Genomic DNA, 72,089 nt, shown 5'->3' with positions numbered 1-72,089 from the left:
TCGGTTAGGTGTCAAGTCTTGGGATAATCCTCCAGGGCTCTTGGCTCTGCCTGGATCCTTCCTTACATCCTTTGATCACCCTTCCTTCTTCTCACATGTTCACACTGAGTAATCATCAGTCTGACTGCAGGCAGTAGAAATTCGGAGGCTTGACAGCCTCTTTTCCTTTCATTCTCTCTCTGTGTCTTTCAGTCCAAGCTCAGCACTGTTTCTGTTGAAATAATTTTCTAAACAACTTTGTGGGGTTCACACCATTAGACAAAAGCCACATCCACAGTTCTCTTTGAGATAAACCCTTCTGTGGGGTGGCCTCCTTCTTAGATGGCTGAGGAACAGTTCCCTTCAACTTTCCAGAGGTTCCCTGGTTTGATTGAGGGCCTGTGAAGCACACCCTTCATCCCTTGGGACTGAATACTCTGACCTTTTGATCTTTCTGAGGTTTTACCAAAAGCTAGTATCATCACATTCTTGGCCTTTTCTCTAATGCATGCTGTACTGCCAGGAAAAAAAAAAGGAATTCTTACTTTTAGCATCTTTTGTCATCTGGAAAGGCTAGGAATTTTCAAATCATCAAGCACTGGTTCCTTTCTGTTTGACAATCCTTTGCTCGATTTACTTATCTCCTCTCACATCTTACTATATGCAGTGAGAAGAAACCAAGTAGCATTCCCATAGCTTTGCTTGGATATCTCCTTAGCTGTGTATCCAACTTTACGACTTACAGTTTGGACCCCACAAGCAGCTGAAGGAGACAATTGCATCAATCTTTCTGCTACTACGTAACAAGGAATCCCATCTCTCTGGTTTCCAATGCCATGTTCCTCGCTTCCTCAAGCGTTCTTAAAGTCCAGGCTTCCATAACCATTCCATTATTCGAGGTAAATCGGGTTCTCCATCACACTCCTCAAAATTCTCCCAGCCTCTGCTCACTGTGCAGTTCCAAAGTCACTCTCACATTTCAGGGGTTTGTTATAGCAGCCCCCCCCCACACTTTCACAAGCACAGACCTGTATTCGTTTTCTCTTGCTGTGTAACAAATTACAACACATTTAACCGCCTGAAACACACGCACATTTATTATCTCACAGTGTCCACGGGTCAGTGGTCTGAGCAAGTATTAACTGTGTGCTCTGTTCAGAGTCTTGGGCTGCAATGAAGGTGTCAGCGGGACTTCATTCTCATCTGGAGACTCTCCTGGAAAAGAATCGCCTTCCAAGCTCATTTGGGTTGTGAGCGGAATCCATTTCCCTGCTGCCCTCTGATGACAAGACAGGCTTTGAGCAGACTGTCAGCTGCAGACCACCACTGGGTCCTAGAAGCCATTAAGTGCCCCCATCCTGGGGCTGTCTTCAGGTCTTTGAAAAGCGAGCTTAGTCAACCAGACTTCGTTACTCTATCAACTGAGCAAGAAGGATCTCCCACTGCAGTCACCTAAGAAAGAATCTTCTATAACATAATGTCATCACAGGAATTCTAACCCATCACCACCTTCTGATTCTGTTGATTAGAAGCAAATCACAGATCCCTTCCATATGCAAGTGGTGGAGGTTATCCAGAGCATGGACACAGGGGCCTTTCCAGGGTCTCTCAGCCACACCAAGCCTCTTCTTCATTCCCTTATTGTCATTGTTTGCACTGTGTTATGACAAAACAAGTACTTTGATATAGAAGGTGTCAGAGTCCCATTTGATCTGCTGTAACAATTTATTGTAGACAGGGTGGCTCATAAAAAAAGAACTTTATTTCTCACAATTCTTGGGAGATTAGGGTGCCAGCATGATTGGGTTCTGGTGAGAACCTGATTCCTGGTTCATAGCGGTCTCCTTGCTGTGCTCTCACCTGGCAGAAGGAGCAAAGGAGCTCTCTGGGGTCTCTTAATAAGGACACTAATCCCATTCCTAAGGGCTCCACCCTCATGACCTAATCACCTCCTAAAGGCCCCACCTCCTGATATCATCATGTTGGGGCTATGAATTTCAACATATGAACTGTGGGGAAACACAAACATTCAGTCCATTGAAGAAGACATAAGAGGAACTGAAATTTGAGTCTCCTTTTTCCTCTTGGCAACCTCTACACAAGAAGTTGAAACTTTAAGAAATATCTGTTTATTTTCAAAAGTTCAGCTATCTGTGTTTTGCCTGGGCCCCGTGACCACAGGTAACTGAGGTGATTACCTTCAATTTTAAGAAGCTTATTCAAATACATCACAGTCAGTACACGCTGTGAGTCACATCCTTCAGAGTATCATTAGGACACTGTGAATGTCCTTTGTAAGAAAGAGTAAGCACCTTTATTGGCTAAGAATTTAAGTTCTGAATGTTCATCATAAACACTATCTGGATAGAAACAGCTAGACTGGTAAAGCACAACTAGCGATTACAGAGAACCAAATATGTTTGGGGTCCAGTCATGTTCCTAAAGCATACTACCCAAAATAAAATGCCCTTTAGAAACCAAGAAATTGGATTTCAGTCCTTCAATCATCAATGCTAATTTAGAAGTTAGCTGAATCTTTAATATTTGTTTGAAAAGCCCAGGGTCAGGGCTGTTTTAGCGCCATTCTTTGCTTTTTGAAGATAAAGTGTAAAACATCAAGGTGATGGCAGAATAGCCTTGCAGGACAGATTCCCTTCATGCTGGGTTTACATGGCTTAACTTCCTGCCTAGAGTGTGCTAAAGGTTACACACTGGGTGGCCAGTGCCTGTTATCACACCCCTTCTTCCCACCTCCTCCTCCCTTTCTTCATTCATCTAACATTTATTGGGTACCTTTGATTCCTGGTGACACCTGGTAAAAATTTTACACATAGAGTGGGTACCCTCAGGTATCCCCCTGGGCACCTTTGTATGGTAGTTTCTGTGCTGTTCTGTTCTCTTAGCAGAAAAGTTTCATATCACGAAAAGGTTCTCTTCAGCATTTTATTGTTTTGAGATCTGGTTACCAAGTGGCTTTTGGAAGAATGAAATGCCAGCCATCCTAGTTCTCAAGTGGAACATTTGAAATCAAGGTTAAAAGTCCTCAAATATCATTGCTGATTGCTTAACCATATTCAAATATCTCACCTAAGTTCAGAAGACTTTGCCAAGAATTTTTTTCTTTTAAATTACTACTATTTATGTCAATACAGAATTGTGACACAAACAGTGCTATTTCTCCCATTGTTTGATGCCCTATAGTTCTGTCTCTCTAACAAGACCACAACTTCCAAATGTCTGTGTAGGTTCAGGTCACATCTTATTCTTATTAGAGCAATGTTGAGCACACAGTAGGCCCCCAATAACGCATCCACGGATAGAATGAATCTCTAACATTCTAGTCCCACTTACTTTTTCCACTTTTAATTATAGGACTAAATCTACCCTGACATTGGAAACTCTTTGAAATATATGACATATTTTTCCCTTGACAAGGTGAGCACTTTAATGATTCAAACTAGAATAATAAAGTACAGGACAAATCTCCTAATCCAGCCTAGAATTTATAGTGTTTCATACAGTATTAACATTCTATCACTAGAAAACCATCAGGCAATAATGACTAATAAGGAAGGTATTTCCTGGAAGCTAAGGGCCAGCATAGGGGAGCATGTTCTTGCACGTGGGCCAGCAACCCTCAGCCCCGCTGGCTACTACCAAAACCGGACATGCCAGGCCTCCCTCAGAGGTTACTGTGTAGTTATTTATAAACTCTTAGTATAGTCACAAGGAATGGAAAATGAAGTCACATTTAGGTGCTGTTCAGTTGAAAGTATCTGTGGGTGTATTATGACACTTAGCTGTTGCAATTGTATGCCCCAGATTTTTCTTCCTCTGTCTGGGTGACATGATATATATTCAACATTTAGGACTTTGAACATGAAATGAAGTTTGCTTTTGGAAGTGCACAGGCTATATAAAGAACAACAACCACAGTATATCTAGTGCTTAGTGAGCATTTACAACCTTGTGGGCTCCAAGGTCTATGAGAAGCACTTTGAATTGATGGATGGAATCCTCAGAGTGGCTGCAGAACACAGACACTGTGATTGCACCGGAAGCAACCAAGGCACAGATAGGAGAGAGCAGCTTGCCCCAAATCCATAAGCAGTCAGCAGCAGAGCCTGGATTTAAGGCAACGAAGTCCAATTCTAAAGTCCTTCAGGCTAAGTGCCATTCTGCATGATTACATCTCCACCAATGCCAAAACAAAACAAAAACACTTAAACAAATTGTGAAGAAAACAAAAATCTTGCATGCCCTATTCTTGTTCATATATAAGATCGCCTCAAATTTTTCAGTGGAAAACTATTTGGAAGTTATGAAAATGGTCTTCAGTTCATTTAGATAGCACCTAACAAATGAGACAAAATAAACACTTGTTTAAATTTAAAAAGCACGTTGTCGACAAGACTGTTTTCACAATCTATGAAAATTCTACAAGGTGTTTTCATCTCACCACGATAATTTTTCCAGAAGCTTAGAGTTAAAATTTATAAGTAGCGGTACAAAAGAATGAGACTTAGGGGACACAGAGGAAGTTTCCTTTCTGGAAAGATTTCCATTCCTGTCTGAAAACTTTCTTTACTCTTTTCCCAGCGACACTGTCCACTAATTGGCAGTTCACTTGAGTTAACAAATTTCCATTACTGAAATACAAGCGCCCCTGGAGAGGCAAGATAGCCTGTTCATTAGTTCCTCCAACCAAGGTAAAATTTATTCCAATGAGCTTTCTCTTAATATCGAGCTAATGTCTCGCCCTGGGGTAATCTGAGTTGTAAATGATGGTCGGGACACAGAGTGAGAGCTGAACTCTTCTGGAACATGAGAATTTCAGTTGCTGTGGCTGTTGTGAGGCTCGACCACAGTGGAGCCTCCAGCATGATTGCAAGGTAGATGGGGACCAAGAAATGGAGACTGGAGGGAAGATTTTATCAGGTGGGCAGTATCGTGGCCTCCAGATACATTTTTTTTTTTTTGAGATTCAAGATATTCAGACCCTTCTCTACTTTTTTTTTTAATTGAAGTACAGTTGATTTACAATATCATGTTAGTTTCAGGTGTACAGCACAGCGATTCAGTTATACATATGTGTGTGTGTGTATTCCTTTTTGGATTCTTTTCCCTTATAGGTTATTACAAGATATTGAACATAGTTCCCCGTGCTGTACAGTAGGTCCTTGTTGGTAATCTATTTTATTAATATATATAGTCATGTGTATATGTTAATCCCAAACTCCTAATTTATTCCTCCCTCCAGATACATTTAAAAGCAAGGGCTTATATCTTCTCCAGACTCTTGGCACTGGAAGCAGGTGACAGCAGGGCCACTGGGCTAGATGGTCTCCTCCAACTTGGCCTGGTGTTACTGCAGCAGAGCCAAGGCCAGGCCCGCATGCTCTCCTGGCCCCTCCCCCGTGCCCTCTGCCACCTGCCACCTGCTCCAGCCCATCAGGTATTCTCAGCTGAGCTGCTTTCAAGGTCCAAAATAGTTGCCAGTTGAGTTAAGGACCTGAGAAACTGTGTTGTCCTTTCTCTGTATCTGGAGATTATTTCATTGCATTTAAAAAATTCAAAAGCATCTTTCCTTGACTCAGAGCAGTCTACAGCTATGGCACAGGGATTTTTTTTTTTAACCTAAATGGGGCATAAGGCTTATTTGGGTCTTTTTATTTTCTGGTGCGTTCAAGCACAAAGAAGGACCAGCTCCCTGACATTAATAATAGTTTAGCTATAGGGCTGCTACTCATTGGTTCCTCACCTTTACTCTGCCATCACATACTTTGTGGATGAAGGTCACACACACATCATTGTCCCATAGACGTGCTGGATTTAAACATAAACAAACAGAGGTGACTTGTAATGCCGACAGCAGCTGTTGGTACAATGGCATTGGGCACTCCAGTGACAGAACAGAGTGAAGCCGTGAGCTACGGGCAACTTCTCAGGGGCATGATTATAAAATCATTCTTTTCTTTAAAGGAAAAATATTCACCCGGTGTGAGTGGGTTATAGGATCAACTTTAAACCCACTCTCATTTTAGATTTTTTTTAACATGACTAGAAAACATTTTTAAAATATGCCAGTTATTTAAATACTGATGAGATTTAAGTGAGGTAGTAACAAATTAGTAACAGATTACTTTCCCCACCCCTCACCAAAGCTTGCCACTCACAGCGTGTTACAACTCATCATTTGAAATCGCTGCGCTGACAAGTTAAAAGGCCAGCACCAAATCCGATGTGGGTCACTTTTCTGTTTCAAAAAGCGTAAGTGAATCCAGAATTAATGTTTTGAGGTGGTCATGGTTATAGGTTGAACCGTGTCCCCCTCAAAAAAAAATACATGTTAAGTTCACAACCCCCAGGACCTCAGAAGGTGGCTGTATTTGGAAATAAGACCTTTAAAGAAGTAATTAAGATAAAATAGATCCTATGGGTAGGCCCGAATCCAACAGGACTGGTGTCCTTATGAGAAGAGGATGTTAAGACACAGGCACACACAGAGGAGAGGCCATGTGAGGACACAGGAGATGACCATCTACAATCCAGTGAGAGGGGAGAGAGGCCTCGGAGGAAACCAACGCTGCAGACAGCTTGACCTTGAAGTTCTAGCCTCCAGAACTGTGAAAAAATACATTTCTGTAGTTTCAGTGGTACCTTGTTATGAAAGCTCTCACAAACTAATACAGTCATTGAATCTAAATGATCTAATTTTCCTATTATCAGATATCTGCTCTAGATTGGTCATAATCTACTGACTAAAAAGGTCTGGATCAAGAATCAAACAACATGTGTTTTATTCATAGTTTTCTTACTGATTTCTTTTGTAAACTAAATGCCTCTCTGAGTCTAAATCCCCTCTTCTATAAAATCAGAGATTTGACTACATTTGACTCCTTTTCCTGCTTTAACCAGAACAACTCTACTTTTATTAATATTTTATATCATGGTCTTATGTAAGATTTCATTTGAAAAAGATGACTTAAATTACTTAAGACATTTTTGAAAACCACTGAACTAAAGGATCCTTAAGACCAAAGCCAAATTCTACAATTCATTGTGCCAAACTTCTACTCTAATTTCAATGTCATATGATGAGTGTCAATAATTTATTCTGAAACATATAAAATGCTCTTCGTGTGTCTGTGATAGCGCCAGTATAAAGTTATTACTTCAGTGACTTGAGCCCCTTATATCCACTTAGGATTTCACTTCTGAGTTGGTCAATAGGCATTTTATAATTAGCAAATAAATGGAAATTAGATTCTATAAAAGTCCTTCTTACCCTCATGACTAATTCAAGATAAATCTGTAGGGCTGCTTCTCGTTTATTCCGTGCTTTTCATGTTTAAAAAATCATGTGTGCAGGGCAGGACTTTTAGGGACACTTTACATACGAAAATGGTTTACTCTTTTGCTTTCTGGATTTAGTGGTCTTAAAGCAAAATGCAAAAGTCTGTCCCCATCTCCAGTATTCTCACTGATTTTCTAAAGCTTTGAACAGTCATAAAATCTAATAAATGTTGTTAGTGGCCTCTTGAATCTGGTTCAGTATATTTAGGTGTGGCCAGGGATGCTTTATTTATTAAGCGCTTGTACCAAGTGGCCCTGCTATGGTATGAGGGTTGGTTCCAAGGAATCTCTGCATTTCACACAGCTGGTGACAGGGTGGGCCGGGGAGGTTAGGCAAGAGAGATGAGAGAAGGTCATAAAAACACTGTCTCCTGGGGTGGGTGGGGACAGTAAGGTACAGAAAGGGAAGGGAATAAGATCGTGTAGAAACAACCCCCAGCTTATTCAACATTCCGATCTGAATTATTTTGATTTATTAGTAGAGCACTGTGTTGAATTCTCCAAAAACAGTGAGCACTGAGATTCAAGTGAAGTTTCCATGGGATGATGCAGCCTTTAACAAATCTTCCTTAAAACACATGCCTCCCAAGGAAAGCTGAAGTTTAGAGATTTTAAAGTTGTTGTTTTGGCTCTGATTCTGGCCATCAAAGGTTGCCGAGATGCAGACACAGAGCATCCTATTAAGTACCCAAGAGATGTTTTTAATGATTAATGTACACATAGATTTCCTTTTAATTTCTTAAACTTTCAAAATGCTAGACATCTAGAAATCGTGGAATGAGTCAAAATTCCCGTTTGGCAGGAAACATTACATGCTGCTTGAGTTTGAGTTGAAAAAGTACACCCCCCCCCTTGCACACGGAAATGTGGGTGACAGGACACTTACTGGGTGGCACTGTTGACACCACCCTGCAGCCCAGAGCAACATAGTTACTATGTAACATTTATGCCCACCATCCAACATGTGGGTGCAAGCATATAAGTGAAAGGAAGGGATAAAGAATCACTATGCTGTATGCCTGAAACTAATATACTATTTTTATTTTTATTTATTTATTTATTTATTTATTTATTTATTTATTTATTATTATTATTATTATTTGTGGTATGTGGGCCTCTCACTGCTGTGGCCTCTCCCGTTGCAGAACACAGGCTCCAGACGTGCAGGCTCAGCGGCCATGGCTCACGGGCCTAGCCGCTCCACGACATGTGGGATCTTCCCAGACCGGGGCACGAACCCGCATCCCCTGCATCGGCAGGCAGACTCTCAACCACTGCACCACCAGGGAAGCCCTAATATACTATTGTATGTTAATCATAACTCAATAAAAAATTAATTAATTTAATTGAGACTGATTTTTTTTTAAAAGTCTTACTTCCTCTCTACCAGGCATTCAAATCCAGATCCCTGTCAATTACAAACACTTCCATCTCTCTTCTTGGCTCTGCTCTCTTCTTTGACACTTTTTTTCCATATTTTTCTCATCCATAATCATATTCTTCTATTATTTTGTCTAGAAACTCAACCAATCTACAGAGCTGCTTCCGGGGAATTCTGTGCTTTTGGAGAAGCTCTTTACTTTGCCTCAGGAGTTGTACCATTTAACCTGTGGATAATCCTCCACAAATAACTCCTGTGACTCTAAAGAGACCCCAGCAACCTGTATGTGTCCTGCCCACAGTTTCTGGGTTGTTTTATCCATCAGTAAATCTCTGGAAAGAAGGGTCCAGTATTCTGTGGCCCTTGACACACTAGGGATCAAAAAAGAACAACTGACAACAAATATTACACTATCAATATGTAGAGAAAGCAATTATTATTTTCCCATTATGCAAAAGCCGTTATTGTGGAAGATTTTTATTTTTTAACCAAGTGATTTTAATCTACAGACCAGCACTCTTACGGTTGGACATACTATGTTCTACTTCATCTAAGTCACCCTGATGTCTTCATGTATTTAATTTTTGTTCATAAAGTTCCCACTTTGTCATAATTTAATGGTCCTTTTCCCAGACTCTAAAGAATTTTGATTACCTTACACTGGAACCAGTAGAACAATGAATGGGTTGAAATTCATTATTTTCTAGTCATCGGGTTTCCTATTTCTTCTAGTTCAGACTCTAAATATCTGTGTGCTCTTTCTGATTTGGTGTTTAGTCTAGTACTTTTCCTAATCCCTAGTTGTTGGCAGGCACATTTGGAAAAAAAAAAAAAGTTGATCATATTATGTCTTAGACCATTTGGAGAAGTAAAGTGTCTCCACTTAGAATATATCAGCCTTGCTCTTCTTGATAAAATTCTTTAATTACTTAATCCCCTTTTCAAAACAGTGAGCTTAGCTTCTCAATTTGCAAAATGAGAGCCTCTGCAGTTCAATTAGAAATTGAACCAACAATTCATTATATTTATTTACTGGCATGTTTTAATCTTGAAGTAATTTAGACTCCACTATTTTTAAATTGATTGCTAGAATTACAATTTAAAAGCTACAGAAGAGTATAATTTAGGAAGATGTGTTGTTTACCTCTGAAGTACAAAATAAGTTATGAAACCATATGTAACCCTATGTTCTCTATTTGTCCACACATGTTCTAATCAATTATCAAAAGTATGCAGGACATAATTACTATACCCTTGGGGGTTTTTTTCATATATTAAGAAAGGTATCGCCAACTCAGAATTTTGAATATTAAAACTCAGTATGTCTTATCATACCAAATAAAATTTGAAATACATTTTCAAAATTTAATTGTAGAAACCATAGCATAAAATGTAAAGCAATGTTTGCAATCAAAGATTAAATGCAGTAAATATTCCTTAAATGTCATTCCCATGATTTGTGTTGTTTCTTGAAAATTTGAAGAAACTCTATATAATATAGATCTTCGAAACATGTTTTAATAACTGATTTCAATTTGTTAGTACATAATTTGTAGTTTAAAATAGATAATCCTGGAAATAATAAAATGCATTTCATTAAATATGTTTTCTTATCCAAACTGAACTCCACATTCCGCTGCCAATACATATGATTTTATTATTATAAAATCAATGTGACTTTATAATAGTTATGCCCCAAAAGACATCCACTTTCATAATGTAAAGGAATTTTAGCTGTAGAATTTTGTTTTAAAGTTAACCTTCCAAACATATCATGTGGTCCCTATGCTCCATCTTTCTCCCCATTCATTTATCCATCCAACTAATATTTACTGAGTTTCCATGTGTAGATGACTGCTCATTTCTGGAAGTATACACAGAAAACACATGGACAAAGATCTTGCTCAATGTTCTTATAATTGGGTAGGTAAGATATGTCCATACTTCACCTTAATACATACTAGAAAATAACGACTGGCAACAAGGTTGTGTATGAATTTAGATGCACTTCAAAGGTAGGGCCCAGGAAGGAAAAGGAGAAAAGGTGGGAGGAGGCTGTGGTATCCGAAGCAAGTCTTCCAATTTGCACGAGAAGTAGGGATAAGAAAACCACTCAGGAAAGACAGCAGCAAAGTCAAAAAGAGAGGAAAGCTTGTGTCGTATGGAGGAAATAATTAGTAACTCATTTGGCTGTGGTCATGAAGAGGAGGCAAGGAGAGCACACCTGGAACGTTTGGAATGGCAGGCACAAGGTCTTTCCTGCCATCCTGAGGTACCAGTGGAATAAGGCCCGAACTCCCACCTTCAGCTTCCAGGGCCTGCAAGGCTTGGTCTTGACCAACTTTTCCAAAAGTGCCTGTAGTTGCTCAATTAAATGTGTTGATTTGCACTGAGAGTGACTACCCAACGGTGCACCCATGTTCTCTCCAGCCTCCGGGGACCGCCCCGAGTTTCCCACACACAGCCTGAGATCTCTGGCTCTGCGTGCTCGCTCATAGTTTACACCGTTTCCTGTTCATTTACTTATTACCGGGCTCTTTTATTCATCATCCATGGTTCATTCCTGATCCCCCAACTAGAAATAAATATCTTTCTGCTCTCTTTCATTTTTCCAAAATCATCTGTGATATCCTGCAATACAGTGCAATACCTTGATTATATTTTCTACCTTTTCTATAGGATTATAAATCCTTTAGAATGCAAAGAGGAGGAAGTTTCCAATACTGTCATTGATTTTCAATGAAAGTATGCCAACAGTTATCAGTTGAATACCTGAGAAGATGAAAAGAACTGGGCTGTAGCTGATATGGGTCGAACAGCACAGAGATTTTGAGCTCCGGGCTAGAGCACAAATACCTTCAACACTCAAATATGGGACAGAATGAATACGTGTGCTGGGAAAATGCTGTTATGTTTTTTTTTTTTTTTTTTTTTTTTGTGGTACGCGGGCCTCTCACTGTTGTGGCCTCTCCCGTTGCGGAGCACAGGCTCCGGACGCACAGGCTCAGCGGCCATGGCTCATGGGCCCAGCCGCTCCGCGGCATGTGGGATCTTCCCGGACCGGGGCACGAACCCATGTCCCCTGCATCGGCAGGCGGACTCTCAACCACTGTGCCATCAGGGAAGCCCTGTGTTATGTTTTAAACCTTCCAGAGAAATTGAAATCTACACTATAGAAACATAGGAATTCTATAAAAGAATCCCCAAACTATTACCTAACTCCTCCTTTCCAGGAGGAGCAAAGGCAATCAAAGAAATAAAACAAATTCTACAGTTCTGCAGCTTACACTCATCCAGGCCCAGTGGATGAGGAGTAACTTGCAAGTCTGCTGTATGAACTCCATCTTTCCTGAGATAGGTTTTCATTGCCTGTGCCAGGAAACTGGGAAATCATTTAACTTACGAAAACTGATTGTTCCAAAAGTGTGGCAAGGGTTCTGTTCTCCAAAAATACCAGGTGAAAGAGCAGACTGCCAGATTCGCACAGCTGGATGTGTTTCGCCTCTTCTGGGTCGTCCAAGTTCACCACATGTCAGCTCAGCAATTTAGGGTGGATTGGAGACAGTCCAGCAGAAAGAAAGGGAAAGCTGTGTCGACTGCAGCCAGCAGATTTTCTCCTCCTCATGTTAATTCATCTCTTTCTCGGATGTTTGTGACTTGTTTGTCTTTTCAGCTGTGGCAGTGGTTAATACAGTTGATGGGAAAATAATGCGTCCAACCTGGACAGATCTTTTGAAGTTGTAGGTTTACTGAATGTTAATCTACAGGTGCCCAAATATTAGCTATTTGAAAATCTGTGTCACCATTGCATAAACTCTTTAAGATTTGCATCCATCAATGGGATTTGCCAGGTTTTATTTTTTTTTAAATCCTTTACTACCCACTCAGAGTGGCTACATTTAGATTTGTTCCACTATCTGTTCTACTCATTTAAATAACTGCATTTGCAAGTTAACCTACAAAATAAAGACCTAGAATATGATACTTATTTAGATCGAGCAATCTTAAATGTGTAAAAGAAATAGAAATTTTCTAAGGGTCCTTAACAAGATAAAGGCAAGGCCAAATTTGGAGGACAAGGGGGAACCATGCTTTCTGCTACTACCACAGGCATGGATGGTTCTACTTGTCTATAATTCCTCCACTGTAATGTTAATCTATTTCACTGGCTATTTAATCTCTTTCTCTAATTGAAACTAACCATCATTTTTTTCCATTACCTTATTTAGCATGTATGCCCTCTCACCTCAAAAAATATATATATCATTGTCCTTTTCTGTTCTCTCCATCACAGTGGTAAGCATCAAACAAATAGTAATGCTTGACAGTATGTCCTTACTGTTTATTCATTTTAAATATAGCAGTGTGTACATGTCAATACCAAGCTCCTTAACTATCCCTTCACCCCTGGTAAACATAAGTTCATTCTCTAAGTCTATGAGTCTGTTTTTGTTGTGTAAATAAGTTCATTTGTATCATTTTTTTTTACATTCTGCATATAAATGATATCAGATGATATTTATCTTTCTCTGTCTGACTTACTTCACTCAGTATGACAATCAACCTAAAGGGGAAAAGAATTTGAAAAAGAATAGATACATGTATACATATAACTGAATCACTTTGCTGTACACCTGAAACTAACACAACATTGTTAATCAACTATACTCCAATATAAAATAAAAAGTTAAAAAAATAGTACTGTTTGTATTTGGTTGTGTAGTTGAAACTTAGAGTAGTTTATTCGCTGCTCTGACACAAGGAACATAAAAACAGGGCATTCGGCTTGAAAATGGCATTGCTATGTTGCTGTCTTTCCATGAGCCAACTGTACAAACCTGGGCAAGACATTTCACCTGCACAGGTTAAAGAACTCTCAAATCTAACATTTTCTTCCATTTTTCCTGACAGCAGGACCAGGGAGGTGCGGTCCTCTTCTACTTTTGATGGTTTCCATATACAAAAAGTGAAGATATGTCCAAAGAGTTATGAAAATTATAATACAGATTCATGTTTATACTTAAATAAAAAAATCTCACACCATATATTTAGTATAAATTAATTTGGAAATAACACGGAAAGTCTAAAAATGTAGGCTCCATGTGAACGTGAGACTTGGGCAAATGGCTTTTCCTCTTGTACTCTAGTTTGGGCTCCATATCCCACTGACCCATTTGTCTTCATCTGGGTTACTGGTTTGTAACGGTCTAGTCTGGTCTCCAGGCCAGATCTGTCCTTGATGCTGAGCCAAGCATCATAACAAAAATGTTTGACATTCCCCATTATTTGCCTACAACTCAATCATGATGCACTGCCTACTGTAGGTTTTAGGCCATCTCAATCTTTCAAACATACATCTTCAAATAAGTTGTTCCTCTTCCTAGAATTTTCTCCATCAGGTATCTCCTTCTGTTTGAGATTCAAGACATCAAAGCCTGGAGGACACCTTTCCTGACACCCCATTCTTAGCAAGGCCATGCATCTAGAAAAATGGTACAGATGAACTTATCTAAAAAACAGAAATAGAGTCACAGATGTAGAAAACAAACTTATGGTTACCAAAGGGGAAAAAGGGAGGGAGGATAAATTGGGAGATTGGGATTGACATATACACACTACCTTATATAAAATAGATAGCTAATAAGGACCTACTGTAGAGCACAGGGAATACTCAATACTCTGTAATGACCTATATGGGAATGGAATCTAAAAAAGAGAGGATGTATGTATATGTATAACTAATTCACTTCAGTGTACACCTGAAACTAACACAACACTGTAAATCAACTATACTCCAATAAAAATTTTAAAACTAAACTCACCTTTGCATAAAGTATAATTCTACTTCCCACCGTGAATTGTGATGACGCACCACTTGCTTGTCTTCACACTATACTGTCAACTCTTTAAGGAGAGAGCCTCTGTCTCCCATCTCTCCAGCCCTACAACCTTATTGTTTCCATCATTCATAGAGGTGATGAGGAAATGTCTGTTAGTGATTTACAGTGATTTTGAGATACCCTGAGAATGTGCTTGACTCCCTCCTACCAGCCCCCAACCACCTTTGAGATAAAGTGATAGATTTGGAAGGTCTGTAGTATAAGACATAGTTATGAAATAAATTCATGAAATACACATTTTATTTCAATTTTCTCCTCAGCCTTACCTCTGACCAGCCACCTTTTTAAAAAGATTGTTGTGGTTCACACTTTAAATGCTACATATAAAATTGTCTCATTTGTGTTTTGTCATGGGCATTCTGTTTCATTCCCTTCTGAGAATGAATAGAAATTCTCTGAAGCCTGACATTACACATCACACAGCTCAAGTGATATTAAGTGTTTGTAGTTAGTACAGGCATCTTAGGTTCCAGAATAGAACGCATTTTTTTTTTTTTTTTTTTTTTTTTTGCAGTACGTGGGCCTCTCACTGTTGTGGCCTCTCCTATTGTGGAGCATAGGCTCCGGACGCGCAGGATCAGCAGCCATGGCTCACGGGCCCAGCCGCTCCACGGCATGTGGGATCTTCCCGGACCAGGGCATGAACCCGTGTCCCCTGCAACGGCAGACGGACTCTCAACCACTGCGCCACTAAGGAAGCCCTAGAAAGACTTTTATAAATCTAAAGCTAACTAACAATGTAATCAAAGATATATGAAAAAGTCTTTGGAATTTCAATGATCAAATTGTTCACATTTTACCATATTTACATCACAATATGCTTTTCACAATTGGTATTCATTAAAATGATTTGGTGGCTAAGGAGAAAAATCAAATTAGAGGAAGAGTAGTAGGATGAAATAGATGATTACTCATAAATTAAATTACGTGGCACCGAGAACCTTGTCAAGCCATCTCATGTCCCCAAATCTGACCCACCCACACCAGAAGCTGACTGTAATTGAGGATCAGAAATTCACTCGAGGGGCAAGTAATTGAATGATGCCAATGTGAACCTTTAGCTCCTCCCCAAGAGGAAGTCACATTTCAATGGGGCTCAAAATCTTAAGCCAAACTTAGAAATCCAGAACTAGACTAGCAACCAGGGTAACATTTTAAGCATTAGAGAATCAAGAAGAAAAAATGTGTGTGTGTGTGTGTGTGTGTGCACCCCATTCTCAGCACTCTATAATGATTAAGTAAATTTTAAAATGTTGCCTATGTGTAATGCCTGATATTTGAGCATTCTCTTTTGACAAATTAGAATTGAATATCTTGGAGGACCTGGACTAAGTCTTCTAATTCCCTCAAATTCTCCAATGCTGCTTGGCACATAAACATTTGATAAAATTATTGGATGAGCTAATTAATTAATTATTACTGTCTACTGCAACAGTAATGGTCAAGAAGAAAGTTACATTCTAATGCTTCAAAAGTTGTTTTCCCAGCAACCTAAGTGTCCATCAATAGATGCATCGATAAAGAGGGAAACACAAGAGGGAAGAGATATGGGGATAGATGTATATGTAGAGCTGATTCACTTTGTTATAAAGCAGAAACTAACACACCATTGTAAAGCAATTATACGCCAATAAAGAAGTTAAAAAAAAAAAGATGTGGCACATATATACAATGGAATACTACTTGGCCATAAAAAAATGAAATAATGCCATTTGCAGCAACATGGATAGACCTAGAGATTATCATACTAAATGAAGTAAGTTAGACAGAGAAAGACAAATATCATATGATATCACTCATCTGTGGAATCTTAAAAAATGATACAAATGAACTTATTTACGTCACAGAAATAGAATCACAGATATAGAAAACACATTTATGGTTACCAAAGGGAAAGGTGGGGGGGAGTAAATTGGGAGATTGGGATTAACATACACTCTACTATATATAAAATAGATAACCAACGAGGTCCTACTGTATTGGACAGGGAATTACTCAATGTCTTGTAATAACCTATAAGGGAAGAGAATGTGAAAATATATATATATGTATATATTAACTGAATCACTTTGCTGTACACCTGAGACTGACACAACTTTGTAAATCAACTGTGTTTCAATCAATCAGAAAAAATAACCTACAAAAAAAAAGTTGTTTCCCCAAGTTACGAGCCCCATTTTTTTCCCTCACTGAGGGAAGACTCAAAGTCTAGAGATTGAACCAACTGAACTTTCAAGATTTCTTTTCAACTTTCAACACCGTGTGTTGGAGCACCCAAGCTGTGACTTGACCACAACCCTGAGCACCAGCTCCTCTCAAGACCCTCACAAGCATTGCTGATTTGCAGGGCACAGGATCTAGATCAAGTACCTTCAAAGCCCCCTCAGTCAAACACAAATAGGATTGACTACCTTCAAGATCCAACGTTTGACTTTAAGAGCCAAGAAATTATTTCTGGCTCCACTTTCAAGGAAAACCAGAAAAGTTAAAAAGAGAGAGAGGGTGATAGAATATAAATATTGTTTCAAAATATTTATAAGATATAACATTGCTTTTGGCAGGACCAACGTTTCTTTTACAATAATAGAAGATGTTTTGTCGCCTTCCAAGTTGGCTCTGAGACGAGAGATGCTCGTATTCATGTGTCATTTGGGAATGTCGGAGTTGATGTTTCCCACATTGGTTCTCATGTCATTTCCCCGTGCTTCCAGGCCTGCAAAATAATCTAACATGCACTAGGAAACAGGCAACAGGAACAAAAGTTTTGGATACAATGACCCAAGTGCAAAACACCTCCCTAGCCTCGGGTGAAAAACAGCAGAAGCCTGACACTTCTCTAGAATGTCTCTGACGGTGACCAGACAAGTAGCCAATGGTGTGTAAAGAACCTGAGAGCAGGGGGTAAATGCCAGGAAAAATACAAGCACAGGACACTACTTTGTACTTTATGGACTCATAAAAGCTTTATTCTGGAAAGTTCAAAGCCCTTGACAGACCTTCCATTCATCCTCCCTCTCTCCTTTGAGGTACACAGGTGGCAAGTGTAATCACTGTCATTTTTATGAACAGGAAAAAAAATGAGGCATGGAAGATTAAGGAACACATTCAAAGTTACATAAAATCACAAACACAGAGGACAACACCAACCCCCTGCCCAATGCTTCCTTCAATGCCTTATGACCCTTTTCACTGTGTTGGGCTTATTTCATGCTTTTCCTCAAAGAAGCTGCCTTAAAAGACCTCTTCTACTCATATGTTGTTTCTCAAGTTAAAAACGGGGGGTAAGGGAGCAAAAAACCCCCAAGGTCTTGGCATGTCTCCAACAGCCAAATCATTATTTCAATGCTACTGATATTCCTCCTCATCTATCAAGTTTATTATACTTTCAACAAAACTCACAGTTTCGTTTCCTGTGCCACTATTTCATCTAAAAGCCTCCCTCAACCTGTGTTGCTCAGTCGTATCCTCAGATTCTCAAATCTATATGTTAAAATGAACTCGTCACAACCCTGCTAAGCATCTGAGAAAAGATGAGTTGTAGGACCGGTTGTAAATGCCAGGAAAAGAGAATGAGATCCCCTTTTTCTTGAGGACTGGCAGGTAACCACCAAGTGGAGATATTGTAACCCCACACTGGCACTCCACCTCCATGCCCTGAAAAGACATCTTTGCTTGGCGGCTCTTCCAGTTGAAACATAAGAAAAATAAATGGTAATAGCAACCAAATGGAAAAAGCTGGAAATTACTAGAGAAGAGGAAAATTTTAACTTCTAAGAAGACATTAGAAAGTGGAAACATCACAAAAACCCTTTTGCCAATGAGGTTGTCCAAAAATCAACCAAATTTATTGTAGAACAATAATAAGCAACATTGTACATGAATCAGTGATGATGTAAAATTATGCAGTATAAACATTGCTGAGGATTTTTTTTTCTATTTAATTTACCTTCAAAGGAAGGCTTTAGAATGAGGCTTTGAACTGCATTTCATCATGTAACACATTGACTTGTATATTACCTCGGATATGAATCTAATACAGTTTGATTTGTTATGATGGGACTAAACTGAAACATGTATTATTTTTTCATGCCTCTTTCATATAAGCACAAGGTGTAATAAATAACAAATTTAAATATGGGAAGTGTTGAGTTTGAGTTTTAAAGATACCTTTGAGGAGATGATTTTTATCTACTAGTTAGGAGAAATATTATGTAGCCAAACCCCTGTCTCTATTAGTCCTAAAATATCAGAGTTGAAAACAAAATGTTTGCTTACCTCATGAGGATAATTTAATGGAATTTATACTGCCTAGTAAAATGGAGTGTTTTTTTCTTTATAAATGTACGAAATGGAAGCCATTAGACAAAAAAAATTGGTTTCGCTTTATCCCATAGGTTACTAATTGCTCTCATATCAATATATGAACGTATTTTTGTGTAGAAATACCACATTTCCCCTTTGTCTTTTGATATAGTAAAATAAATACAGATTTCTGGAAACTCTGACATTGAAGTTAGTCATAGACTATTTGAATAGCTGTCAAATGTGATACTGATTTATTAATGACTCCCATATGGTAAAGAACAATCCTTTCCAGACCTTTAACATCTTCTAATTGCTGCAGCTAATTGTTGTGTTGAAATAATTTTCTTGATCATTCTTACCTAATTCCTCTGTATGAGATTGTACATACTTATTTTACTTCTTAACAATTCACATTGCTTTGGAGTTCATTTCTTTTCTGCAAGAAAATACTTTATTCCTGTGGGAGGGAAACACAGTACTTGTATATAATGCAGCTGTGAAACAAACGTAATACTTTATGCTCTATTGTAAAGAGGCCTTCTAAAATCTAATTTCCTGGGCTGATAGTGAATGATACCTATTTCTACACTTAACAATCTTTCAAAATACTTTCCTTTTCCTAACAAAAGTGTCTATCGGTATTGGCACATGTTAAGAAGCAGCCTATTACAAGTTTCCAGTACATGATTTATAGTAGTAGTAATGCTTGGTATGTTTTGTTACCACTACAACTGCTACTACCATTTATAATTAAATTTTTATTTCATGAATGACACAACTTGGAAATTTAACTTAAGATGACTGACAGATGGAAACCCTTAACCATTGAAACTTATTCTCCACATTGTGAATATAGCATTTTGCTTTTTCTTCTGTACCTTTTTTTTTCTTTTTTATAGTTCTAAATATACAGGCTTGGAAGTAATTTCTTCCCCGATTCCCGGTGTGTGTCTCTCTTTCCCTGTGATATATTAAAGCATCTGCTCAATCTCAAGGTTCTTCTACGATACATTCCTTCTTCCATCTTGGCCATGTCCTCCTCCTCACAGGCTATTACTCCAGAAAGACACTTTCTGTCCTCATCTTCCATCTCCTTGATGTCATTGTCTAAATTCCTGAAACTATTTTCTACTGCTCGTACTAGATTCATTCCTCATTCACTTTTTATGTAATATTTCTAATGTGAAAAGTTATTTGGTGAACTCAAAATTATTTGAAAATTGACTAGATTATGAGCCATAGCATGGAAGAAGATACATTTTATTTACCTTGGTAATGTAGTATCTTCTGCACTACCTGTCACATTGTAGGTTCCTAGGAATAATAGCAATAATAACAATAATGGTAATAATATCTAACATTTAAAGCACTTACTGTGTGCCAATACCATGGTAATCATACTATTATGATAATAATAATACTATTTAACACTTAAAGCACTTACTAGGTGCCAGCACTATGATACTAATAATAACAATCACCTAAAGACTTAATATGTGCTTACATTGTACTAAGTGTTTTTCATGGAACGCTTACAAAGTCCTTACAATAGTACTTAGTATATGGGGTAAATTATATAATTATTCCCATATTCTGGATGTGGAAACTGAAGTTCAGAGGACATAAGCAATTTACCAAGGTGGCAGAGCTTGGTCATAAGTTGTCTGATTCTATGTTCTAATAGAATGTTCTAATCACTATAAATTTTGGTCAGAGATTACATTTAATTGCTCACCATACTTCTCTTTGAGTCAAACTCCCACCACTATGTGTTTGCTTTGTTCATTAATTCTCAAGATCAGCTTCTATCCAGAAATAAATAATCCAGAGGAAGGAAGGTAAATATATTTTAATTTTCTTGCTAACTGCCCTTTATGGCAAAAGATGCCTTTAACACTTTATTTAGAAGAATTCTGAGGTTATGTAGAATGTCTGAGGAAAAGGCACTATAGGCATAGAAAAGGGAACAACAGCCAACTATTTGCCTACCTAATTAATGTGTATCTCTATTTCCTGGTGTAAAAAAATTCTCAGGTTTCTGTCCACAGTGGAAGCTGGACACCAGTACAGGTTGAAATGCAGCCAAATTCAACCCGCCAAGATAAAACTAGTGTCACATTAACATCTTCGCTAAACAACCAGGTAAAATAAATCTGTTTGTCTAAGGTAAAACTTACAGCCTCAGACAAACCATAGGAAAATAGGCTGATTGCCTCATCGCTACATAAAGAAATACTAAGATAACATTTTATTATTTTTTATTTATTTTACAACTTTATTGGATTATAATTGCTTCACAATGGTGTATTAGTTTCTGCTTTATAACAAAGTGAATCAGTTATACATATACATCTGTTCCCATATCCCTTCCCTCTTATGTCACTCTCCCTCCCACCCTCCCTATCCCACCCATCGAGGTGGTCACAAAGCACTGAGCTGATCTCCCTGTGCTATGCGGTTGCTTCCCACTAGCTATCTGACTTACGTTTGGTAGGGTATATATGTCCATGCCTCTCTCTTGCTTTGTCACAGCTTTCCCTTCTCCCTTCCCATATCTTCAAGTCCATTCTCAAGTAGGTCTGTGTCTTTATTCCTGTTTTACCCCTAGGTTCTTCATGACATTATTTTTCTTAAATTTCATATATATGTGTTAGCATACGGTATTTATCTTTCTCTTTCTGACTTACTTAACTCTGTATGATAGACTCTAGGTCTATCCACCTCATTACAAATAGCTCAGTTTCATTTCTTTTTATGGCTGAGTAATATTCCATTGTATATATGTGCCACATCTTCTTTATCCATTCATTAGATGATGGACACGTAGATTGTTTCCATCTCCGGGCTATTGTAAATAGAGCTGCAATGAACATTTTGGTACATGACTCTTTTTGAATTATGGTTTTCTCAGGGTATATGCCCAGTAGTGGGATTGCTGGGTCATATGGTAGTTCTATTTGTAGTATTTTAAGGAACTTCCATACTGTTCTCCTTAGTGGCTGTACCAATTCACATTCCCACTAGCAGTGCAAGAGTGTTGCCTTTTCTCCACACCGCCAAAAGCATTTATTGTTTCTAGATTTTTTTGATTATGGCCATTCTGACTGATGTGAGATGCTATCTCAATGTAGTTTTGATTTGCATTTCTCTAATGATTAATGATATTGAGCATTCTTTCATGTGTGTTTTGGCAGTCTGTATATCTTCTTTGGAGAAATGTCTATTTAGGTCTTCTGCCCATTTTTGGATTGGGTTGTTTGTTTTTTTGCTATTGAGCTGCATGAGCTGCTTATAAATTTTGGAGATTAATCCTTTGTGAGTTGCTTCATTTGCAAAAATTTTCTCCCATTTTGAGGGCTGTCTTTTGGTCTTGTTTATGGTTTCCTTTGTGTGCAAAAGCTTTTAAGTTTCATTAGGTCCTATTTGTTTATTCTTGTTTTTATTTCCATTTCTCTATGACGTGGGTCAAAAAGGATCTTGCTGTGATTTATGTCATAGAGTGTTCTGCCTATGTTTTCCTCTAAGAGTTTGATAGTTTCTGGCCTTACATTTAGATCTTTGATCCATTTTGAGCTTATTTTTGTTAGGGAGTGATCTAATCTCATACTTTTACATGTACCTGTCCAGTTTTCCCAGCACCACTTACTGAAGAGGCTATCCTTTCTCCACTGTACATTCCTGCCTCCTTTATCAAAGATAAAGTGACCATATGTGTGTGGGTTTGTCTCTGGGTTTTCTATCCTGTTCCATTGATCTATATTTCTCTTTTTATGCCAGTACCATACTGTCTTAATTACTGCAGATTTGCAGTATAGCCTGAAGTCAGGGAGCCTGATTCCTCCAGCTCCATTTTTCGTTCTCAAGATTCCCTTGGCTATTCGAGGTCTTTTGTTTTTCCATACAAATTGTGAAATTTTCTGTTCTAGTTCTGTGAAAAATGCCAGTGGTAGTTTGATAGGGATTGCATTGAATCTGTAGATTGCTTTGGGTAGTAGAGTCATTTTCACCATATTGATTCTTCCAATCCAGGAACATGGTATATCTCTCCATCTATTTGTATCATCTTTAATTTTTTCATCAGTGTCTTATAATTTTCTGCATACAGGTCTTTTGTCTCCTTTGGTAGGCTTATTCCTGGATATTTTATTCGTTTTGTTGCAATGGTAAATGGGAGTGTTTTCTTGTTTTCACTTTCAGATTTTTCATCATTAGTGTATAAGAATGCAAGAGATTTCTGTGCATTAATTTTGTATCCTGCTACTTTACCAAATTCGTTGATCAGATCTAGTAGTTTTCTGGTAGCATCTTTAGGATTCTCTATGTATAGTATCATGTCATCTGCAAACAGTGGCAGTTTTACCTCTTCTTTTCTGATTTGGATTCCTTTTATTTCCTTTACTTCTCTGATTGCTGTGGCTAAAACTTCCAGAACTATGTTGAATAAGAGTGGTGAGAGTGGGCAGCCTTGTCTTGTTCCTGATCTTAGTGGAAATGGTTGCAGTTTTTCACCATTGAGACAATGTTGGCTATGGGTTTGTCATATATGGCCTTTATAATCTTGAGGAAAGTTCCCTCTATGCCTACTTTCTGCAGGGTTTTTATCATAAATGGGTGTTGAATTTTGTTGAAAGCTTTCTTTGCATCTATTGAGATGATCATATGGTTTTTCTCCTTCAATTTATTAATATGGTGTATCACGTTGATTGATTGCATATATTGAAGAATCCTTGCATTCCTGGAATAAACCCCACATTCGTACCTTTGGTCATGGTGTATGATCCTTTTAATGTGCTGTTGGATTCTGTTTGCTAGAATTTTGTTGAGGATTTTTGCATCTATGTTCATCAGTGATATTGGTCTGTAGTTTTCTTTCTTTGTGAAATCCTTGTCTTGTTTCGGTATCAAGGTGATGGTGGCCTCGTAGAATGAGTTTGGGAGTGTTCCTACCTCTGCTCTATTTTGGAAGAGTTTGAGAAAGATAGGTGTTAGCCCTTCTCTAAATGTTTGACAGAATTCGCCTGTGAAGCCATCTGGTCCTGGGCGTTTGTTTGTGGAAGATTTTTAATCACAGTTTCAATTGCAGTGCTTGTGATTGGTCTGTTCATATTTTCTATTTCTTCCCGATTCAGTCTTGGCAGGTTGTGCATTTCTAAGAATTTGTCCATTTCTTCCAAGTTGTCCATTTTATTGGCATAGAGTTGTTTGTAGTAATCTCTCATGATCTTTTGTATTTCTGCAGTGTCAGTTGTTACTTCTTTTTCATTCCTAATTCTATTGATTTTAGTCTTCTCCCTTTTTTTCTTGATGAGTCTAGCTAATGCTTAATCAATTTTGTTTATCTTCTCAAAGAACCAGCTTTCAGTTTTATTGATTTTTGCTATCATATCCTTCATTTCTTTTTCATTTCTTTAAGACCTGATCTTTATGATTTCTTTCCTTCTGCTAACTTGGGGAGTTTTTGTCCTTCTTTCTCTAATTGCTTTAGGTGCAAGGTCAGGTTGTTTACTCGAGATGTTTCCTGCTTCTTAAGGTGGGATTGTATTTTTATAAGCTTCCCTCTTAGAACTGCTTTTGCTGCATCCCATAACTTTTGGGTCGTCGTGTCTCCATTGTCATTTGTTTCTAGGTATTTTTTAATTTCCTCTTTGATTTCTTCAGTGATCACTTCGTTAAGTAGTGTATTGTTTAGCCTCCATGTGTTTGTATTTTTTACAGATCTTTTCCTGTAATTGATATCTAGCCTCATAGCATTGTGGTTGGAAAAGATACTTGATACAATTTCAATTTTCTTAAATTCACCAAGGTTTGATTTGTGACCCAAGATGATCTATCCTGGAGAATGTTCCATGAGCACTTGAGAAAAATGTGTATTCTGTTGTTTTTGGATGGAATGTCCTATAAATATCAATTAAGTCCATCTTGTTAATTTAAAGCTTGTGTTTCCTTATTTATTTCCATTTTGGATGATCTGTCCATTGGTGAAAGTGGGGTGTTGAAGTCCCCTACTACGAATGTGTTACTGTCAATTTCCCCTTTTATGGCTGTTAGTATTTGCCATATGAATTGAGGTGCTCCTATGTTGGGTGCATAAATATTTACAGTTGTTAAGTCTTCTTCTTGGATCGATCCCTTGATCATTATGTAGTGTCCTTCTTTGTCTCTTCTAATAGTCATTATTTTAAAGTCTATTTTGTCTGATATGAGAATTGCTACTCCAGCTTTCTTTTGATTTCCATTTGCATGAAATATCTTTTTCCATCCCCTTACTTTCAGTCTGTATGTGTCTCTAGGTCTGAAGTGGGTCTCTTGTAGACGGCATACATATGGGTCTTGTTTTTGTATCCATTCAGCCACTCTGTGTCTTCTGGTGGGAGCATTTAGTCCATTTACATTTAAGGTAATTATCGACATGTATGTTCCTATTCCCATTTTCTTAATTGTTTCAGGTTCGTTATTGTAGGTCTTTTCCTTCTGTTGTGTTTCTTGCCTAGAGAAGTTCCTTTAGCATTTGTTGTAAAGCTGGTTTGGTGGTGCTTCACTCTCTTAGCTTTTGCTTGTTTGTAAAGGTTTTAATTTCCCCATCAAATCTGAATGAGATCCTTGCTGGGTACAGTAATCTTGGTTGTAGCTTTTTCTCCTTCATCACTTTAAATATGTCTTGCCATTCCCTTCTGGCTTGTAGAGTTTCTGTTGAAAGATCAGCTGCTAACCTTATGGGGATTCCCTTGTCTGTTATTTGTTGTTTTTCCTTTGCTGCTTTTAATGTGTTTTCTTTGTGTTTAATTTTTGACAGTTTGATTAATATGTGTCTTGGGGTATTTCTCCTTGGATTTATTCTGTATGGGACTCTCTGTGCCTCCTGGACTTGATTAACTATTTCCTTTCCCATATTAGGGAAGTGTTCAAGTATAATCACTTCAAATATTTTCTCAGTCCCTTTGTTTTTCTCTTCTTCTCCTGGAACCCCTCTAATTCGAATGTTGGTTCGTTTAATGTTGTCCCTGAGGTCTATGAAACTGTCCTCAGTTCTTTTCATTCTTTTTTCTTTATTCTGCTCTGCAGCAGTTATTTCCACTATTTTATCTTTCACGTCATTTATCCATTCTTCTGCCTCAGTTTTTCTGCTATTGATGCCATCTAGAGTATTTTTAATTTCATTTATTGTGTTGCTCATCATTGCTTGATTCATCTTAGTTCTTCTAGATCCTTGTTAAATGTTTCTTGCATTTTGTCTATTCTATTTCCAAGATTTTGGATCATCTTTACTATCATTATTCTGAATTCTTTTTCAGGTAGACTGCCTATTTCCTCTTCATTTGTTAGATCTGGTGGGTTTTTATCTTGCTCCTTCACCTGCTGTGTGGTTTTCTGTCTTCTCATTTTGCTTATCTTACTGTGTTTGGGGTCTCATTTTTGCAGGCTGCAGGTTCGTAGTTCCCGTTGTTTTTGGTGTCTGCCCCCAGTGGCTAAGTTTTGTTCCGTGGGTTGTGTAGGCTTCCTGGTGGAAGAGACTAGTGCCTGTGTTCTGGTGGATGAGGCTGGATCTTATCTTTCTGGTGGACAGCTCCATGTCTGGTGGTGTGTTTTGGGGTGTTTGTGGACTTATTATGATTTTAGGCAGCCTCTCTGCTAATGGGTGGGGTTGTGTTCCTGTCTTGCTAGTTGTTTGGCATAGGGTGTCCAGCACTGTAGCTTGCTGGTCGTTGAGTGAAGCTGGGTGCTGGTGTTGAGATGGAGATCTCTGGGAGATTTTTGTCGTTTGATATTATGTGGAGCTGGGAGGTCTCTTGTGGACCAGTGTCCTGAAGTTGGCTCTCCCACCTCAGAGACACAGCACTGACTCCTGGCTGCAGCACCAAGAACCTTTCATCCACACGGCTCCTCAATTTGGGATGATTCGTTGTCTATTCAGGTATTCCACAGATGCAGGGTATATCAAGTTGATTGTGGAGCTTTAATCTGGTGCTTCTGAGGCTGCTGGGAGAGATTTCCCTTTCTCTTCTTTGTTCTCACAGCTCCCAGGTCTCAGCTTTTGATTTGGCCCCGCCTCTGCGTGTAGGTCGCTGGAGGGCGTGTGTTCTTCGCTCAGACAGGACGGGGTTAAAGGAGCAGCCTCTTCAGGGACTCTGGCTCAGTCAGGCCGGGGTGGGGGAGGGAGGGGCACGGAGGCGGGGCAAGCCTGCGGCGGCAGAGGCCAGCGTGACGTTGCGCCAGCCCGAGGCGCGCCGTGCGTTCTCCCAGGGAAGCCATCCCTGGATCCCAGGACCCCGGCAGTGGCCGGCTGCACAGGCTCCCCGGAAAGGGGGCGAGGACAGTGACCTGCGCTCGCACGCAGGCCTCTTGGCGGTGGTGGCAACAGTAGCCCCAGCGTCCCACACCCATCTCTGGGGTCCGCGGTTTTAGACGCAGCTCGTGCCCGTCTCTGGAGCTCCTTTAAGCAGCGCTCTTAATCCCCTCTCCTCGCACACCAGGAAACAAAGAGGTAAGAAAAAATCTCTTGCCTATTCAGCAGGTCCAGACTTTTCCCCGGACTCCCTCCCGGCTAGCCGTGGTACACTAACCCCCTGTAGGCTGTGTTAACGCCGCCAACCCCAGTCCTCTCCCTGCGCTCTGACCGAAACCCGAAACCCGAGCCTCAGCAACCAGCCCCGCCCCGCCCCCTGCGTGTGAGCAGACAAGCCTCTTGGGCTGGTGAGTGCTGGTCGGCACCGATCCTCTGTACAGGAATCTGTCCACTTTGCCCTCCGCACCCCTGTGGCTGCGCTCTCCTCCGTGGCTCCGAGGCTTTCCCCTCTGCCATCTGCAGTCTCCGCCCATGAAGGGGCTTCTAGTGTGTGGAAACCTTTCCTCCTTCACGGCTCCCTCCCACTGGTGCAGGTCCTGTCCCTATCCTTTTGTCTCTGTTTATTCTTGTTTATTTTGCCCTACCCAGGTACGTGAGGAGTTTCTTGCCTTTTAGGAGGTCTGAGGTCTTCTGCCAGCGTTCAGTAGGTGTTCTGTAGGAGTTGTTCCACGTGTAGATGTATTTCTCGTGTATCTGGGGGGAGGAAACTGATCTCCGCGTCTTACTCTTCCGCCATCTTGCCCTCTATCCCCCTATCATTCTTTTCTAAGATAACATTTTAATGCAGTTGCTAATCTTTAAATTCCCATGGGCATATAGAGCTTTGTACTTGATAATAAACAGTGAAACATCAGTACAGATGTTGAATGTTGAATTTTCTAATATAAATAATAATCTGGTTTACTGGGAGATAATTTAAAACCAAAAGCACATCAACTATGATTCTGATGGCATATTAAATATAACTCATCCTTCGATTCAGGATGTTCTTCATGCCATGTGGTCATGCTATGAACACTGATTATAAAATATGATCCTGACAAAACCATAATTTGAAAAGATACACGCACCCCAATATTCATTTCAGCACTGTTTACAATAGCCAAGACATGGAAACAACTTAAATAACCATCAAAAGATGAATGGATAAAGAAGAAATGGTACATATGTACAATGGAATATTACTCAGCCATAAAAAAGAATGAAATAATGACATTTGCAGCAACATGGATGAACCTAGAGATTATCATACTAAGTGAAGTAAGTCAGAAAGAGAAAGATAAATACCATATGCTATCACTTATATGTGGAATCTAAAATATGACACAAATGAACATATCTATGAAACAGAAACAGGCTCACAGACATACAGAATAGACTTGCGGTTGCCAAGGGGGAGGGAAGGGTGGGGGATGGAAGGATTGGGAGTTTGGGATTAGCAGATGCAAACTAGTCTATATAGGATGGATGAACACCAAGGCCCTACTGTAGAGCACAGGGAACTATATTCAGTATCCTGTGATAAACCATAATAGAAAGGAATATGAAAAAGAATATATATATAACTGAATCACTTTGCTGTGCAGCAGAAATGAACACAACAGTGTAAATCAATTACACTTCAAGTTAAATAAAATAAAATAAAATAAATTAAAATAAGGTTCTGAAACTGAGCAGAGGCAGACTGCATGGTGGCAAAAAGCTGGAGCCATAATTCCTGGGTTGGTTTCTTTGTGCCACCATTTTTATTAGCTCAGTTTCCTCATAGGAAAAATAGAGATGATAACAATATTATGTACAGTTCTTCAAACACCATCTGTCACATAGCAAGCACTCCATAAGTATTAGTTATTATTGCCACTGTTATGTTATAAAGTAGAAAATTCACCCGAATTACTTTTGTAACTGAAAGACAAATATTGAAGTTGTGTGTGTGTGTGTGTGTGTGTGTGTTCACGTGCAGCTGTATGTGTGCATATGTATTTACTTTATTTTGGCAAATCCATATTTTTGCCAATTTTCTTATGTTTCCCTTGTGACTACAAGAAAATTTTTTTCATGCACTATAGATATTTGCACCTCTTGATATTTGAGCCGCTGAGATATTTTACTGTTTAGCTTACCATGTTATGGACTGAAAGTTTTTGTTCCCCCAGAACTTACATGTTGAAACCCTGCCCTCCAATGTGGTAGTATTAGGAGGTGGGGCCTTTGGGGAGTAATTAGAATTAGGATGAGGTTGTGAGGGTGGAGCCCTCATGAATGGGATTTGTGCCATTACATGAGTCATTAGATGAGCTTGCTTCCTGCCTCTGCTCCCTAACATGGGAAGACAGAACACGAAATCATCAGTATGCAACACGGAAGTGGGCTCTCACCAGAACTCAGCCATGTGGACAGACTGATCTCAGGCTTCGAGCCTCCAAAACTGTGAGAAATAATATTTTGTCATTTATAAGCAACTCAGTCTATGGTATTTTGTTACAGTAGTTCAAACTAAGATACTATCTTCATTTATAGTCAGAAGGAGACAAATTTTTATATCTTTAGCATAAAGAAATGAGCAGGAAGTTTTGGAATGACATACACTGATTTTTATAAAGAAATTATTTTTGTAAGTGTCAATTGATGGACAACAGGTACATGAAAAGATGCTCTATGTTACTAATCGTGAGGGAAATGCAAAAAAACATGATGAGATATCACCTCACACTTATTAGAATGGGTATTATCAAAAAGACAGCAAATAACAAGTGTTCGCAAGGAAGTGGAGAAAAGGGAGCCCTCGTGCACTGTTGGTGGGAATGTAAACTGGTGCAGCCACTATGGAGAACAGTATGGAAATTCCTCAAAAAAAACTAAAAATAGAACTACCATACAATCCAGTAATTCCACTCCTGGGTATTTATCCAAAGAAAACAAAAACATTAGCTCGAAAAGATACAGGCACCCCTATGCTCTTTGCAGAATTATTTACAATAGCCAAACTGCAGAAGCAACCTAAGTGTCCATTGATGGATGAATGGATTTGTTTTTTAAATTATGATATATATACCATAATTATATATATATATATACACATACCTATATGTAAATACATATATGAACATATACAATGGAATATTATGCATTATGCACATATACAATGGATTATTAATAAATAAATATTATTTATCTTATTAAAAAGTAAATATTACCATTTGCAACAACATCGATGAACCTCAAGGGCTTTAAATAAGTTAGAGAAAGACAAATACTGTGTGATCTCTCTTCTATGTGGAATTTAAAACAAACAAACCCATAGATACAGAAAGAGAACAGATTGGTGGTTGCCAGAAGCAGGGGGTAGGGGGTGAGAGAAACAGGTGAAGAGGGTAAAAAGGTAAAAGAACAAACAAACCTGGGGAGGTAAGATGTGGTTGTACATGAAAGAAGACTGGCCATGGGTTAATAGTTGACGCTGAGTGATACTAATTTGAGTTCATTATACTATTCTTAAGGGAAAAAAAAGTCAATTGACCTCCCTTCCTAAACTCTAAAAACACTATTTTCACACTCTTACCCCATCCAGTGAGATGCTGTTTTATATGTTCTACTTCAAGAGGGGAGGACTTTTATTTTAGATGTCATGGGTTGAGCAGTGCATACGTGAGGTAAGTGGAAATTTTTACCCTGCTTGGGATCTTTGCTGAAGGGTGCCGAGAATGATATTAGAACCGGTCCTGTATGCCTAATGAAGAACAGATTTTGATGCAAAAACAGAATTCTTTATTTGGTTATCTTTGATCTAAGACCACTAAAAGGAATAGTAATTGTGGTTATAGGCAAGTGTCTGTTAAAGATGGGCAAATTAGAACTTAAAAAATAATCACTGATTTTAAATATCCAAACCAATTTCTACAAAGAAATACATTATTTAAGTGTGAAAATATTTGACTTTTTTTCTTCTCTTGCCAGGGGTTTTTCTCATATCTGTCAGCACTCAAGGCCCTGACACACTATAAAAGTCTGTTTTGTCAGTCTCCAATCCCAGGGGACACTACGAGTACTAAATTCTTAAGTCTAGATATGTAGGTTTAGATAAGGTTTTGATAAGCGTTCAAACACTTTGTTGATTAACCACATCACATCAAAGCTGTGAATTTAGCCAATCACTAATGATTCCAAGGAACCTGGATGAGAGTGTATGCAAATCTCCAGGGGGTTAGGGTTTAACCTAGCACCCTAGAACATAAAAGGCAAACTGCCTCTTGGCTGAGTCCGCCTGTTGTTTGTGTGTGATTGTCAGAGGCCCTGGGAATCTGTCCAGCAGTCTTCCAAAAAGAGAAGCATACACACTTCACCTACAGTTAGCACTGCAGCTACCTTGGAAGAGGGGAAAGTCAGGAGGTTTGCTTATGCTAAGATGCTTTGAAACTTTAACTCTGGACCAGTCCAATGACCTTTGGCATTGGGATTGTTGAGGTGTTTAAGAGAACTCCAGCTCCAAGCGCTGCATTTGGGAATGGCAGAGGAAATGAGTTGATGAGGCAGTGAAACTCAGAAGCATTCTCTTGGACGCTGCGTTGGTGAGAGTGGGATGGGAAAAGGTCGCTCTGCCAATGGCATTGCTGTAACTCACTGGGAGTCTTTCAAACCAAGGGCTCTCAGAATTCCAAAATTTCAGAAGCAGGGAGCTTGTAAATGTGCACTGGTCATGTGTGTCACAAGCACCCATGTGTGTAACCCAATAATTAGAAATCTTTGTAGTAAAAATAATGCCTTGTAGGTACAAAGTTCTAATTTGTACCTTAAATGTTTCATTGGTAGATTACAAAGGTGGATCTTCTTGATTTTTAATCCTAGTATAAGCCTGTAAAAATTGGATGGCTACAAATGCAAAGTAACCTTGCCCCACTTTTATGTGGTGATATCTGTGCACAGAAGGAAACAGGTATCATGGTCATTGTCCTTGTTTTGTGTTTGAAGCCAGTTATTTACAGTGTTCAAATATAACTTCTTTGGATGAACCGCCGAATTTGATTTGTTAATAAGTGAATTTATAAAATATATTTTTAAAGCTTTTCTGCCACAACTTAAGGAAGAAACGATATTTAAGAACTAAAGGTACATGATGTATATCAATCAAGTGATGTGTCAATGTAAAAATGTATGAAGAGTTAGTTCTTAATGAATTAAAACTCAAGAATGTGAGTGGAGCATATTCACAACTTTGTGATTTGTTCTGAATTCCCCACAAAAAAAGGACCAAAGACAGCAAAGGCATACTAGAATCACGTTTTCTTTAACTCAGCAGTTTTCAAACACCCTGATTTGCTTTAAATAAAGCAGCACCCACTGTAAGTGCCTTTTATTTTCAACTTTTAAAAGAAATGCCATACTTTCCAACTAGACAATCCCCAATCCTGAGTGTCAGGACAGGAGATTTCTCCCCAAAATATCTGAAAGACATGAGTGTTTCAGGACGTTTTCAGCAGAAATAAATTCCTGAATGTCTTAAAACATCATGAACTCAGCCAAGACAGGATCAGTAGCAGCTGCTCAGAGGCAGGTGGTTCCATTAGTACCATGAGTCCTTCCCCACACACCTCCAGGATCGAATGCCTTCCATTTCTGAAAATTTAGACAATTTGACTATACTATGAGGGAATCGGAATAGAACGTTCTTTTTTATTTTTTTTAACCAGTAAAATTGAGCACTGTCATTTATTTTATGTTCTTTTTTTTTACCATCTTTTTTAGAGTATAATTGCTTTACATTGTTGTCTTAGTTTTTGCTGTATGACAAAGTGGATCAGCTATATGTATACATATATCCCCATATCTCTTCCTTCTTGAATCTCCCTCCCACCCACCCTACCCCACCCCTCTAGGTGGTCACAAAGCACTGAGCTGATCTCCCTGTGCTATGCGGCTGCTTCCCACTAGCTATCTATTTTACATTTCGTAGTGTATATATGTCCATGCCGCTCTCTCACTTTGTCCCAGCTTACCCTTGCCCCTCCCCGTGACCTCAAATCCATTCTCTACATCTGTGTCTTTATTCCTGTTCTACTCCTAGGTTTTTCAGATTTTTTTTTTTTTTTTTTTTTTTTTTTAGATTCCATATATATGTGTTAGCATACGGTATTTGTTTTTCTCTTTCTGGCTTACTTCACTCTGTATAACAGACTCTAGGTCCATCCACCTCACTACAAATAACTCAGTTTTGTTTCTTTTTACGGCTGAGTAATATTCCATTGTATATATGTGCCACATCTTTTTTATCCATTCATCTGTCAATGGACACTTAGGTTGAATCCACATCCTGGCTATTGTAACAAGTGCTGCAATGAACGTTGTGGTACATGACACTTTTTGAATTATGGTTTATCAAGGTATATGCCCAGGAGTGGGATTGCTGAGTCGTATGGTAGTTCTGTTTTTAGTTTTCTAAGGAACCTCCATACTGCTCTCCATAGTGGCTGTATCAATTTACATTCCCACCAGCAGTGCAAAAGTGTTCCCTTTCTCCACACCCTCTCCAGCATTTATTGTTTCTAGATTTTTTGATGATGGCCATTCTGAGTGCTGCGAGGTGACACCTCATTGTAGTTTTGATTTGCATTTCTCTAATGATTAGTGACATTGAGAATCCTTTCATGTGTTTGTTGGCAATCTGTATATCTTCTTTGGAGAAATGTCTATTTAGGTCTTCTGCCCACTTTTGGATTGGGTTGTTTGTTTGTTTGTTTGTTTGTTTTTTGATATTGAGCTGCATGAGCTGCTTGTATATTTTGGAGATTAATCCTTTCTCAGTTGCTTCATTTGCAAATATTTTCTCCCATTCTGAGGGTTGTCCTTTAGTCTTATTTATGGTTTCCTTTGCTGTGCAAAAGCTTTTAAGTTTCATTTGGTCCCATGTGTTTATTTTTGTTTTTATTTCCATTTCTCTAGGATGTGGGTCAAAAAGAATCTTGCTGTGATTTATGTCATAGAGTGTTCTGCCTATGTTTTCCTCTAAGAGTTTTATAGTGTCTGGCTTTACATTTAGGTCTTTAATTTTGAGTTTATTTTTGTGTATGGTGTTAGGGACTGTTCTAATTTCATTCTTCTACATGTAGCTGTCCAGTTTTCCCAACACCACTTATTGAAGAGGCTGTCTTTTCTCCATTGTATATTCTTGCCTCCTTTATCAAAGGGAGGGTGACCATATGTGCATGGGTTTATCTCTGAGCTTTCTATCCTGTTCCATTGATCTATCTTTCTGTTTTTGTGCCAGTACCATACTGTCTTGATTACTGTAGCTTTGTAGTATAGTCTGAAGTCAGGGATTCTGATTCCTCCAGCTCTGTTTTTCGTTCTCAAGATGGCTTTGGCTATTCGGGGTCTTTTGTGTTTCCATACGTATTGTGAATTTTTTTGTTCTAGTTCTGTGAAAAATGCCAGTGCTAGTTTGATAGAGATTGCATTGAATCTGTAGATTGCTTTGGGTAGTAGAGTCATTTTCACAATGTTGATTCTTCTAGTCCAAAAACATGGTATATCTCTCCATCTGTTTCTATCGTCTTTAATTTCTTTCATCAGTGTCTTATAGTTTTCTGCATACAAGTCTTTTGTCTCCTTAGGTAGGTTTATTCCTAGGTATTTTATTTTTTTGTTGTTTTTGTTGCAGTGGTAAATAAGAGTGTTTCCTTAATTTCTCTTTCAGATTTTTCATCATTAGTGTATAGGAATGCAAGAGATTTCTGTGCATTAATTTTGTATCCCACTACTCTACCAAATTCATTGATTAGCTCTTGTAGTTTTCTGGTGTCATCTTTAGGATTCTTTAGTACAATATCATGTCATCTGCAAACAGTGACAGTTTTACCTCTTTTCCAATTTGGATTCCTTTTATTTCTTTTACTTCTGATTGCTGTGGCTAAACCTTGCAAAATTGTGTTGAATAATAGTGGTGAGAGTGGGCAACCTTGTCTTGTTCCTGGTCTTAATGGAAATGGTTTTAGTTTTTCACCATTGAGAATGATGTTGGCTTTGAGTTTGTCATATATGGCCTTTATTATGTTGAGGTAGGTTCCCCCTATGCCTACTTTCTGGAGAGTTTTTATCATAAATGGGTGTTGAATTTTGTCAAAAGATTTTTCTACATCTATTAAAATTATCATATGGCTTTTATGCTTCAGTTTGTTAATATGGTGTATCACATTGTTTGATTTGCATATATAGAAGAATCTTTGCACTCCTGGAGTAAACCCCACTTGATCATGGTGTATGATCCTTTTAATGTGCTGTTGGGTTCTGTTTGCTAGTATTTTGTTGAGGATTTTTGCATGTATGTTCATAAGTGATATTGGCCTGTAATTTTCTTTTTTTGTGACATCTTTGTCTGGTTTTGATATCAGGGTGATGGTGGCCTCGTAGAATGAGTTTGGGAGTGTTCCTCTCTCTGCTATATTTTGGAAGAGTTTGAGAAGGATAACTGTTTGTTAGCTCTTCTCTAAATGTTTGATAGAATTTTCCTGTGAATCCATCTGATCCTGGGCTTTTGTCTATTGGAAGACACATTTTCAAGTTCAGTGTTTGGGCTTGGCCTGTTTATATTTTCTATTTCTTCCTGTTCAGTCTCAGAAAGTTGTGCTTTTCTAAGAATTTGTCCATTTCTTCCAGGTTGTCCATTTTATTGGCATATTTACTTGTAGTAATCTCTCATGATCCTTTGTATTTGTGCAGTGTCAGTTGTAACTTCTTCATTTCTAATTCTGTTGATTCGAGTCTTCCCCCTCTTTTTCTTGATGAACCTGGCTAATGGTTTGTTAATTTTGATTATTTCCCCAAAGAACCAGTTTTAGTTTTATTGATCTTTGCTATTGTTTCATTCATTTCTTTTTCATTTATTTCTGATCTGATTTTTATGATTTCTGTCCTTCTGCTATTATTGGGTTTTTGTCCTTTCTCTAATTGCTTTAGTTGTAAGTGTAGGTTGATTATTTGAGATTTTTCTTGTTTCTTTACGTGGGATTTTATTGCTATAAAATTCCCTCTTAGAACTGCTTTTGCTGCCTCCCATAGGTTTTGGGTCGTCATGTATTCATTGCCATTTTTTTCTAGGTATTTTTTGGTTTCCTCCTTGATTTCTTCAGTGATCTCTTGGTTATTTAGTAGCATATTGTTTAGCCTCCATGTGCTTGTATTTTTTACAGTTTTATTCTTGTAATTGATATCTAGTCTCATAGTGCTGCTGTTGAAAAAGGTATTTGATACGATTTCATTTTCTTAAATTTACCAAGGCTTCTTTTGTGACCGATGATATGATCTATCTTGGAGAATGTTCCATGAGCACTTGAGAAGAAAGTGTATTTTGTTGGTTTTGGAAGGAATGTCCTATAATTATCAATTAAGTCCATCTTGTTTAATGTGTCATTTAAAGCTTGTGTTTCCTTATTTATTTTCATTTTGGATGGTCTGTCCATTGGTGAAAGTGGGGTGTTAAAGTTCCCTACTATGATTGTGTTACTGTCGATTTCTCCTTTTATGGCTGTTAGCATTTGCCTTATGTATTCAGGTGCTCCTATGTTGGGTGCATAAATATTTACAGTTGTTATATCTTCTTCTTGGATTTATCCCTTGGTCATTATGTAGTGTCCTTCTTTTTCTCTTGTAATACTCTTTATTTTAAAGTCTATTTTGTCTGATATGAGAATTGCTACTCCAGCTTTCTTTGTATTCCATTTGCATGGAATATCTTTTTCCATCCCCTCACTTTCAGTCTGTATGTGTCCCTAGGCCTGAAATGGGTCTTTTGTAGACAGAATATATATGGGTCTTGCTTTTGTATCCATTCAGCCAGTCTATGTCTTTTGGTTGGAGCATTTAATCCATTTACATTTAAGGTTATTATTGATATGTATATTCCTATTACTGTTTTCTTAATTGTTTTGGATTTGTTTTTGTAGGTCTTTTCCTACTCTTGTGTTTCCTGCCTAGAAAAGTTCCTTTAGCATTTGTTGTAAAGCTGGTTTGGTGGCTGAATTGTCTTAACTTTTGCTTGTCTGTAAAGGTTTTAATTTCTCTGTCAAATCTGAATGAAATCCTTGCTGGATGGAGTAATCTTGGTTGTAGGTTTTTCCCTTTCATCACTTTAAATATGTCCTGTCACTCCCTTCTGGCTTGCAGCAGTTCTGCTGAAAGATCAGCTTTTACCCTTATGGGGATTCCCTTGTATGTCATTTGTTGCTTTTCCCTTGCTGCTTTTAATATTTTTTCTTTGTATTTAATTGTTGATAGTTTGGTTAATGTGTCTTAGTGTGTTTCTCCTTGTATTTATCCTGTATGGGTCTTTCTGCACTTCCTGGACTTGATTGACAATTCTTCCTTTCCTATGTTAGGTAAGTTTTCAACTATAATCTCCTCATATATTTTCTGAGACTATGTCTTTTTCTGTTCTTCTTCTGGAGCACCTGTAATTCGAATGTAGTGTGTTTAATGTTGTCCCAGATGTCTCTGAGACTGTCTCAATTATTTTTATTCTTGTTTCTTTATTCTGCTTAGTGGTAGACATTTCCACTTTTCTTTTCCAAGTAACTTATCCATTCTTCTGCCTCAGTTATTCTGCTATTGATTCCTTCTAGAGAATTTTAAATTTCATTTATTCTGTTGTTCATCATTGTTTGCTTGTTTCTTAGTTGTTCTAGGTCCTTGTTAAATGTTTCTTTTATTTTCTCCATTCTTTTTCCAAGGTTTTGGATCATCTTTACTATCATTACACTGAATTATTTTTCAATTAGACTGCCTGTGTCCTCTTCATTTGTTTGGTCTGGTGAGTTTTTATCTTGCTCCTTCATCTGCCGCATAATTCCCTGTCTTCTCATTTTGTTTAACTTACTGTGTTTGGGGTCTCCTTTTCACAGGCTGCAGGTTCATAGTTCCCATTGTTTTTGGTGTATGCCCCCAGTGGGTGAGGTTGGTTCAGTGGCTTGTGTAGGCTTCCTGTTGGAGATGTCTGGTGCTTGTGTTCTTATGGGTGAGGCTGGATCTTGTCCTTCTGGTGGGCAGGGCCATGTCTGGTATTGTGTTTTGGGGTGTCTGTAAACTTAGTATGATTTTAGGAAGCCTCTCTGCTAATGGGTTGTGTTGTGTTCCTGTCTTGTGAGTTTTTTAGCATGGGACATCCAGCACTGGAGTTTGCTGGCTTTTGGGTGGAGGTGGGTCTTAGCATTGAGAAGGAGATCTCTGGGAGTGCTCTCATTGATTGATATTACATGAGACTGGGAGATTTCTGGTGGCCCAAATTCCTGACCTCTGGTCTCCCACCTCAGAGGTTCAGGCCTGAAACCAGGCTGGAGCACCAAGACCCTGTCAGCCACACAGCTCAGAAGAAATGGGAGAAAAAAAAAGAAAGAAAAATAAAACATAATAAAGAAAAACAGAAAAAGAAATTATTAAGTAAAAGACTAATAATAATAATAAAAAAGAGAGCAATGAAACCAATAAACAAATCCACCAATGATAAGAAGCACAAAACACTACACTAAGATAAACATAAAAATCAGAAACAAATCAGTCACAGACAGCAAACCCCAAGTCTACAGTTGCTCCCAAAGTCCACCGCCTCAATTTTGGATGATTCATTATCTATTCAGGTATTCCACAGATGCAGGGTACATCAAGTTGATTGTGGAGATTTAATCCACTACTCCTGAGGCTGCTGGGAGAGATTTCCCTTTCTCTTCTTTATTCACACAGCTCCTGGGGTTCAGCTCTGGATTTGGCCCCGCCTCTGCGTGTAGGTTGCCTGGGGGTATCTGTTTCCCGCTCAGACAGGACGGAGTAAAAGCAGCGGCTGATTAAGGGGATCTTGCTCATTCAGGTCAAGGGGAGGAGGGAGGGGTACGGTAGTTATAATTTGAATGTGGGGTGAGCCTGTGGTGGCAGAAGCTGGTGTGGTGTTGCAACAACCGGGGGTATGCCATGTGTTCTCCCAGGGAAGTTTTCCCTTGATCACGGTCCCTTGGCAGTGGTGTCCTGCACAGGCTCTGGAGGGGATTGGGTGTGGATAGTGACCTGTGCTTGCACACAGGGTTCTTGGTGGCTACAGCAGCAACATTAGCATTTCATGCCCATCCTTGGAGTCTGAGCTGATAGCCGTGGCTCACACTGGTTTCTGAAACTTGTTGAGGCTGTGCTTTGAATCCCCTCTCCTCACATGCCCTGAAACAATGGTCTCTTGTCTTTTAGGCAGGTCCAGACATTTTCCTGGACTCCCTCCCAGCTAGATGTGGTGCACTAGCCCACTTCAGGCTGTGTTCATGCAGCCAACTCCATTCGTCTCCCTGGGATCCGACCTCCAAAGCCCAAGCCTCAGCTCCCAGCCCCAACCTGTCCCGGTAGGTGAGCAGACAAGCCTATCCAGCTTGTTAGTGCTGGTCGACCCAATCCTCTGTGTGGGAATCTCTCCACCTTGCCCTCTGCACCCCTGTTGCTGCACTCTCCTCCATGGCTCCAAAGCTCCCCCACCATGCACCCCCTGTCTCCGCCAGTGAAGGGGCTTCCTACTGTGTGGAAACTCTTCTTCCTTCACAGCTCCCTTCCAGAGCAGCAGGTCCTGTCCCAATTATTTTGTCTCTGTTTTTTCTTTGTACTTTTGCCCTACCCATGTATGTGGGGATGTTCTTGCCTTTTGGGAAGTTTGAGGTCCTCTGCTAGTGTTCAGTAGGTGTTCTGTAGGAGTTGTTCCACATGTAGATGTATTTTTGATGTATTTGTGGGGAGGAAGGTGATCTCCATGTCTTACTGCTCCACCATCTTGAAGGTCTCCCCGTGGAATATTCTTTTTTAAAATTATTTGTTTATTTATTTGGCTGCACTGTGTCTTAGTTGTGGCACACATGATTATCATTGCTGTGTGCAGGATCTTTAGTTGCAGCATGAGGGATCTTTTAGTTTCAGCATGCAGGCTCTTAGTTGTGGCATGCAGGATCTTAGTTGCAGCATGCAGAATCGTTTTAGTTGCAGCATGCATGCAGGACCCAGCTCCCCAAGTAGGGATTGAACCCGGGTCCCTGGCATGGGAGCATGGAGTCTTAACTGCTGGACCACCAGGGAAGTCCTAGAATGGAATATTCTTAACATTAAAAATATGTTCCCTTTATAGTGGTAAGTTTCTGTTTTTGGTTTACCTGTGTGCTTAAATATTCTTTTTTAAAAAAATTCACCTGTTAAACCTTCTCTTCTATTCTTCAACTAAATTATTTAGTAGATGCATTATTCTGAGGCTTTGTTTGTACCCTAAAACTTTTCTGATAGGCTCTGACTCTGCAGATACCTTTTTTTTTTAACATCTTATTGGAGTATAATTGCTTTACATTGTTGTGTTAGCTTCTGCTGTATAACAAAGTGAATCAGCTATACAAATACATATATCCTCATATCCCATCCCTCTTGAGTCTCCTTCCCACCCTCCCTATCCTACCCCTCTAGGTGGTCACAAATCTGCAAATGCCTTTTAAAAGCTGTATGCTGTACCGCTCTTTAGAAGTCTTCTGATAAACCAGACACAGGTACGGCTGGAGTCAGCTAGAAATGCTCACCATTTAAGTGGAATAGAATTGGCTTCCATTTTTACCCTGTGCTTTCCCTGCCACTAACTTTAATACTTCAATGACATGTGATAGTGACGGGGACATTAGGTGGCCCAGATTCCTCATCACTCAAAAGGCTGCCAATGACAACTAATATTCTCTCTACTGGCCTCACTTCTTCCATTCTTGCTCCTTCCCTATTACTGTTCTCAGGCTGGTGGTCTCGCCGCTGCTTCTTCTCTTTTTCAGTACCATTTCCTTCTGTTTAATTACCTTACCCAAAGAAGCTCAGGGTGAGTCAAAGCTTATGAGGGGCCAGATATTTTGGGGAACAACTTTTTAGAGTTTTCCCAACCTCCCAGACAATGGGAAGGACCATCAACTACTCGCACAATTTCCAGGGTCGTGGATGTGTACAATTACATTTAAAAGACTAATAGGCAGTTTTCAAACAAAACCAGCTATGACGGGGGCGGGGGGATGTTCTCATTTTTAGGATTTACGTAGATAGTACATCCTTTTCTATATCCTCTCAGCAGGCCAATAATGAACATATTTTGACAGTTGCATCTATCTGATCCATTCTAAGAATGTAGTCTATGATCCTTTCTAATCAGAGATATTACTGGTTGATGTCACTAACTGAAACCCTCGAACTGGATATTCACCCTGGATTGCCCACCTGACTTCTCCCATCTGCATGAACCCAAATGCGTGTTTTCTATTTATCACAACCTTCTCTTGCCCATATTTCTAGGTATTCACTTCATTTTTCTCCTGAGGTCAAATATAAAATCTATTATATCTACAAATTCCTTGATTTCTGTGTGCTCTGCTATCAATATCTCAGTGTTGTCTTCTTAATTCTCCTCACGTGTGCCCTGCAATCTTACTTTTCAGGTTTACCACCATAAGGACTGCTCTCCTGTTAATCTTTCCAGTAACTTCTGTGCAATGCCTGTTTGCTCGCATGCCTACTACCACTGTCACCTGGATTCACATGTTTAAGTCTCTGCTACCCAGGTTCTGTACCTCATTGGACACAGATTTTTTTGCAGATGTGCAATCATGACATCTTACAGCTTCCTCTCTAGAAAATCCAAGAAACCACTTTTACTGGACATCCTAGAGCAGGTGCTCTGCTGTCATTAGAATTATCCAAGCTCATCAAGACACATCCAGTACATAAGTCCTTTGTACAAGTTTTACTGATAGGTCACCCAGAGCTATTAATTGCATAGAGGGCCATTCTTCCTCTGTGAAAATGATGGGTTTTTTTTCCTTCTGGCGATAGCGTTATAGCTCTTGTGGTTTTGTCCTTTTTCTTCCAGGTGGTTTTGATTCCCCACCCCCCAAAAAATCCCCCATATCTTTGGTTTACAAATAAATGTTTCTTTGTTTAGACAGTAATTACTGCTTACTAATTATTTAAACTAATGCTAGTCAAAGGTCTTTGGTGTGTCTTTACAGACTTGATTTAGTCTGTTATTTTTTTCCCGTTTGAGGCACACCTGTTGGCCTTTTAGGCCATGTTTACATGTGTGTTACAGCAGCGTGGAATTGCTGACAGTATTACAGCAAGGCTGGTGGACTGGCAGCATTCCAGAGCTTTGTTGTGGGTGGTCCTATCTTGTCATTGGCTGGTGAACATGACATTAAGATTATATTCGGAAAACTACTCAAGAAGCAGTGTTTTCTATGACAGGTCCAAATCTCAAGCACCGTTTGAAAAAGCATGGTTTAGATGGCCTGTGTATACTATTATCTAGCCTCCTGCATGCTGGCTCTTATGACATGATTTCCAAATTCTTTATTTGTATATATTTGTTAGTCTTCCTCTAAACCTGTGGAATCTGTTACTTTTTGATTCTTCTGTTTAATTGAAGTTATGCATGTGAAATGCCTGTTATAAACTCTGCTGACTTTAACACCATGTGTTTTGACCATGGGGGAAAGAGGAGAGAAGCATATAATATTTAATGATTTTCTAATTTTGAGGCCTTTATGTAGTGCTTTTTGTGTGCTTACTTACAGAGATGAAGGTGCTAAAGAGAGCCTGAAGTTTATATAGACACACTCCTCTGGGCATCTTGCTTTAGCTTAATCATGATTCTGTGAAAGAGTTGAATAAATAGGTAACTATATTATTTCTTAGACTCTTCTTCAGTTATTCACATGACATAATGATTTATATCCATCTTTAAGCCAGGTATGTGCTGGGTGTTGGGAGAACAGAGCTGGGCTACAGTATGATAGACTCACCTTGGTGGACCCAAGAAGATTTCATGGAGAAAATAACTAAGCTGAGTATTGATAAATGGAAGGTTTGAGAGATTTGGAGGTGGGGAAAGTGGAGAAAAATTGAGTCACAGGGGACAAGTGTAAAATTTCAGAGACCTGATTCAGAATAAAATGTTTGAGGAAATACAAACAACAATAGTGATTCTATTTACTGGTTGCTTATTATGTGCTGTGGTCTGTGCTATTGTGTGTGATGAGTTAGACTATTGATAGATAGTTAGATAGATAGATAGATAGAGGATATTAATGGATAGTACATGTATATTTAACTCTTATAATACCCTTACAATCTGGATTAAATTGTCTTCATTTTATAAATAATAAAACTAAGAATCAGAGATATTGAGATACACATCCAGTACATGTCAAGACTATCTCCAAAGCTGATGTTTTTATTTCTGTCCTGTACTATGCTTCTGTCAAATCGTATCCGTATGTGAAATCATAGTCACAACTCATAAAGATAAAGCAAGTTGTAACTTTTTCAAGGCAGTAACTGTATCTTGTAAGCCCTTTCAATTCTCATAGTGACTTTAACAGGACACAATAATAAGTCCTTTTAAAAAACTACCCTTCAACTCTGGGTCAAATACAATGACTTTAAAAGTTTTAAGTAAATCTTTCGATTAGAAGCAGTTTTGCTAATCCAGTGATCTCTCCCTGGTACACACACACACACACAAACAGAGATCAACAGCTTTTAGAGACAGGTAAAATCTGGAAAACAAGATAACAAGGTAAAAAAGAAATTATAGTAGTACTAAAAAACATACCATGGACATGTAATAGGTGAATTCCCCGGGCTATATTAAAAAAAAAAAAACTAATTGGAATAACATATTGGTGGTAAATGCAAATACTTTTCAATATAAAATATCAAAATTATTTAGGGACCAATTACTTCCTTTATTGGGAATTCATTTTAAGGGCACACTCCCAACAAAAAAGACAACAAACTCTATGATTTATAATATTAAAATATTATACATAAATCAAATGTTTAACAATGGACCAACAATTAAATGATGACTGACCCTTCTCTACAGTTTTCCCTTCTGCTAGTGTTTACTATCTCAGTTTCCACAAAAATAAAATATCAGACACTTCATAATAAGGCAAAGGGAGGACAACTTGTCCTTTCAATGTCACCTTGGAATATTGTTGGATAGACTCACCCAAAGAGGTCCCTTGGTATGATTCACATCTGTTATTTATTAAAGGCTCACATTCTATGTAAGTACCTGTTAACTTGAAGATTTTTGTTTTATCAAGATGCAAGTAGTTACGATTTTATTGAACTTGAGGTCATGAACAAGTTTAGTATCTAACCTAGTGAACCTTCCTTCTCTGAGCCTATATAACTCCCGGCTCTTTCATTCTCCTTCAAACCAGTGTTACCTGTCTCCTGATTTTCTCACCCACGATATTTGTAGGTTTTTAACTTTTTGAAAAATATCTTTTAACATAGTCAATGGCATGAATTGCCCAGGATCAAAATCTTGAAGTTCCTTAATCTTTCTTTTTCTTGCATCTCATAGTTAACCCACAAATAAATCCTGTTGCTTCTAATTTTCAATCTCACCACTTTTTTCTGCTCAGCCTCGATCATTATAATAGTTGCCTGCTGGCTTTCCCAACATCACCTCTTGTCTCAGTCTCTGTAACCAGCCCCAAAGCACTCAATGTCTAGGTTAGGAGAACAATGCCCTCAGACTTCCAAAGACTTCAAACAGACCAAGAAATACAAAGTCCCAAGTATGTGTCCTCAGCTCCAGACCAGTACAACTTAGCCTCCTGTCGACTCTGACCCTCTCATTGGGCCAACACATTCCATTTGGGCTGACTTCCTTTGTATTTCTCCAAACTTTAAGTGTGATAATACCTCAGGGCTTCTGTACTTTCTCTTCTCTCCGCTTAATGCTTTTCCCCAAGAGATTTTCATTCCTATCACTATTTAAGGGTCTTCACTTCAGAGAGATCTTCCTGACTATCTTACCTAACAGAGCCTCTCACTTGCTGGTTTTCTATCCCCTTTTGCTGATACACTTTTCTTTTTTCCTTCGAAATACTCATCACTCCCCATCGTCTTATTACATAATTATTTACATATTTATTTACTTATTGTCTATGTCTACTACTAAGATGCCAGCTCTATGAGAACAGAATTTTGAACCTTGCATTCATTGCTGTAAGCCCAGTTCCTAAAACAGGAATGTGGTGAGCATTAAATAAATATTTGTTGAATAAATGAATGATTGGTTTAACCACACGATGGAATCTTTTGCAGCCATTTAAAAGTTTGAAGATAAAGTGAAATCATGTATAATACTTGTATCATTTAAATGAAAACATACTAAAATATGTTAAAATCATATTGCAAGTGATTTGAACATCCTATGCTTGCAAAAATAAATATAAAGGAAAATGCAAAAATGAAAATTGCTTTGTAAGAATAATAGTAGAAACAGAGGTGATTCCCACTTTCTGTTTTCTGGAACTTTCTTTTATTCTTATAGTGATTTTATTTTGTTTCAATACCTTCAGGAAAATCATTAGATAATGCCTTGAAAAATCCATTTTATAGCTTTACTCTTGCGTTTTTCTGCTTTCTTTCCTTGCATTTCTTTGGTTTTGGATGCCTTAGGCGATCTTGCCTACTATCCAGGACCACTCTTAGCAAAACTGTAAACCAGGGTAAGTTCCTTTACCTCTTTCTGTCTTTTTCCCATTTGCCTTCCTTGAACCTACTGAGAAGATATTTATCCCTGCTTTTACTAATGACTGAATTCTGATAATACTAAAAACTTAATTTATCATGTTTCCTTGTGGAATATTTACTTAAGGGGAAAATCCAAGTCTTAAAATAAAGGACTGACTTTTAAAAGATGGAATTTGAGGAATTGGGCTTATTCATTAAAGAGAGAGCTTGACCTTCAGGTTGTCCTTCAAGGACACTGCCCTTGTGCCTGTATCAAGGTCAGAGTTTTCTGTTTCCCTGAGAGTCAATCACACTGGCTTTGTCTGGAATATAAGTCTGTAACCTAAATTGCCACTTTAGTCTCAAATTCACTTGAGGAGGGAGCGAGCTGAGCATTTTTAGTAGCCATGGCTAGCCTCCCAATTTGTGATCCTCATGGAACTTCAACTTCAGACACGCAAGCATGTCAAAAGATTTTATCTTTGACAAGCAATGCTTTCCAGAATGATGCCTAGTTCCAGCCAGTCAATGTGGTCTTGAACTGTAGTGTCATTTCTGGCAAGAACTTTCAAGCCTGGTTAATGTCAACATCAATTGCCATAATGCACTTTGACACTATTTGGAATTTTCCTCTAGGTAATCTGACATCTCTCAAGTCAAAACTGAAGCACCGGAGAATACCTTAGAAACTGAAAAGTTCACATATAGTCTTGAGTCTACTTGACTTTGGTATATGCTATAGTCACTATTGTGAGAAAAATCTATGACTTTGGTATATGCTATAGTCAGTACTGTGAGAAAAATCTGACTCAAATATTTACATACTCACCATTTTGTGGGGGAGGGGTGCCTGATTTTATAAAAGATTTGAGGTTTTTTTATCCCATTATATCACATTTTGTAAATTCCCTTACATTCTTTTCTGGAGTAAAGTGGGGTATGAATAAATGAATATGTATTCTCCTTCCTATTTCTTTACTAGATGTTTCCCTTAAATTATTTTACTGCATCATTATGTTTTATTTTTTCTTTCCAATTTGAGGGTGAAGAGATTGATGGAACCCTCATTCTGATCTGTTCTTATTCAAAAGTTATGGATTTAAAAAAAATTATTGGAGTATAGTAGACTTACAATGATATGTTAGTTTCAGGTATTCAGCAAAGTGAATCAGCTATACATATACAGTTTTTTTAGATTATTTTCCCATACAGGTCATTACAGAGTATTGAGTAGAGTTCTCCATGCTATTCAGTAGGTCCTTATTAGTTACCTACTTTATATATAGTAGTGTATATATGTCAGTCCCAATCTCCCAATTTATCCCACCCCTCCTTACTCCCTGGTAACCATAAGTTTGTTTTCTACATCCATGAAGAATAAAAATTATGGGTTAATAGTCTGTGTGATCTCATATATTTTCTCTGTGAAACAGTTACTGGGTCTAAGTACATCTCTTATACAGTACATAAGTTGATAAGATAATCAAATAATAAAGTGTCTCATCACATAAGACAATTTGAGGGGAAGGTAGAGAGTGGGTCAAAGTGGGCAGTCCTATTGTTTGACTGATTTATCAAAGAAACAAAGAAAAAATCCACTTGACTCACACAGACTAAAAGGAGTCTAAATAAGTCAACTGCTAATGTCCAGGTCCACCCAAATGAAGGAAGACCAATCTTATGGCCTTAAGTCCTTTCCACCTCTATGAATAAGTAATTCTAAGATCTGATGAATATTTCTTGGATTTGACAAGATGGAATTGGGCTCTATTTTGGAGGAATCACTGCTAATTTCTATATTGAACATCTGAGTGAGTAAAAACTGCCTCTGCACAATGTCCACTGTCACTTCTCTCCCTCTGGTACATCGTTTTATTTTTTTCCTTATTCCTTTTTCCTTGCCTCTCCTCAATCTAGGAGGCCCCATTTCTAGGCATGTCCATGTGGTTGACAGGATAGGGAGAAAAGAGTGGCAAGAAACGGCAGAAGGATAATTCCAGTGCCTACCTATTTCCTGATTGGTATGCAATCTTATTCTGCTGAAACACATGGAATTAAATGTTGAGATTTAGGGGCTAGTTTTATAGCCCCATCTGGCCTTAATCTGCATATACAATTGTACATCATGAATTTGTCTACATATTTGGTTTATATCCCTCTATTTCTGTTTGATCTGAAAATGAAATTTTACTCTGCACTAAATGAAGAATTTGGCTACGAGTAGCGTTTATATTATTTTCAAATGAAACAGATAAAATTTTAAATCTTCCAGATTATGTGTGAAATAAAGGAATATTATCCTTGAAAACAATGAATCATATCTTCCAACATGTATCCACTACTGGATTGTCTTGAAATCAGTTCTTCCTTTTTCATTTATTGTTAAACTTAGCAGTATTAATATCTATTAAACACCTATGGGGGTGCCAGTAACAATTCAGAGTACATAACAGAGATGGTCCCTAATGTTAAAAATCTTAAAAATCTGTTCTATGCTCTTCTGCTTAATGACATGTTGGCCAGAGGGAAAACGCTTTTATCATCACCCCTCAGAGCCACTGCTTTTGTTTTCTTTTGTCAAGATGTATCCATCCTACAAGTGTAATTCTGGTTAAATGTTATGAAATCTATAGTAAATGATTTTGAGGATGCATATCTACATCCCAACAGTCAATTTCTTTCAACATTAAATTTTAAAAAAAGAATAGAAGGAAAAATGCTGAAAGCTTGATAACAATAGCTGGGAAGAAATGAATCACAGGAATTGGTAGGACAGACCCTTCTTTCAATGGAAATGACACATAGGATCTAATTAAAGTGCACAGAATCTAAGTGTAGATAATATACGTTGCTTTTCCCTTTCAGCTTATATAGCACAAAGAAGCTTTAATGAATGTTAGGGGAAAATAAATTTAGCACAGACATAAGGAAGTACTTTTTCATTCTGCAAGTAATAAATGTTTGGAATGGCCTTCTGGGTAGGGTGTTTGAGGTGAAGGACACTGGGGTTATTCAACAATTGGATGTCTTGCTGTAGTAAATTCTAATCTGCTAAATAGTTTTTTTCCCCCACTTCTTATGTTGCTATGACTGTACAATCAAGTAACAATTTTCAGGCCCTAATTAGAACCAAACCTAAACCCATGATGTTCACAAGAAAGGATATGGGGGAGATGGCAGGAAATGAAGGGAACTGTAAATGCCTGAAACAAATCTATGCTCTTCAAATCTTAGTTATTAAGAAGACAATGTACCAATTCTTTACTTTAAGGACCATGAGAGGAATTTCAAGTGTATTAACTTTTCATCATTCAATCTATGGCTTTAGGACACTTTTTAGGTGTTTGTAATTTGGTAATTGTATCGGTGCTATAGAGATCTGTCTTATTTATCCATCTATCTCCTTGTTTATTGAATTATGTACATACTATATATAGAAAGATTGATTTATGATATATGTCACATCGAAATTAACAACAACAAATGCATGTGGAAAAGGAATTAATGAGACAACAGAATTGAATCAAGTCCCCCAAGGTCACATTTGCTGTGCAAACCCCCTCACCTCCCGCCCAACACACAAACACACACCAGGGCTGCATTACACAATTAAATAATGCTTACTTTTTGGTTAAAAACCAAAATAGAAAGGTTGTCATCCTCATAGTTCACACTCTATGTTACAGCTTGTGATGTTTGCCCACAGTGCTCTGAGGCTGCAGCATGGCTTTATTTTGGTTCTGGAAGTGTCTTCTATGTCTAAGTAGTAAAGCTATCCTTCACTCATTCTTCCTTCTTTCCATGGGTGCTCCATGAACGTTACCAGGCTAGCCAGTAGGGATATACACATGATCAAAACACCACCATTGACCTTTAGGAGTTTAATTGGCAATATACACAAATAAGAGAGTATAGAGAGGTGAATAATAATGATAGTAAGCAAGCAAGTACAGCATCATGAATCTATGAAAGAGGTCTACACACATTGTCCTGGGAGCACCAAGGAAGGGCATATAAATCACACCAGGAATTCAGAAAAGGATTCCTACCAGAGATAATGCTTATGCTGGTCTTAAAGGACAAGTAGAAATGAACTGAACAGAGACTTTAGCCAAGGACATTTGAAGTAGAGGGAACAAAATATGAAAGAAACACCATGGTGTGTTTGGCAAACTGTTAGCTTTCAGAACAGCAGGTGCAAAGAATCTGCATAGGACAGTGGCAGGAGGCTGGGCTAGAGAGATGCACAGAGTCTAACAGTGAAGGGCATAGTGTGAAGCTCTTTAATCGACCTTTATTCTGGAGAACCATGGAGCCACTGAAGAACATGGAGCATGCCCAGATGTGAATTTGCCCGAGACAGAAAGGATAGTTTGGAGGAATGTTAGCCAAGTCAGAGTTATATTTATGAGTGATAGGGTAGTGATGAGAATTCTGAAGGACAGAGGTCTTACTGGGCACAGAGGGGAGCAAACAGATCTCCTGAGGTCTAATCTATGAAACTTGGTGACTAATTGCTTACACAGATTATATGAGAAAGAGAGACCTGGTATCATTCTCAGTCTTCTTAAATGAGAAATGCAGGAACAAGAACAGATTTGGGGGAAATAATTACACATTTCCTGTTGCATTTAACATTTCTGTGACATCTCCAGGCAGAGATGACCAGTGAGCTAGGTACATATGAAGGATGTTTTAGGAGTCAGCGCTTGTTAATAGCATGGCTTTGGATAGAAGAGTGCATAAATGAGATGAACTGGAGTGCTGAGGAAGGATGGCTGGGGATAAGGGTATGTTTCAATATGGTGGACTATTTCCAATAGGAAAAGAAATAATTCCACACAGTGCAATCTCAAAATTGAAGATTACGGACAAAGGAGCATGAATGGCCTCTCTTGTTAACACATGCTAATATATTTTATAGTTACACCGTTTACAAATGGATTCCCTTGTAGCCTACTCAGAAAGATTGTACTGGAAAGACTTCTGAAATACCTAAATGGAAAAAAAAAAAAAAAAAGCCTGACTGAAGTAACTGAGCCTAACTTAGTTTCTAACTAGGTGAAAACTACTCATGATCCCTTAGAAGAGGCAAACTTTAAGAGGTTTATATCCCTTAAGGATTGAGGATGCTTACCAAGTGCAACTGTTCTCTCATTTCCATATTTCTATGGAATGATGACCCTCTAGGGTTTAAGACTTCAAGGATGTCATATCTAGAACACCACTGAAACACCTATGCTTTCTCTGTAGCAGTGGTCTATTTATGTATTCATTCATCTACACATATTTGTTGATCACGCTTTAATGCCAGGCACTGTTGTCGGTGCTGGAGATTTACAATGACAAAAATCAACCTTGCCCCTGATCTCATGTAGCTCACATTCTAGATAAGGGTTTAAAGAGAGATTGCAGGATTTTGATAGGGAGGGAGCTTCTTTTAGATAAGGTTGTCAAGGATGGTGTCTCTAATGAGATGACTTTCAAATGTGAGACTTTTCAAATGAGACCTACATGAAGTGAGAGGGAGAAGTACTTAAATATCTGATGTAATGTGTTCCAGGCTGAGGGAACAGCAGGTGCAGTGGCTCCATGGGGAGCATCCTTGGTGTAGTCAAGAAATAACAAGAAACTCAATAGGATAAGAATGCAGTGATCAGTGGGGAGGACGGCATGTGATGGTGGCCAGAATCCAAATCATGTACGTCTTAGGAGATGTGGGGAAGACTAGAAATACCAAAAATATCGGAAGTCTTTGGAGGGCAGAGTGCATCAGAACTGATTTTATTTAAGTCCCTCTGGCTACTGAGTATAGAATAGACAGCAGGTAGCCAGGAGTTGAAACCAGAAAAAATAGTTAGGAATCGTTAAGTGGTCCCTACAAGATATTAAAAGACCTGACCTTAGATGGTGGTGGGTGCAATTAGCAAGGAACAATTAGGTTCAAGGTATATTTTAAAGATGGAAGTGACTAGCTAGGTGATGAGTTTGCTGTAAAGTAAGAAAGAGTCAAGAAAGGTGTGAATAGAGTTTACTAACAAACTATATTAGAGCCTAGAGGAGAGGGGGTGGGGAATGGTATAAGCTAAGTCATTCTCTATCATAGCAGACATAAATAGTGACTAATAGTTGATAAATCAAAGAAGGGCAGCACAAGCATACGTTAAAAATATGGAAATATCTTCTAGAAGAAACAGAAAAAATAAAAATATTGTTCTTGACAAGTTGAAGTAGGTAGGTTGGAGGTGAAAGAGGGAATAGAGTTTGTAAAGTTTTTCTTTATAAATGTTTTACTGTCAGCTGATTTTAAAAATTAATAAGTATGTATTCATTTAATAAAAGAAGTGATTACCTATGCATATATAATGAATATATTTTTATATTTGTAAAAACTGAATAAATGAGCAATGGCAGCAGCAGGTATAGATGACACATTTTAAGAAGTTTGACAGAAATAAGGAGAAAGGTTGGATGAAGAAGTGAGGGTGGACACAGAAGAGCCACCACAATATTGAAGAAGACCAGCAAAGTTGGAGGACTGACACTATCCAACTTCAAGACGTATTCTAAAGCTACGGTCATCAAGGCAGTGTGTTGCTGGTGAAAGAACAGACAAACAGATCAATGGAACAAAATAGAGAGCCCAGTGATAGAACTCCATAAATATAGTCAACTGATTTTTGACAAAGGAGCAAAGGCAACACAGTGGAGCAAAATCGCCTCTTCAACATATAGTGTGGCTGCAACCAGACATCCATATGCAAAAAATTCATCTAGCACAGACCTTATACACTTCACAAAGATTAGCTTAAAATGGAGCATAGACCTAAATGTAAAACACAAAACTATAAAATTCCTGTGAGAAAACCTAGATTATGGTGGTGATTCTTTTTCAGTTGTAACACCAAAGACACAATCCATGAAAGAAATAATTGATAATCTGGACTTCATTAAAATTTTAAAAACTCTGCTCCTCAAAAGAAAATATCAAGGGACTTAGAAGACAAATCACAGACTGGGAGAAAATATTTGCAAAGGACACATCTGATTAAGCATGTTATCCAAAATATACAAAGAATGCTTAAAAACAGCAATGTGGCATAGACAGCCTGAGTTTTTAAAATGGGTTAAAGACCTTAACAGACACCTCAACAGAGAAGCTCTACAGATGGCAAATGAGCATTTGAAGAGATGTTTTACATCTTATGTCATCAGGAAAATGCAAATTAAAGCAGCAATGCAATACCACTATATACCTGTGGACAAAATCCAGAACACTGACAACACCAAATGCTGGTGAGGATGAGAAACAATAGGAACTCTTGTACAATTGCTGGTGAGATTCCAAAATGGTGCAAAGACTTTGCAAGACGGTGTGGCAGTTTCCTACAAAACTAAACATACGTTTGCCATACATCCAGCAATCCTGTCCCTTGGTATTTCCTCAAAGGAGTTGAAAACTTATATCTATGCAAAAACCTGCATACATGGATGTTTATAATATCTTTATTCATAATTGCCAAAACTTGATAGTACGTAAGATGTCCTTCAGTTAAGTGAACACAGACAATGGAATATTATTCAGCACTAGAAAGAAATGAGCCATCAAGCCATAAAAAAGACATGGAGTAATGTAAAATGTGTATTAATACATGAAAGCAGCCAATCTGAAAAGGCTATATACTGTACGATTCCAACTATATTACTTTCTGGAAAAGGCAAAACCATGGAGACAATGAAAAGATCAGAGGCAGGGGTGGGGGAAGATGATTAGGCAGAGCACAGAGGATTTTTAAGGCAGTTAAAATACTCCGTATGATACTATAATGATGGATACATGTCATTATGCATTTGTCCAAACCCATAGAATGTATAATGATAAGAATGAACCCTAAGGTAAACTACGGATTTGGGTGATTATGATGTGTCAGTGTAGGTTTATCCTTGTTAAAAAAAAAAAAAAGTACCATTCTGGTGAGTGATGTTTATATTGGAAACATCTATGGATGTATGGGGGCAGGGGGTATATGGGAAATCTCTGTACCTCCCTCTCAATTTTGTTGTAAATTTAAAGCTGCTCTAAAAAAACTAAAGTCTTTTAAAAAGAAGAAGCTAGAGTGAGCAGAGCATGTTTCCTTGCATTAAAGAAATTTGAGGAGGTATTCATAACCCCATCCCATTTGGAGTTTAGAATGGACAAACATATGTTTAGAATAGCTAAAAAAATCAGAGTGATAAAGTTCAAACTACCCACTTTATCACTGATTAAAGCTGAATTGGAAAGTGTGTATCAGCCACCTTTAGGCGACTATTAACACACAACTCACGCCTAATCCAGAAGACCCATTCGTTGCAACATATTTGTTGAGAGCCCGGGGAGGAGATTGAAAGAAGTTGGCTGATAGACCTGCCTTTAGAAGGTAAGATTTGCCCTGACTCTGGCTCCCTTACCATCTGGAATCTGGAGCAGAACCAAATATATATTCCTGCAGGCAGGCAGATAAGAGAAGAAAAAAACTCCAAAAGAATGAAAACATGCATCTCTATTTCCTTCTCGCAATCTTAACCAACTATGAGAGTTGATTAACATCAGAGAGAAGAGTGGAACAAACTTCCCAGATAGTAAAAAGCAAATGAACTTCTCTACATAAGAAAAGCCTAAGACAATTTGAAAGAAATTAGAGTCCAGAGAGGTGAAGGTGAAGAGAAGAACTTGAGAGTTTAATCCTGGAGGATTTTCGAAGTCATGTGACTCAGTAAACCATTGAAAATGTTGCTCAGAGAGAAGAGATGCTTTTCTTCCTTGAGTTTAGAGAAAAGGTCAACACAGGGATAATAAACACTGAGAGAAAGCCCTGTTAGAGGCTTCTATGAGATGTTTGCCATTTTATCTCCAGAAAAAGGAGAAGCAGTCACCTGTGGTGTTGAGGGGGAAGGTTTGGTGGGGCTGGAAAAGAGAAGTTTCAGAGAAAACATGTACTTATGAAACACTGTAAACAAGATGCAATTCAATTAATTTCCATATTAAGTAAAAATAACAGTGACATATTTTCACAAAACATATGGATCGTGAGACGTAATGAAAATAACATATACATTTAACATTTCCTTTGAGAGCAAGTGTGCCTCTCCACACATCTTCTGCATCTCATTCTCCCACACAAACCAGGCAAGAAATTTCTTACAGAAAGATCAATCTTCAAAGTGCTTGCATGTTTAGGAAGAGCACAGTTTCTAAAATGTGCCACACGGTCCTTTCCCAGGGGGCTCATGAGGAGTTTAGCCACACACGCCCACCCCTCCGCTCTGCTGTTTAGCAAACACCATGGCTTCACGAAACTGAAGGAGTCCTGCTTTGCTCAGCACTTGGCCCCATCCGTTACCCAGACCTGAGTGCACTCATTATCTTATAAGCTGTGTCATATAAATGTCATTTTCAATAAAAGAAAGATCCTCTCTGCGTGTAACTAACACCGCATCCTTCCAAGTGCTTATTAGAACTTGCTCAGCTAAACACTTACAGCTGCTCTTTGACCTCCAAGGGAAGCTCTGAAGTATATCGAGTCCAGGATTTGTGTCATTTCTTTGATATTGGGCTTTGGTTTATCATGTGATGAGTTAATGTATATTATCCTGGTCTGTTAACTAACTCATGGCTTTAGTTGATTAAATGTGTAAATGTGTTGCATAATCTGCACCCCCCCCCAAAAAAAATGTTGTCTAAGCAGTCAAGATAAAGCAGCAAGGACTAGAGTAGAAGTATGGGAAGTTTTGCTTTGGAAGGAGGATGTGAGGATGGAAAGAGGGCAGAACTGCATCATCGGTAAGAGAGAAGCAAGGATGGAAATTCAGGCAGGGAACTGTAGAAGTGCTGTCAACACACTTACGAATCGTGGACGCCTTTAGGGTCTTATAGAAGAACTGAAATCCCTTTCAGAATAATACATATATCCATCAATACAATTTTGCATATAAGCTCATAACTGGAAGTTGAGATGCCTCACCTTGGACACAGACACAAATTATGCATTTTAAAGACAAGGCATGGACCAAAGTATGTGGAAGACATAGCCGTGTTTTAAAGGGCATATTCACGCTTGCAGAGATTAAGCTGTGATTTTTTATTTTTAATCCAAAGGTAAGAGGTGGTGAAAAAATACATAGTCATATTCCTCTAAAGAAAAATGAACCTGAGTGTGGTGCTTCTGGACCAATGCCTACAGGCTAGTTAGGTTTCCCATTTCTAGCAATGAAACAAGTTATTTGAAAAGCCCTGCCAATCCCATTTGCTTCACTTCTTTTCTGGCTGCACATAAATTCCCCGGAGGCAGTAAGAGTCCCCTGGAAAAGGAAGCTTCTCGGGAAGACTTTGCCAGACGCTCACGGTCAGCTGGAGCAATTTGGCATCGTTCCTGGTGACGATGACTAACAATGTCTAACCAGTTGTTACTTTCCTAGTATTTCTATCTTTAGATAAATGTTAGGATCGACCCAGAGTGACCTGTTTCTGGATTAATGAACAAGCAGACGTAGATAGATAATCACAAAGAAATAGCAAATTTTATTTAAGGAACAGCCGTAAATTTAAGAGCTTTTTATGGTCCTGGATGTTAAGGATTTAGAACCTCCTTTTTCTCAGTTAGCTAACATCTTCTCTGTCGTGTCTAGTAGAAATCATCTACAAATTGTAAAGTCACTCCTTAGTAAATTTGTGCGCGCATCTTGTAAGAATATCACACTTTAACTTTTACAGCAAGCTGTAGAACGCTGAGGTATAGGCAGTCTGTTCAGAAAACTGGTTGTCAAGGAAACTGCACCTTCATCCAATGAAAAGCCAAAGGGATTTTCCAACAACATATTGGGGAGGAAATACTTAAGCTTTTACGGCCCTCATACATGTTTTCCTTTGATCCATAGGTGGTAATATGTGTGTCTTTATTAATGTTATTTCATAAATCAGTAAAAAGATGCTTTTCTCCATTTAATCATAAGTAGGAGAAAAAGCTGATGTGGTCACAGGTATTAATACTTGTTTTACATTTTATGATTTTTCTCAGAGCATTTTCAGCATATGAAGAAAAAGAATTAAACAGAAAAAATATATAAATATCTTTTATCTTACATGGTGAACATTATGACTATTTGATATTCTAACTATCAAAACATCAATACAAAACTCCAGCACACTGTTGCTCTACTATCTTTTCTTCCTGAGTAGCTCCAGAGTTCTGACATGTACAAAGATCAGATAATGAAAGCAACGATGTGTGAAACAACTCCAGAGATATCTTGAATTCAAGTCCCCAAGACAACATTTATTAAGTATCCCTTCATGGTGTAAGCCTCCCTTTTTCATCTGAAAAAGGAAAATAATTAAGATTTCATCAGATAATTGAGGGAATCAAGAGAGAGAGTGTAACCTGACAGTATTTCATAAAACACAGGAGACCAAAGGCTATTATGATGGGAGGCACGTGCAAGGCAGTGTAGCTTAGTGGTTAGGAGGTCACATGCAGAAGCCAGATAGACTTGCTAGAACCCTGAGTCATCCACTTCCTGTGTAGCCCCAGGCAAGTTTTTCTCTTGGTCTCAATAATCCCACCTGAAAAATGACACGATCATATGTATGATTACTTCATAGGAGTATTGTGAGGCCTTAATGAGATAAGGTACGTAAAGCCATTAGCAACACCTAGAGCGTTGATCAGTTTCAGAAGCAAAGAGGCAGGTCAGGAGATCTCATTTCAGTTGGAGCCAACCCAAGTAAAATCATTGGGTCTTACTGCTTAAAAACCTGTTCTCGGGAAATAATGCAATAAACACATTCAAACGGAGGCACTGAGAACACCCTCTTACCACCACCCGGACTGTTACCAAACTTGGATCCCCTCACTCAACTCAGCAAAGCCAGTCTACTGACACCTGGGTGTGATGAAGGAAAGTACAGTGTATATTGCAGGTGCCAAGCAAGGAGAACAAGCAGCTCGTGCTTCCCTGAACTCTGCGATGGCTTCTGGGGAAGGGTTTTTAAAGGCAGTTTCAGGGAGAGGGTCACAAGGGGCCTGATCAGCTTGTGGCCATTTTTCCGATTGATTTCTGGTTGGTGGTGAGGTAACTCGGTGTTTTTTTGGGAGTCAACATTATCACCGTTATGGCTCCAAACGGTCTGGAGTCTGTGTGCTTTTGTCAGCACTCAGTCCACTTCTTCCATCTGGTGGGGGGGATTAGTATCTATAGAACAACTCACGGATATGGCTCAGAATATTATTTATAGCCCTTGAGTAGGAAATAAGGGTCCTTGACTTTTGTTTTAAAGCTAAACTATTACTTTATCTTACTTGACTGTTTTCCTTTGCTTCTGCATTTTCTCACTTCTCTGGTTGAATCTGCTCTTTGGAACTGGGGGGAGGCCTAGGAGGCTAAAGTTTTCTACAAACAAGAGGTGAGAGACATGGTGGTGGAGGGGGAGTCCATCCCCTGGAAGGCCTCACAGGGTCCTGTTCTGGTTTAGGATCATTTTTTTTATTAGAATGGAAATTGAATGCCAAGTAATGCTGGCAGAATCCCAGCATCTAGATGCCTCTAGTCTAAAAAATAAATTTTGGGAAGGACAAAAAAGGAAGAAGCAGAAAGATGCATTAGTCTTTACATCCAGATAGGGGAAAGAGCTTTGTGCTGCTGAAAGAATGAGGCTTCTTACGAGGGGCAATGAGAAGGGAGTTGTTTTATTTTAAGAGAAAAACTTGGGTCTACGTAGAAGTCATCAAATGTGAAAGTTCTTCAAATAACAGCGAAAGCCTTGAAGGAAGGGGTGGCTTTTCCATAGGATTTGGTTGTTTGGAAAAGACTATTGGCTTTTGGCTTGCCCTTCACAGCAACAAGTGCATCAGGGCGGCATTGCTGAGAGTTATGCGTAAATTTGGAAAGATGCCTTGTGTATCACACTTTTAAACACTTTTCCCTGCTGCCTCCCAATTCCAAATCCAGGTTTGTTGCACTATCTTCCTTGTTGTTCTCGTCCTTCGCATCGGTCTTGCAAATGATGATCATATTAATATTACTAAAATAACATTTCTTACCACGGGATTCCCTGGAAAAGGAAGGTTCTGCCATGGGTCCCATTATGATCAAGACCTGCTACAATCCCATCCAGCCCTGCCTTTTGAACCCTGTGTACTGCTTCCATCTGACAGGAAACCCCACCTCCTCCAGGTTATCCCAACCTGCCCGTAGCATCCTTGGTACCCTTACCCCTTTTCCTAATGTATTCAAATTCCACTCATTCTGTTAAAGCCCTGCTCACATTCTGCTTTCTTATTAAATGCTTCCCCGACCTTCAGTCCCCTCGTGGTCTCGCATCCTCTGACTTCTGATAGCACTATCTCCCTTCCACCTGGCACTCGGTCAGATACTTTCTTTCTTGTTTTTCGAATTTTTTTGCCTAGTCTGTCCAACGAGAGACAGTAACCATTTATTACTATTTTTTAAATGCTCACTGCTAGCACAATGCCTGGCACATAATAAGTACTCAAAATATATTTGTGAATAGATACGGCATTAGAAAACATAGCCTCTCACATTGTTTACATACCATCTATATTACATTTTCAAATAAATAGAATTCTCTCCACCCACACTAAAATTAACTAAAGTCTTCTAAATAAGTGTCTGAACAACAGACACTATGCTTTCAGACTCAGCTGTCAACTCTTACTTTGGAATAGCTAAATAAGCGAGTGATCTGACATTTCTAACATTTCAGTACGTATCCTACTTTCTCGAGTACAAGAAAAGGTCTGTGAACCTAAAATTCCTAGCTGTGAAATTCCCCTCTGCCTTTCAGCTCAAGTTTTCCTTGAATGAAATGTTATCTCCCACACATTTAACCTAAGAATAAAATAGCGACACATTAGAAGCCAGGCAAAGTGGCAGTCTTTTTATTCATGAGAGCAAAGGGCAAATTTAAGATCTTTTGTAGAAAGCAGGTTTCCAGTAAAATTGTACAATTAGAAATTCTTAGCTCCTAAGATAGGTCTTGTTTGACCAGTGCCTTCTTCTATTTCTTCACATATAAAATGATGGCAATCCGTTTTTCCTACTTCTATTAGGTGAATTCTATAAGGGAATTGTTATGGCTCTATCTTCTTACACCTTGTAGAAAATTAGATTTAAATCAACATTTATTCAGTTTCCATACTGTTCTCTGAGATTTTTGACACAATATATAATGTGGGCATTCAGAGAGCTATCAGTCTAAAATGGGTATGGGTTAAATGAGATGAAAGAATATGGCGGGTAGAGGGTTAGATTGGGAGTTTGGGATTAGCAGATGTAAATTGGTATATACAGAATGGATAAACAGCAAGGTTCTACTGTATAGTGCAGGGAACTATATTCAGTAGCCTATGATAAATCATAATGGAAGACAATATGAGAAAGAATGTGTATATATATATATATATATATATATATATATATATGTAAAGCTGAGTCACTTTGCTGTACAGCAGTAATTAACACAACATTGTAATGCAACTATACTTTAATAAAAAACAATTTAAAAACATATATTAAAGAATATGGTGGATAAAAGAGAAAGAAAAAGCAAGTTGGTGTGGACCAAAATTCTCCTAATATTAATCCCATGTAACATTTGCATAAAACTTGTGCTTTACAGAGGACTTTATTTATCCCATTTTGATCCTTGTAAAGACTTTGTGAGGTAAGCCTTGGCTGTATCCATCTTCTCCCCACTCACCCCCTACTCCCGAAATTTTAAACACCTGAGGAAAATTGTGGTACCAAGAGGTTAGATCTTTTTTCCAGAATTTTCCATTCATTAGTAGCTGAGGCAGGACACCGGCTCATGAATGGCGACCCACAATCTTTTTGCGACTTAAGTGCCTCTGGGTGCAATGCTCTAGAATCAGACAGACTGAAGGTGTACCTACTGCATCCTCGAAAGACAGCCCCTGACTCCACCCCTGCCCCTGACCCACCAGGTCACTGTTTAAAGGGTCCTGGTTGATTCACAAAGGGCCGCTGTCGTTTTCTACCCTCCTCATCTCCCAACTCCCAGGAGCGGGGAGAAAAATAACCTCTGTATAAATTCAATGAAATGTTATATTCACATCTAGACATTTCTAGAAATTATATGCAGCAAAGTTATGACTGCAGAGCAGAGTGAGAGAGGGCAGACGTGTATGCTGGTGACATTGGAAGAGTCTGCCACAGCCCCAGCCCCAGACAGAGTAGATCCTTCTCACCTTCTTCCCTTGACTTTCCTTTCCAATGCTGGCAGTGCAGCAGCACACTGAGGCTGGGAGCCAAGAGTGCCCAAATAAGGACAGCTCGTTCATAAGAGCGGAAGGAAGGAATTTTTTTTTTTTTGAAAAATGAGTAATTTTAATTTTCTTCTTCATGCCTTTCTTTTTTTAAAAAAAACATCTTTATTGGAGTATATTTGCTTTACAATGGTGTGTTAGTTTCTGCTTTAGAACAAAGTGAATCAGCTATACATATACATATATCCCCATATCTCCTCCCTCTTGCGTCTCCCCCCCACCATCCCTATCCCACCCCTCTAGGTGGTCACAAAGCACCGAGCTGATCTCCCTGTGCTATGTGACTGCTTTCCACTAGCTTTCTGTTTTACATTTGGTAGTGCATATATGTTCATGCCATTCTCTCACTTCGTCCCAGCTCACCGTTCCCCCTCCCCGTGTCCTCAAGTCCATTCTCTACATCTGCGTCTTTATTCCTGTCCTGCCCCTAGGTTCTTCAGAACCCTTTTTTTTTTTTTTTTTGAGATTCCATGTATATGAGTTAGCATATGGTATTTGTTTTTCTCTTTCTGACTTACTTCACTCTGTATGACAGACTCTAGGTCCATCCACCTCACTACAAATAACTCAATTTAATTTCTTTTTATGGCTGAGTAATATTCCATTGTATATATGTGCCACATTCTCTTTATCCATTCGTCTGTCTATGGACAGGTTGCTTCCATGTCCTGGCTATTGTAAATAGAGCTGCAAATGAACATTGTGGTATATGACTCTTTTTGAATTATGGTTTTCTCAGGGTATATGCCCAGTAGTGGGATTGATGGGTCATATGGTAACTCTATTTTTAGTTTTTTGAGGAACCTCCATACTGTTCTCCATAGTGGTTGTATCAATTTACGTTCCCACCAACAGTGCAAGAGGGTGCCCTTTTCTCCACACCCTCTCCATAATTTATTGTTTGTAGATTTTTTGATGATGGCCATTCTGACTGGTGTGAGGTGATACCTCATTGTAGTTTTGATTTGCATTTCTCTAATGATTAGTGATGATGAGCATCTTTTCATGTGTTTGTTGGCAATCTCTATGTCTTCTTTGGAGAAATGTCTATTTAGATCTTCTGCCCATTTTTCGACTGGGTTGTTTGGGTTTTTTTGATATTGAGCTGCGTGAGCTGCTTGTAAATTTTGGAGATTAATCCTTTGTCAAATGTTTCATTTGAAAACATTTTCTCCCTTTCTGAGGGTATTCTTTTCATTTTGTTTATGGTTTCCTTTGCTGTGCAAAAGCTTTTACGTTTCATTAGGTCCCATTTATTTATTTTTGTTTTTATTTCCATTTCTCTAGGAGGTGGGTCAAAAAAGATCTTGCTGTGATTTATGTCATAGAGTGTTCTGCCTATGTTTTCCTCTAAGAGTTTGATAGTGTCTGGCCTTACATTTAGGTCTTTAATCCATTTTGAGTTTATTTTTGTGTATGGTGTTAGGGAGTGTTCTAATTTCATTATTTTACATGTAGCTGTCCAGTTTTCCCAGCACCACTTATTGAAAAGTCTGCCTTTTCTCCACTCCATAGTCTTGCCTCCTTTATCAAAGATAAGGTGACCATATGTAAGTGGGTTTATCTCTAGGCTTTCTATCCTGTTCCATTGATCTGTATTTCTGTTTTTGTGTCAGTACCATACTGTCTTGATTACTGTAGCTTTGTAGTATAGTCTGAAGTCCAGGAGCCTGATTTCTCCAGGTCCGTTTTTCTTTCTCAAGATTGCTTTTGCTATTTGGAGTTTTTTGTGTTTCCATACAAACTGTGAAATATTTTGTTCTAGTTCTATGAAAAATGTCATTGGTAGTTTGATAAGGATTACATTGAATCTATAGATTGCTTTCGGTAGTATGATCATTTTCACAATGTTGATTCTAAGGAAGGACATTTGAAGGGCATTTAGCCTTCAGAGACTTTACAAAAACAAAGTCAGCATTGACAGGTTTATGTGATTCTTTCTAGTCACACCCAAGAATGAGGCTGCTGGCTCTTGTTTCTGGTTGGAAGTGATTTTCACTGCTGGTGAAATTTAGAAGCTCATCATTTTAAAAAAAAAAAAAGGACACCCTAAGAAATCCCTCTGTAACACAAAATGAGACTTGCCATACCAGCATAACAATGGGAAGATCATATTTTAAATAAAGGGTATTCCATTCTTTCTTCAGCCTGCTGAACCCTGAGGGGGTTGTGTTCACTGTAGTGGAGATTCAGTACTGCCAAGATCAGCAAAGGACCAGAAGTTGATGTCCTATCGTGAGCAGGTCTACAGAGCAGGCACATCTCGTAGGTGAGTTCATCCCAGGTGCTGGCTCATCCATCCTACCCAGGTAACAAAACCAGAACTAGGAAGTGGCAGAGTCAGAATTCCAGTCCAGGAAGTTTTTCTCCAAAGACTGTGCTCCCTGACCCTCACCATTTCTTTCATTCGTGAGATTGTTACAGGACACACTTCTCTCCAAAGTTTTGTTGGGATTTTAGGAGACTGAGGGAGATGAGGAAAAAGTAGAAGACCTAGTGTTAACTATCTCCTGTGGATGATTTCTGCCTATTTCTGCTACACTCACAGAAGATCAGAGAAGCAGTGAGGACTGAACTGATCACCTGGAAAATCAGTTCAGATTAGGAAATGGCAAATCAGTGGGACTTGAGATAAAAGCCAAAAGGATTCTCCCCCACCCCTTTCATTTTCTATTTTTATTTTATAACATGACAGGGAAAGGTATGGTATCCAATTTTCTGTAACAAACCATGCTTCGCTCTATACCCAGCAAGCCCCATTTACTCATATCATTTGCATTGTACATGCAAAAACTACAATTCTTATAGGAAAAGAAAAAAAGCAAGAAGCTCCAAGACTACGGCTAGTATTTTGCTAAGATATATGTAACACAAGTACATCAGAGTCACTAATTCATATTTCACTATGCTACGAACCTTAAAATTCTCATTAAAAACAGCATTTCCTGAAGTGCCACCAGGATATATTGACTGTCAAAGGGCACTTTTTGATTGTCTACTGAAGCCCAAGAAAAGTATTTATTACATTGTTACATTCAGGTCTTTTTTTTTTTTCCAGAGTAAAATGAAAATGCATTAGTCTGCAGTAGCAGCTGTGATTCTTTCCTATTATATTTGTTCATCTAATCACCTATCTGCCAAATTTAATAGTTCCCTTGCCACTACAAAAATGTCTTCTGAACTTAAGTTGGAATAGGGATAAGTTGACTATTCACACTTCAGGAAAATGAATAGACGTCTGTAAATTCCAAGAAAGATTTTGTGATGCTTATACATTTCTGTAATTTTGTGTGAGACCTTGTTGTTTCCAGGATACTGTGATTTAAAATAATAACCATAGCTAACTTTTATTAAGCTGCTCCGTGTGCCAGGCACTGTTCTCAATGTTTTATGTGCATTAACTCATTTAATCCTCACACTAACCCTATATAGATGGCACTATGGTTATCCCCATTTTACAGACCCAAACTGTAGATGATCCAGTGAGTTAGGAGCCTGCCTAAGATTCAAATTCAAACAGTCTGTCTCTCAAGTGGGTTTCTCAACCTCAACACGATTGACACTTAAGACCAGATAATTCTTTCTGGTGAGGGTCTGTCCTGTACAATGTAGGACATTTAGAAGCACCCCTGGCTTCGTCCCACTACCTCCTTGTGGCATCCCTCTTCGCACCCCACCATGCAATTGTGACAATCAGAAATGTCTTCAGACATTGCCGAATTTCCCCTCAGGGATAAAAATGCTCCTGATAGCAAACCATTGCTCTGGAATATACATTCTCAAAAGGGGACAATATCACCCTCAAGAGGGAAAATTTTGGTTCTGGGAGGTGCAAAAAACTCCTAATTATGAAGCGAATATATAAGCAGATGTACAGTACATTTGTAGTAATATAATTTTATGGGAGGGATCAGAAAAAAAGTTGTCTAAAAAGACCCCTTAGGAAAGAAATAAGGAGAAATGGATTGAGAAACAATGAGCTAGAGCTTGTGCTCTTTATCTCTGTGCTGTAAACTATGAAATGAATCTTTATTTGAATGACTCTCCCAAAATGATCAAGGCAATACCCTCTCTGATCTCCTCCTAGAATAAGACCATTACCTTCACCTTCCTGAGAGTTCAACATCATCACCTTTGCCCTATGACTTCGAAAATTTGAGACTTTGAAATTTGGGTTCCACAAAACACTTCAGACTATTTTTCAAACACTTTCATTTCAACAAAACCTACAAAAATATATTTGCCAAGAGCTATTTTTCTTAAACTTTTTAATCCTGGGTGTATTTCAAAGGATATTTATCCATATGGTTCTCATTCATTTACTCTTAATTCATCAAGATGGTGTTTTGTAAAAGCCAGTTGACAACCAAGGAGCCGTATGCATATTTTTTTAACTTGAATGAGGAAGTTGGGTTTTGCGTGTGATAAATAGAATTTAAAACCCCTTAAGTTTTTCTATACTTCGCTAAATGTAATTTTCCCTCTTTCCTAATTATTAATTTGGAGTCTACCTTTTTGATGTAAAATGTTTTATGGTAGAAGAAACAAGAGAGATAGAAAAAAAATACACTCAACTGAGAGAGACAGAAACTTTTAAAACTAGAATATAAGGCCAAGGATGTGGCCAGAAAATTGTATGTTTGCAGAATATATTGCTTCTGTAATCTGACTGGCACTAAGTTATACTTAGTAATATAAGAATTGCATACCTCTTTTAGAAGGTGGGTTGTAATTGCCAAGTATTTCTCTGTTTGGGATAATACTGTATATTTAGGAGACTTGCTGGAAGACCCTTTCCTTCTCACCCAATTCATGTTCCCCACAACCTTCTAGTTTTTCTTTACTTTGAACATAGACCCACCATCACCACTGAAAGTAAATAGTGGGGTTAATTAAGGCGTGCCAAATATAGTTGTGAAACATATGAAAGAAATGGGATAAAAACCAAACATTCATCTTTAAAAGGTGCTTTATATATTGCATGGAATAAATTGTTCAACATTGACTCTAACTGTAAATTTTAAACTTTTAGACATCTTCTTAAAAAAAAAAAAAAAAGACCAATCAAAAGCTTTGGAAGGAGTCTTTCAAAATCCTCAATAACTTAACTCTTAGTAACACTTTTGTAAAAAACTGCACTATTTTATGTGACAGGAGACTGAGATCATCTCCCCTTTCTATTTCCATCACTAATTCAGCTTCTCTGTGTTAGACAAATATAATAATATAAGCAAAAGCAAAAAAATTCAAGGAATAAATCATAAAACACTGAAGATATTTTTAATGCAATGAAAAAGTATAGAATTGTGTGAACATAAGATTGATTTAGAGATATTTACAAACCTTTTTGTCACATACACATTTCTAAGTTAAGAAACAGGTACTGGTCCCCTCTCCAAATCTACCCAATCAACAGCTCTAGGAGTGGAGGCCAGGAATATGCATTTTACAAGCTCCCCAAGTAATGTTTATGCATAGTCATGTTTAAGGATCACTGACTTAGGTAATAGTAATAACTGGTTACTGGACTAACACAAAGGATTGAGTTATCACATCAGACTTAGTTAACACAGATATCTTACCCAGTATCCGCTTCACTTAATTATTACAAGGATACAGGTATTCAAAAACCTACAGTGGAGCAGAGAGTGGCCTGGGACATTTGGGATGGGCCCCTCTGACCCTGAATAGATGGGTCTCTCAGTGAGGTCCAGGGGGTCACTCACACAGTGAGAGCATTTCAGCCATAAAACATCTCCACTCTGCCTCCAGAGAACTGTACAGACTACATGGCTGTCTAGGAGCTGTAATCTATAGCCAAGAACATTCTCAGAGACAAGGTCTCTTTCTCCTAATAAAATTATTAGTCTCTTCACTCAGAGTTCAGTTGAAAAGGAGAAATGGCTCTTTGTTTCCCCTGGGGATGTACCCTGGTAAAAGGAATGAGTGGACCACAGCCTGGCTGCTTTAACTCCCTCTTCCCAAATATATACAAAGAATATTCCTCAGCCCTATGTAATCAGGCTTTAGTAATACTAGGACCATATGGTAGGGTAGGCACTGTCTCAGGCTCCTAGGACTGGACTTTCTCTACTCTGATTTCCATTCTCAACATTCATCCAAAGTTTCTTGGAATGAAAACTTATGATGTAACTAAGCTCCTTCTCTGACATTGTTTCTAATATTTAGTTATGGTTAATTTTTCTCATCTAAAGGCTAACTGTTTCTGATCAATGACAGCTTCCATTTATTGATATAACATCTGAGTTGATAGAAATAGAATGAGTTAAATCAATCATCATTTTAAGATTTTGGTGATAAAAGGCAAATATTGTTGCTCTTTTCAGAGCTTAAATTAATTCTAGACATGATAGAGGTTCTCAGTATGTTTGTAAGATAATTAAATGCAAACACAATTTTTAAATAATTTTGAATACTTTCCTCTTGAAATGACAATACCACCTTTTCATTTTACTAAATAGATAATATTAGATTAACATGGTGTAATTCCGATCCATTCATTATAAAAAGTTTTTGGTTTCAAGCTTGGAAAACTTATGCTTCAACCGCACTGCATTTTAAAAATTCAAAATGACAAAACTAATTTAAGACTGACAAAATACGTGTATGACCACAGTACTACAGGAAGTTGTTGGAAACCATCATGATGATTCTGATCAATTTTTCAGTGTCAACCACTAACCCTGTAGTTTTTTTGTTTGTTTGTTTGCTTTTGTTTTTTATTGGAATATAGTTGATTAACAATGTTGTGTTAGTTTCAGGTGTACAGCAAAGTGGTTCAGTTATACATGTACATGCATCTACTCTTTTTCAAATTCTTTTCCCATTTAGGTTATTACAGTGTATTGAGCAGAGTTCCCTGTGCTATACAATAGGTCCTTGTGGGTTATCCATTTAAAATATAGCAGTGTGTACATGTCAATCCCAAACTCCCTAAAAATCCTTCCTCCCACCCTTACCCCGGTAACCATAAGTTCGTTCTCTAAGTCTGTGGGTCTGTTCTGTTTTGTAAACAAGTTAATTGGTCTTATATCATTTGAAATTATCATACTAAGTAAAGTAAGTCAGGCGGAGACAAATATCATATGATATCGCTTTTATGCAGAATCTAAAAAAAAAAAGACAAAAAACCTGTACTTTATTAAGTAGGGAAACATCCAGGGGATCCTATGTCAGTGCAAATGGCAAGTGCAGTGTACACCTGCTTGGAGAAGCAGCAGCAGCAGCTAGTGACCACTTAGAGAAGTACTAGGTTATGAATTAGAGTTCGTCTCCCAACACAGGGTTCCCCTGAGCAGTTCCTGTGTGAGACCTTGGATGGCTCAGCTACTAACATCATATAGAAAGCTCAGGTTTCCCTGGTGGTGCAGTGGTTAAGAACCCGCCTGCCAAGGCAGGGGACAAGTGTTCGAGCCCTGGTCTGGGAAGATCCCACATGCCATGGAGCAACGAAGCCCGTGCGCCACAACTACTAAAGCCTACGTGCCACAACTACTGAAGCTCGTGTGCCTAGAGCCCGTGCTCTGCAACAAGAGAAGCCACCACAATGAGAAGCCCGTGCACCACAACGAAGAGTAGCCCCCGCTCTCCACAACTAGAGAAAGCCCGTGCCCAGCAACGAAGACCCAACACAGCCAAAAATAAATACCAAAAAAAAAAAGAAAGAAAGCTCACAACATACATTCAAACATGACATGACAGTTCAGATGAACACTTAGAGTAGCAGTCACCAAAAAATTAGAAGGAAATATACTAAAGCACACAATTGTATAGTAGACTTGCCATAGAAGATAGAAGAAGGGTGAATTCAGGAGAAATGGGGAGAAGAAATGGGGAGAAAAATTGGGGAAGGCTGTATGAAGGTGAGGCTGTGCTAGGTCATTCAGACATTCTGCCCTTTTTTTCTCACGTACCTATCTGTTTTTCTTGTAGCCTGATGATGTGAGATGAAACTGTTTTTCATATAGAATAATATGTTTTTTTGAGTTTTCTGCTTCAATGTTCACCGTAGGGAATTTTTACTAGAGAAATATATAATCCTCTTCTGGTCCGGTTTCTGAACAAAATGATACCTAGAACCTTAAGCTTTCTGTCGGAGACGTTGTTAGTACCAAAAGGAACTATTGGCTAGAAACTTCTAGCTCGCACAAGACCCAGCGAGGGAAGATTAAAAAAAAAAAAAGTCATGACAAAGGGTTGTTTTTCAGTTTTTATCTCAAAAACATTAACTGTCATGGAGACATGATCAAGAAAAAGAAATTAAAGTTGTTTACCAGCCCTGATAGAGTTACATGACTAGTATATCTTAGGGTCACTTCTATAAAAATTGGAGCTAAGTATCATTCATAGAGCAGAAGTAAGATGTGAGTTTTCAGCTCTGATTCTGGATCTTTATCTTTCTACCTGAGAAAAAGGGAAACTGAGGTATAATTAATTCATCATTATTTCTGTAAAGGAAACGACATAAGCGTTTTCATTCCAAATGCGTCCAAGGACAAATCTTGAATAAAATGGATATTTTTGATACTAAGTGGAATAGAAAAGAAGTATTAATGGTTGTTTTCTTTTATAACTATACAGGCATAAAAGAGAAAAGTTATGAACTTTAGAAACATAGGGAGAAAATGCACTTTTTTCAAGGTGTTTTTCTTTAAAAATTTTGCTTGTATGTGTACCCAAATATAGCACAGAAGACTCATCTGGAAGCTATTTAGGCAATCCAGGTAAGAATAGTGGTGGTTTGGACCAGGAAGGTAGTAACAAGGTGATGAGAAGGACTGGTCAGATTCTGGAGAGATTTTGCTTTAATTTTTTTCCCTTATAGTCTCTTTTCAACAAAACAGTCTAAGTGATCTTGTTAAAATTAAATCAGACCATGTTACACCCATGTTGAAAGTCCTCTGATGGTTTTCCGTTTATATAAGCAAAACCCCAAGTCTTTACAAAAAGTATAGTAACTCTATATTTTATTATCCAAACCAGAGCCTTGCTGAATGGTAAAGGCTGACTAATATTAATTATTCCAGAACGATGAGCTTAAATTTGGGCTACTCCATACAAAATGATATGACGCTGTATAAACTGGGCTTTCACTGCCTCTCTGAACTCATTTAGTGCTTTCCCCTTTGACAACAGTAACCACACCTGGCCACCTGGATTTACCCTCTGCTTGGAACGTTCCTCCTCCCCACGTCCAAATGGTTCACTATTCAGGTGCTCAGATTGTGTTTCAAAGTCACCTTCTCAATGAAGACTTCTCTGGCCAACTTATCTCATATAGTGATTCTAATTATATTTTTATATCTTCTTTATTGCTTATTTCTCCCAGTGGTACTTTCCACTATATATTTTACTTCTTTTCTTTTGCCTGTTTCCTCTACTTGAATAGAAGAGCTATAAGAGCTGGGATTTTGTTCACTAATGAATCCCCATAAGCTAGAAAAACATATGACACATAAAGGACACTTAATAAATATTTGTGAAATGAATGAATGAATAAATGAGTAGGAAATTTTGCCATTCTCTCTCTGTAAATTTTTTTTAGCATTGGCAATCTTATGACCATGAATATTGGATTTCTATATTTCAGCACTAAAATATTAACACATGCCAGTGCTTTACCAGAAAATTTAATTATATAGAAATTAAATGCCCTGACATAAAACAAACTATATAGAAAAGACAAGGAACTGTTTTCCACATGCACCTCAATACATGTGTAGATTCTCCCGGGTGAAAAGAGGCATTTCTCTCTGTGAACTCTCAAACAGATTAACAAAATGATAACATCAACAACTAAACTCTCTGGGGTTTGAAGTAAAATGGTGATAGAATCTTTGTATTTTAAATTTGCAGTGGTTGAGTTGGTCGAACACACTCTTTTCTTCTATTTGATACATGCAGCTCAGTTAATAAATTTCTCTATAAATATCACTTAAGCTGCATTTCACAAATTTGAATATGTATTCCTTAAACTCTTGTTCAGTTTTAATATGTCTTCATAATACTTACATTATTATTCTTTTAGTTTTCCATTTTTTTATTTTTCAGGTATTTATTTTTTGGTTGTATTTTGGTTATTGGTTTTCAATTTTATTGCCTTAATGTTCTATAAAATAGTTTATCTCTATTGATTAGTTTTATAATGAATTGAGATTTCTTGTGACCTATGGCCAATTTTTGAAGATATTCTATATGGATTGGAAAGAATTCATGTTTCTAAGCATCTGTTACTTCACATTAGTTAACTTTATTATGCAATACTCTATATTGTAATTGATTTCTACCTGATCTATCAATTTCTGACAGAGCTGCGTGCAATAACACCTCACAATTTATTAATCTACTAATATCTTGTCTGTCAATTTTTTTTTCTTATTTTTAACTTTTTTGGTTAAGTACTGTGCCAGTTATCAATTTATTGCCTCTGAACTCTGATCCCACCTTTCACTGTGTGCTTGTGATTCTGGGACATGTTTACCTCGCCAGATTACATGATATCAAGATTTATCAGTAGAGGGAAGTGGACAACTATCAGAGGAGTTTCTTTTCCTGGTTCCCTGTCCTTTGCTTCTTTTGCTCCTGAGTGCCAGGCTGGTGTGCAGGACACTCCATAAGCTCACTCCCCACTCCAGCTGAGTTTGGTCCTACACCACAGGTGGATTCCCAGCAGCAAGTGACATCCCTGGGGACAGTTTCTGGAGAGTTCTGTGGGTGCCCAAATAAGTCTTCCAGCAACAGCTTCCAGTGAGTTGAATAGCACCCACTACCCCCACTGTTGGCAGGTTCCAAGCAGCTTTCCAGAGAGTACAGCACCCATCCGCAGGCAGCTTCCCAGGGAATCTTGTGGACTCCCTCACAGCAATTCTCTGCCCTCCAGCTGTGCTTCTTTGACTTTGGAC

General features: G+C 38.4%; 1 long non-coding RNA gene across 1 annotated transcript; it reads left to right on the top strand.

Annotated features, from left to right (window-relative positions):
- The first annotated feature begins 29,613 nt into the window (after positions 1 to 29,613).
- Positions 29,614 to 63,430, top strand: LOC308612228. Its single transcript, XR_014015087.1, has 3 exons — positions 29,614 to 29,695; positions 30,837 to 30,918; positions 63,315 to 63,430. It is a non-coding gene; the product is annotated as an uncharacterized lncRNA (long non-coding RNA).
- Positions 63,431 to 72,089: the final 8,659 nt, after the last annotated feature.

This window comes from Mesoplodon bidens (genome assembly GCF_964165515.1).
Source record: "Mesoplodon bidens genome assembly, chromosome: 2".
Classification (NCBI taxonomy): domain Eukaryota; kingdom Metazoa; phylum Chordata; class Mammalia; order Artiodactyla; family Ziphiidae; genus Mesoplodon; species Mesoplodon bidens.
Note: the sequence above shows the minus strand (reverse complement) of the source record. Positions and strands in the feature narration are given on the sequence as shown.